The 72,089-nt window shown below is 37.6% G+C and overlaps 1 protein-coding gene and 1 long non-coding RNA gene across 3 annotated transcripts; both read left to right on the top strand.

Annotated features, from left to right (window-relative positions):
* Window positions 1–25,011: 25,011 nt before the first annotated feature.
* LOC139189661 (uncharacterized) lies at window positions 25,012–30,730 on the top strand. 2 transcript variants are annotated; one of them, XR_011573491.1, is made up of 5 exons: window positions 25,012–25,216; window positions 25,526–25,779; window positions 25,925–25,989; window positions 28,302–28,365; window positions 29,834–30,730. It is a non-coding gene; the product is annotated as an uncharacterized lncRNA (long non-coding RNA). The 2 variants fall into 2 exon arrangements; XR_011573490.1 differs by lacking the exons at window positions 25,012–25,216; window positions 25,526–25,779; window positions 25,925–25,989 and having other exon boundaries at window positions 25,996–28,365.
* A 9,312-nt stretch (window positions 30,731–40,042) lies between these two features.
* On the top strand, window positions 40,043–56,885 carry LOC114819752 (uncharacterized). Its single transcript, XM_070808459.1, has 3 exons — window positions 40,043–41,433; window positions 41,686–43,533; window positions 56,502–56,885. The coding sequence occupies exons 1-3, from the start codon at window positions 40,063–40,065 to the stop codon at window positions 56,883–56,885; spliced, it is 3,603 nt and encodes a 1,200-aa protein (XP_070664560.1). The 5' UTR covers window positions 40,043–40,062.
* The last annotated feature ends 15,204 nt before the right edge of the window (window positions 56,886–72,089 follow it).

Raw genomic sequence — 72,089 nt, 5'->3', positions numbered from 1 at the left:
TTACATAAATTTTACACGTAGCGTGTGTCTAAACAAAAAATCGAAATAAGTTGGAAAAGTCATCAAACAGGACACGTGTCAACACCTGGCAGAAACGACTTATTTCATCTGGAATATTATATTCAAAATTAAGCCTTGGAAATTTCTATAAATAGAAGGCTGATTCATTCATTTGAAGGAACCAATTCATATTACACCTTGAAGCTCTGAAGCTTTAAAACTCCGAAGCTCTCAAGCATCCAGGTTCCCGAAGAATCAAGAAAGTGTTCTTCGTTCTTCGTTCATCGTTCTTCCAAGATCAAGCCCCAACGGCCCTTTGGATCAACAATCATCCACCAATTCAAGATCAAGCCCCGACGGCCCTTGCAGAAAGTGTTCTTCGTTCTTCGTTCATCGTTCTTCCAAGATCAAGCCCCGACGGCCCTTGGATCAACCATCCACCAAATTCAAGATCAAGCCCCAAAGGCCCTTGAAGAACTTCCACCAATTCAAGATCAAGCCCCGACGGCCCTTGAAGAAAGCACCATCGTTCATCATCCGTTCATCCAAGATCAAGCCCCAACGGCCCTTTGGATCAACAACTTCGACAAATCCACACATCCAACCGTTCTTCAAGATTAAGCCCAAAAACCCTTGAAGATCCGTTCATCACTGTTCTTCAAGATCAAGTCCAAAAGCCCTTGAAGACCTGTTCATCACCGTTATTCAAGATCAACTCTTAACGGCCCTTGAAGAAACACTCATCCTTAACATCAAGCCCCAACGGCTCCTTGAAGATCCGCTCAAATCCACCTTCAAAGATCAAGCCCACGACCCCTTGAAGAAACTTCCAACAGTTCATCCAAGATCAAGCCTCGACGGCCCTTGGATCAACGAAACATCCACAAATCAATACCTTATGGAGATCGAATCAGAGGATCAAATTTAAGAGAGATTGTAACCCAAAATCATCAAACACAAATATTATTTTGTGCACGTTGTTCTTGTCTTATTCGTTTCAGGAAATTTTCATGTTCACAAATTGGCACGCCCAGTGGGACAATCTCTGCCTCTCATCTCTTTCTCCGTTCAAGAAATTGAAGCGCACTTCCAAAATTAATGGCATCAAGGAAGGCTCAAACTGTTCCCGCAACCGGCGCAAAGAACAAAGAGCGTCATCGTCGCAACTGGTGTCACTTTGGGCATCACGACTCGAAGCATGGCAAGAGCTACTTCTGCCGCCTCTTTCACCTCTGCATCAACTCTGCCAAGGGAACAAAAGCACCCAAGGCACGAGCCTTTGATCACCTTAGCCTCACTAAGGGCACCAAGGGGGGAAAGCCCAAGGAAATACTTTGAATCCATGCTCTCCGATGCTGATTCAAGCGACAGTTCAGCCATGCAAGTCATGACCATTGGAGCAACTTCAATCGATGAGCAGCTGGCTCAAATGAATGAAGCAATCGCAAGGCTAACCCGAACTGTGGAAGAAAAAGACTTGCAAATCGCTGCACTCGTCAGCCGACTGGAGCCATAGGACGGCGATAACCCTAACCCAGAAGAGGAGCCTCCAGTGGAGAATATCGATGTGAAGCCGGAGCCAGACCAAGCAGCGGCACTCATGAGATCTCTTTCTATCCAGCAACTGCAGGAGATGATCGCCAGCACCGTCAAGGCACAGTACGAAGGGAGCTCAAATACCTCCGGGTTGTACTCAAAGCCTTATTCAAAGAAGATTGATGCCCTAAAGATGCCGAGGGGATATCAACCACCAAAGTTCATGCAGTTTGATGGAAAAGGAAACCCAAAGCAGCACGTTGCACATTTCGTCGAAACTTGCAACAATGCGGGGACAGATGGAGACTACCTCGCCAAGCAGTTTGTGCGCTCGCTGAAAGGAAACGCCTTTGAGTGGTACACGGACCTAGAGCCTGAGTCTATCAATAACTGGGAGCAATTGGAACGGGAATTCCTCAACCGCTTCTACAGCACCCGCCGCACTGTGAGCATGCTAGAACTGACGAGCACAAAGCAGTGGAAGGACGAGCCAGTCATTGACTACATTAACAGATGGCGCACTCTAAGCCTCGACTGTAAAGACAGGCTCTCGGAAACCTCTTCAATCGAGATGTGCATCCAAGGCATGCAATGGGGTTTGCAATACATCCTTCAAGGCATTAAACCACGGACCTTCGAGGAATTGGCCACCCGCGCCCATGACATGGAGTTGAGCATCGCCCATCATGGGAAGAAGGAACCGATCGCCGACTACAAGAACGACAAAGTTCTTGAGACAAAGGTGGAGAAGGCTACGTGGAAATCCACCAAGGAAGCAATGACAGTCAACACATCTCCCGTCAAAATCCCTACACGAGGCAAGGCGATTCAAGCTGAAGCTTTTCGTGATCAAGAGATGCGTAGACGCACTTTGAAGGAGCTTGAGGAGAAAACTTATCCATTCCCCGACTCTGATGTGGTTGCCATGTTAGAAGATTTGCTGGAAAAGAAGGTGATCGGCTTGCCTGAGTGCAGACGGCCAGAAGAGATGAATCGCACCGACAGTCCAAGGTACTGTAAATTCCACCGCTTCATCAGTCATCCGACAGAAAAGTGCTTCGTGCTGAAAGATCTCATCATGAAGCTAGCTCAGAAAGGAATCATCGAGCTAGATCTTGACGATGTGTTGAAGTCAAACTATACCACCATCACTTCGGGCTCTTCCTACTCAAAGTTTTTACCTCAACCTCCGGGGGCATCCTCCAAGACAAACAAAGTTGAAAGTGTTGGAAGTATGCCCACAAAGCCACTCATTTGATGTAATAGCTTTTGGAATACTTAATGTATTAAACTTTTATATGTTTAATGAAGGGCAAAGCTTATTGTTAATCACTATTTATTGTATCATGTGTTTAAGCAATAAGGGAATCCAAGGGATGTATTTGATCTAAGAGACAAGTGATCTAAGTGAGTTAGATTATCGAGACCATTCTCTTATGTTCATTCCTAAAACGTTCCTAGATATAGGATTGCCAATTGGGCATTGACAATCCGCTAAGGTTAGTATGTGTTATGTTGACTCAAGCGTGAGTATGACTAGTCTCAAGTCATTTAGTGTTGTACACTAAGACAAACACATAGGTGCTCGAAAGAGTAATCGAGTACACTAAACAACGATCAAAAGAGAGTTCGAACATACATGTCATGTATGAACTCTAAAGTTGCAATATGCAAAGTAGTCCTTTGACCTGAGGCATCATAGATGTCTAATGGTTAGGTCCTTGATCTTTGATTATGTCAACGGCATTCCATCGGAGTGTCCACGGCATTGTTGGGGTCAAGCTATCTAGTCGTGTAGGCATATGAATGCACAACAAGGGATCTCTAACCTTCCATGGTGGAAGGAGAATACTCTAAGATATGATTCTAAAGTCTTTGGCCAAAGCATATGAATATGACTTAGGAAGTTTGTTCCAAATCATATTCAAGGGAATCATATAGATATGTATCACATTGGATAGTAGACATGAAACAAACTATCACTTAAACAATGTGATTAAGAGTATTGTATTAGAGAAGGACCGTATTGCATTGTAGTTGTAACTGGATAGGTTCTCCAACCAATTCTACTTAGCTTGGGTAACCATGACATACTGCTAGGTGTCACTCATGGTTTGTGGAAGCCCTAATGACTAGCAAACACTAATCATAAAGGGAGAATTGAAATGTGGTTTCAATTCACAATCGATCGTTAAGAGTAACAATCGCCCACTACCTCGCTAAATGGAACCTAATGGATCGTACACCGAGTAAGGGTGATAGTGAAGAAATTAAATGAAATGGATATGCAATTAAATGGTTTAATTGAAGAATGGTCAAGATTAATTAATTAGTTAATTAATTTTACGAAAGGTTCGTATTGGGCTTTTAAGTTGGTTTTGGGTTTCGGGGCCCAAAAGCGTTTTGGTCCACAAGGCCCATTATGTTTAAGTTGTATGACAACTAAAACAAAATGGGCAATAAGCCCAATCACTTACAAGGGGCCAGCCATAAGGGGTGAGTGTGAGACTTTGCTTAATTGCAAGTTTGCCACTCACCAAATGTAATGAAGTATAAAAGCAACTTTATAGCTTTATTTTCATTAGGGTTTTCTTTGAGGCAAAGAGGTGAAACATTTTCTCTCTTTCTCTCTACAAAGAGGCCGGCCACTTAGGGAAGATTTAGCTAGCAATCTTTTCTTCTCTAAGTCATCCATTTCATCTTCACACCTCACCCTTGGTGTGGAGACTTAGAGACACCAAACCTTTGGTGTTTTTGGAGATCCTTTCCTCACATCCTCAAGGAGCAAAGGAGCACTAAAAGGGGAAAATCACAAGCAAGATTCAAGGAGCTTGGAGGTGACTTGAAGGCCCACCACTTGGGTGAATCCCTTGTGTAAACAAGGATGAGCTTCAAGGGTAAAGAAACTCTAAATCTTTACTTCTCTTTAATGTTGTTAAAGAGTCTTTTGGTTCACCATATACTAGGCTTTGAAAGTCATGGGTTTTATGAATTGTTTTTTAATGCATGCCTACTTTAAAGTGTTAATAGTTTGCATATGTATTCAAATGTTCTTACTTGTTCTTAGCTAGGACAAAATTTTTCCTTCAGAAAGATGGACTCAAGTCACTCCTAAGAAATTGCACAAGAAGCATACGTCTCCTCCACAAGTCCACCAATCGGAAAGGGGGCAAAGCAGCTCTTGTCAACCCTCAAAGCAACGTGAAAGTGTTGAGGATGATGAAATTACGACACAAAGATCGTCTGTTGCCATCACAATGCGCGATTTCTTTCCCGAAGACTTCTTCAATCACTCGGTCAAGGCTCCTTGCTATGAAGATTGTGAGGAACGCCTCTCCAAAATTGCTTGACAAAATTCACAAATTCTCCTCGCCCGCACGAGTCTAAACTGCATGGCACAAAGCTCCTGGTCTGCATGAGCATAAAAGGCAACATCAACGCTCCTTGCCTGCACGAGCTGAAACTGCAACACGGCACCAAATGCTCCTTGTCTGCACGAGCCTAAACTGTAGGACACAAGACTCCTCGCCTGCACAAGCCTAAATTGCGTGGCACAACGCTCCTTGCCTGCACGAGTTAAAACTGCAAACGGCACCAAAAGAAAATACCAAAAAAAAAAAAAGTATTTGAACTACGTTATGACTTGATCTCTTCTTTGGAAGAGTACGTAGGCAGCTCGAACATTAAACTTTGAGTTCAGTCACATCAAAATAAAGAAGAAATATTTTATTAAAGGTTTGAAGATCAATATTATTACAATCTCTTTGTACAAAAAAAAAAAAAAAAAAAAAAAAAAAAAACAAAACAAAACAAAAACGAAAAATTTTATATTATATATGTTGAAGTGTCTACTTAAAAGCCACATGGATGGAGCAAAACAATCTCAGTCAAAATCCACAAACAAAACCCCGCTCTCGTCCCTAAATTCCCAATTTTTATTTTTATCACGGAGGACTGTGGTGGAAAGCGCATGTCTTTCATTTTCTTTACATTCCTCGGGAAGTCGTTCTTGGGGTTTAGCTTTTCCAGCTGAAAATCCTAAATCCTGTTTGGCTCCCGAGAAAAGTTAGGAATGAGAGAAAGAAGGGTGACGACTTCGAACCGTCGTTCTGGATTTTCTTCATACTTCAACTCCTGACAAGGGTAGGTTCTACTTCGCAGATATTTGACTCGGTTGACGTGAGTTGTACTTCACAGAAAATTTCTTATATTTTCCTTTTCGCTTTCTTTGATTTTCTTGGCAACCAAACCGAGTGGAAAACTGGGTTTTCTCGGTCGAGAAGTTTTGGGATTCGGCTGAAGAAAATGGCCTCTGCTCAGAGGATTGCTTCGCTGACCCAGTTGTGTTTTGCGGTTAAACGGCACCGTTTTATCGGTCGCCAGGGTTTTTCGGCTCAATCTTGCGCTAGGGGTTTTCCCATATTCTGCAAACAATAAAACCCCAACTTGGTCATTGTGAAATCGAGCCAAGGTCGAGACTTTAGGGTTTTCAATTCGGTTCAATTGGACCAGTTCGTGACCAGCGACGACGAGGGCGAAATGAGTGAAGGTTTCTTTGAGGCAATTGAGGAATTGGAGCGGATGGCAAGAGAGCCGTCCGATGTTCTTGAGGAAATGAACGACCGGTTGTCGGCTAGAGAGTTGCAGCTTGTGTTGGTGTACTTTTCTCATGAGGGTAGGGACTCATGGTGTGCCCTTGAGGTGTTTGAGTGGCTCCGTAAGGAGAATCGGGTCGATAAGGAGACGATGGAGCTCATGGTTTCGATAATGTGTAGTTGGGTCAAGAAGTTGATTAAGGAGGAGCATGACATTGGGGATGTGGTGGACCTTCTTGTGGAATCAGATTGTGTGGGTTTGAAGCCGAGTTTTAGCATGATGGAGAATGTGATATCTTTGTACTGGGAGATGGGTCAGAAGGAAAAGGCGGTTTTCTTTGTTAAAGCGCAGAAATTGTTTATTCGGAGGAAGACGATACATATGGGCATAAAGGAGGGCCGACTGGGTATCTTGCTTGGAAGATGATGGTTGAGGGTAACTATAGGGATTCAGTGAAGTTGGTAATTCATCTAAGAGAATCTGGGTCTGCCTAGCCATCAGCATCATCCACACGGGGCAACGCAATCTCGTCGTTGTCTCCACACCAACTCACTCATCTTCCTCTAGCACCAAGACTCCTCCCTTGCAGCATGCGAAGCTCTCCTTCCTCCACAACAGCGAGCAAAGGGGAGCTAGTCATGAGCAGGACTCTTCATCACCACCGGGAGCGCTCCCTAGGCTCCTCTCATACATCAGAGCCACTGGCAGCCCGACTAACTCCTCATTTTCCAAAGCCTCGGCAGCCCTAGGTTCGACAGCAGCGGCGGCGTTTCTGATGGTGAGGCACGCCAGCTTCGGTATTCTGGCCACCACGTCCCCTTCCTTGCGGTCGCCGACGGCTCTGACACTGATACGGCTGCTACGGCTGCTGCTGTTTAGGCTCTGTGCAGGATCCAGTGGTCACCCTCTACATGGCATATCACCATCTCGTCATCTTGTCCTCTACAGGGCACAACAACATCTTGGCTCGTCCTTAGGCAATGGTGTGTCATCCTTGCCTCTATCAACTCCTGCAAACTACAGCATCAGGACAAGCTCCCTGACCATCCCTGCAAATTCCTCAACTCACCATCCAAATTTATACAAAAAATAAAAAAATAAAAAAATAAAAAAAAAGAAAGATGGTGGAATGTTAGTACATCCGCACCATATAAAAATAAAATATGTATAATAATATATAATATATATGGTAGTGGATGCATGACAAAAGAGGAGAATGGTGCTACACCATTTGCACAATTGGTGGTGGTCAGCACCGAAAGCAAACGGAAAAGAAGAAACAAAAAAAAAAAAAAAAAAAAAATATATATATATATATAAAGAAGTAAATGGATTCTTGGTGGCTAGCACCATGCCAAAAAAAAAAAAAAAAAAAAAAAAAAAAAAAAAAAAAAAAGGGAAAGGTTTTTTTGGAATGGTGGATCAGTCCACGTGAAAATATATATATATATATATATACATAATATATGTATGTATACAAAAAAAGAAAAAAAAGAAAAAAATGCATTGAGAGAAATAAAGTCCATTTTATTTATTTTTCTGGAAATTTGCATTATACATACCTGAAAAAAAAAAAAAAAAGTCAAATCAAATTTACAGGAGGGGATTTTCAAGGACGATCAGGTGCCGCCACACCACTCGGCAGAACTCCAGGAAGAGGAGGCACCAAAGGTTGATCATTTGGAGCTTCATTACGTGGTACAGCCTTAGAAGACGAAGGCAAATCCTGTTGGAACAAACCCACAAACCTCTGATGATCAAGTAAAATCTGACCATCAGAGTCCTGCATCTGGTCAATCTTCCTCTTCATGTTTGTCGCATAGCTATGTGCGAGCTTATGCAACTGTTTATTCTCCTGCTTGAGCCCTTTAATCTCCTGTTTGAGACTCATCACTTCAGCCGCTAATGATTCAACTTGACGGGTTCGAGCAAATAGACGTTGGGCCATATTAGACACAGAACTTGCACACTGCACACTGAGAGCCAGAGAATCCTTAACAGCTAACTCATCAGACCGTTTGGAAAGTAGTCTGTTATCTCTGGGAGTGACAAGGTTTCGGGCCACCACCGCAGCGGTCATATCATTCTTCACCACCGAATCCCCAACGGTAAGAGGACCAGTAGGGGATATGAAGGATGGGCGCCATATGTTGTCTGGAGAAGAAGGGACCGCCTCTTCACCAAGATTCAAGTCAAAACGACGGTCGGAGGGTCCAGACATTTTTCAAAGTGTTGAAGAAAGAAGAGGACGGACGAACCAAGATCTTAGAAGTGCAAGAAGGGAGTTTCTACAAGCGAAAATTCAAGTGCGCTTTGAAACGAATTGCGTGCCTCTATAAAAATCAAACACTCGACGGGATTTCAGAGATTGAAGAGGCGAGCTCAAAATTCGAAGAAGCCAATTCAAAAATCGAAGAGGCAAGCTCAGAAATCGGAGAAGCATCTTGCTTTTCCAGACGCGTTAGCACCCGTCACGCGCAAACTTAGCTTTGCGGAAATCACGGGCAATTTGTTAAAACGCCAATCCCAGATATCGAAGAGGCGCCAGTCTTTTTCAGCCTCGTCAGCACCCGTCACGCGCAAACTCAGCTTTGCGGATATCACGGGCAATTTGTCGAAGCGCCGATCCCAGATATCGAAGAGGCGCCAGTCTTTTTCAGCCTCGTCAACACCTGTCACATGCATACTCAGCTTGACGAAAATTACGGACAATTTTTCAAAGAGTTCTGATAAAGAAGAAAGCACGTGAAGCCATACTGATCAATCACGCATTGGTTGCCGACACGAGTAAAAGAATAGTACCTCTACAGGTACTAAAGAATTTCCTATAACTGTCCACCTTCACCCTCCATAGCAAGGCAGACATACAGAGCCTTTCTTCATCTCCAAAAATGTTTTCCCAACGAAGCCTCTCGAGTCATTCAATGTTCCTTATTCCTTGGGGTACCTCTGCAAGCCAATGACTCCAAAGCAAAAGTATCTCATATCACCAGGATAGAAAGCAAGAGTATCTTATATCATGCGTTCTCCCTGTCATTTCCTTTGTCCTTGTTCTTGCTTACAAAGACAAGGATAAAGAAAACAATATGCCAGAACCTCCACTCAAACTCGGGTAAGGAACCGACTACTTGGAACCCTTCCCTGATTGCCTACCTAGCACTGCTCTCGAGTACTTATCTTCCACTGCTGCTGTACTTTCAAAGAAGCTGCCACATCTGCTTGGAGAACAGATAAGGCAAGCGAAAATGATACCTTGCAGCATGTGGAGACAAGGTGCAGAAGGAACAAGCAGAGAAAAATACGGTCTGCACAGTCAACTCAACAGAAGGAGTCCGAACTGAGGAACTCGAGAAGCTGCCACATCTGCCTGAAGAAACAAACAGAGAAGAATGCAGCATGCACAATCAACTCAGCAGAAAGAGTCTGAGATGAATAACTCGAGAAGATGCCACATCTGCCTGAGGAACAGATAAAGCAAGGGAAAATAATACATTGAAGCATGTGGAGACAAGCACAACAAAACACGTGCCGATTCATCCGCTACTTCTTCAAAATCAAAAGTATTTCATATCATCAAGGTTACAATCACTCTGGGTGGAGGACTCGTTTTGACCCTCAAATTCTTAGGTCGACTTGCTAGGCGTTGTGGGCTGCATGTGCCGTTTCACCACCCTTGGATCAAATCCTTAAAGATCAAGTCACCAACTGGAAAAAGAACCCATCAATCTTGAAGATCATACCGTTGACCAAACTGCTCAGGTGTGAATTAGAAAGATTGAACAAAGCAACAAGCCGTCACCTTCACCTTGTGCCTGCTTGCCATGTGTTCGAGTCAACCTTCAAGAATCAAGCTTCAACGGCCCTTGAAGAAGTTTCCGGCCAAATTCAAGATCAAGCCTCAACGGCCCTTGAGGAAATCACAAGTCCGATTCAAGATCAAGCGTCCACCATATTTGAATCAAATCCAGTTCAAGAATAAGCTGTGGAAAATCAACAATTGGAGGAATCCAGAAAATCCTCCAACCCTGTTCAAGATCAAAGCTGTGGAAAGTCAACAAGCGCAACAAAATACGTGCCGATTCATCCACTACCAAAGCCAAAGATCATCTACCACATAAAGCTCCTTGTGGTCCAATTTCAACCTTCAAGATCAAGCCTCGATGTCCCTTGAAGAAATCTCCAACCCAATTCAAGATCAAGCCTCAACGAACCTTGAAGAAATCTCCAGCCCAATTCAAGATCAAGCCTCGACGGCCTTTGGATCGACATCTACATTAAGGGACTTCAAAACGCATCTCCTACACGTGACAAGCACATGTATACGACGCGCCTTGAAGTGGGGGCATTTGTAGACATCGAAATTTCGGTAAATAAATGTTGACCGATAAATCAAAGTTTCAACGCTCATGTATTACATAAATTTTACACGTAGCGTGTGTCTAAACAAAAAATCGAAATAAGTTGGAAAAGTCATCAAACAGGACACGTGTCAACACCTGGCAGAAACGACTTATTTCATCTGGAATATTATATTCAAAATTAAGCCTTGGAAATTTCTATAAATAGAAGGCTAATTCATTCATTTGAAGGAACCAATTCATATTACACCTTGAAGCTCTGAAGCTCTGAAACTCCGAAGCTCTCAAGCATACAGGTTCCCGAAGAATCAAGAAAGTGTTCTTCTTTCTTCGTTCATCGTTCTTCCAAGATCAAGCCCCAACGGCCCTTTGGATCAACAATCATCCACCAATTCAAGATCAAGCCCCAACGGCCCTTGAAGAAAGTGTTCTTCGTTCTTCGTTCATCGTTCTTCCAAGATCAAGCCCCGACGGCCCTTGGATCAACCATCCACCAAATTCAAAATCAAGCCCCAAAGGCCCTTGAAGAACTTCCACCAATTCAAGATCAAGCCTCGACGGCCCTTGAAGAAAGCACCATCGTTCATCATCCGTTCATCCAAGATCAAGCCCCAACGGCCTTTTGGATCAACAACTTCGACAAATCCACACATCCAACCGATCTTCAAGATTAAGCCCAAAAACCCTTGAAGATCCGTTCATCACTGTTCTTCAAGATCAAGCCCAAAAGCCCTTGAAGACCCGTTCATCACCGTTATTCAAGATCAACCCTTAACGGCCCTTGAAGAAACACTCATCCTTAACATCAAGCCCCAACGGCTCCTTGAAGATTCGCTCAAATCCACCTTCAAAGATCAAGCCCACGACCCCTTGAAGAAACTTCCAACAGTTCATCCAAGATCAAGCCTCGACGGCCCTTGGATCAACGAAACATCCACAAATCAATACCTTACGGAGATCGAATCAGAGGATCAAATTTAAGAGAGATTGTAACCCAAAATCATCAAACACAAATATTATTTTGTGCACGTTGTTCTTGTCTCATTCGTTTCAGGAAATTTTCGTGTTCACAAGTGTAGTCAATGTCGTATCGTTAAGTTTCATAGATAGTGTAGTACCGTTAAGTTTCATAAACAATTTTGTGAGGACGCACGCTTTAGAATTTAAAATTTTTTTTTTAATATTAAAATTATGTCCTTTTTAAAATTTAAATTCTTTTGTCATTTTTATTAAAACTTAAGAGTTTTTCATTAAAATTTAAGTCTTTTTCATTAAACAAAGTTATGGCATAGTTTTTTATTAAAATATACTTAACCCAAGTCATTTTCATGAAAGTTCACTTAAATTTTAGTCTGAGATTATTAAATAATGATTTTAGCCTAATTTATTTTTTTCGGTAACCTTTTTAAAAAAAATTAACTTATATAAATTATACTAATTTATTTTTATGAACATTTTAACCTAAAAATATTTGAATTTTGATAAATAATTAAAAAATCATACAAATACATAGGTATTTATACAATTTTAAGTGAAACTTGATTTAGATAATTATTTAGATATTAGATTTAATTTTGGTCCATCAAATACCGTTAGATTTGATCTCATTTGATTACAACCGTTGGTTTATAAGTAAAAAACAAACAAATGTTTGAAATATGACAGATTATTGGGTCTAGAATAATTGTAAGGCCAACTTAATTTCTGGGGTGAATTTAGCCCAAAAATTTATTTTCTCCTAAGGCTTATTTTAGCCCAACGGTTGGTAGGGGTGGGTTAGATTCCAATCGGTTCAATTCAAAGTTTTTCGATGTTTGTTCGGTTTAGTTTTTTCCAGTTTGGTTTTGGATTTTTTATTTTATTTTAAACAATACAGTCTGGACACACGGATCCTTTAAATCATATGTCTATAAGTTCATGTCAAAAACTACATGTTTCATATATAAAACCACAATTAAGCATTATTACCTAACACCTACAAGACTGCAATAGTTGATGGAAGCAGAATACTCCGATTACAACAAATCTTCTGTTCATGGACGGTTTACATCCCTCGGTTCCAGAGAAATTCCTTCAATATTTATGACACAAAAGAAACTAAGAATACTATCTTGTTGCTTACCTGCTAAGTTACTGTACTGACTTTACCAGGAGATACCTGTAAAAGGGAATTGGATCCCCTCCTGGGCAAATGGTGGGGATCCTTATGACCACACAACACAGGCCGTTGGATTTTGATCTAACTGTTATAATTATTATAACTTTTAGAGGGACCACCTGTTTGTAGCCGTTAGATCAAAATCCAAAGGTCTGTGTTGTGTGGTCATAAGGATCCCCACCATTTGCTCAGGAGGGGATCCAATTCCTTGTAAAAGGACTCCATGTAGTAGTTAGTGACCAACTATGATTATTGTAATCATAATTGTGGACCTTGAGTTTTTGTAATTTTGTATATGATTTTCACAATTAATAATACACACACACACACACACACAACGGTTCAGTTTGGTTCGATTCGGTTTCCAGACCACCAAAATCCAAACCGAACCAACCAATTTCAGTTCAGATCGATTTGTTTTGGCTTCGATTTGGCATTCAGTTCAATTTTTTTCGATTTTCGATTTTTTTGAACCAATATTGGTTGGAGATGGTTAGGGGGAGGGGGAGGTTTAAAGCTTATATCTTAAGTTTTATTCTATGGTTTGGAGATGATCTAAGGTGCGATCTTCAGATCAAATTGAATGGTTGACATTAAAACTCCCCCAATTATTTTTTTTAAGAAAATGTTTTTTTAATTAATAGTTTTCTATTTATGCTAGAGAGACTATCTACTTGAATTATATTTTGTAAACCATGTGATGTGGCAGTTGATGGTTACGCTCTTTTTTAGATCTTTAAAAAAATGAATCCAACCATCAACTATCACATCACGTGGTTCAAAAAAATATGACTTTCCCAGAATTTTCCCTAATAAAATTGATAAATTGTGTCTAAACTTGGCCAAAAATCACCAATAAAAAAGTCATGCACCAAAAATATGTGTCACATAAATGGATCCCACAAGTTTTTTTTAATTTTTAATTTTTAATTTATTTTATCTTAAATGGTCCCTGAAATTGACCTACACCATCAAGATGATCCCTAAAATTGAAAATTGATCAATGTAGTCCTAAAACATATATCTCAAATGACACACCCCAACCCGGAATGTTCATTAGGACTCCAAATCGAGCTGTGTTGGCCGACACCTGGAAGGTGACGAAGCCATAAAATGTGATAATGTATAAAATGTGAATAAATTAAAACCTAAAAATCCCTAAGTACGCGAGTGTGCGGTGAGTGGATCTGGACCCATTTCACGCGTGATACAGAGTATAGGTATAGTGCAGTAAGGTGAGACAATGATCATACCATCACAAGAAAACATATGTACTGAAAAGTGCCACGAATCCTAGTCGATACGGAACTCTGCTGCTAGAACATGGAGGGGTACAAAAATAGAAAATGTGAGTGAGTGAAACAAAACTTTTCAAACCAATTCCAACTACCAAAGGCAGTAGCCCTTCACCGTAATACCTGTATAATTTCCCGGAAAGTAACAGGCGTGACTATAAATCAATACCATAACCAAAATAATTGTCTCACAGTAATATCGTGTCAAATATCTCAATAAAAATAAGTACTCAGGTGAAATAAATCAATATGAAATGGCATATTAGCCGGATCCACCTATAGTGGCCTGTACGGTTGAATTAATAGCTCATCAACATGCTAGTCAGAGTCACCTCACGTGACCTATACAACTTATCCATATCTCATCAATCAAGGCTAGCTCATAAGTCGGAGTCACCACTAGTGACCTGTACAACTTATCCATATCTCATCACATATGCTAGCTCATCACATATCTCATCATATATGCTAGCTCATCACATATCTCATCATATATGCTAGCTCATCACATATCTCATCATATATGCTAGCTCATCACATATGTCATCATATATGCTAGCTCATCACATATTTCATCATATATGCTAGCTCATAAGTTGGAGTCACCTCTAGTGATCTGTACGACTTATCCATAGCTCAATAATTATACCTGCACACGAGTCAAAACCACCTAAAGTGGTCTGTACAACAGGGCTGGGTGTAAATAAATACACTCAAATGCTACGATCATGTGAAGACTGTGCGAATAATCGCGGGTCACCTACGAGTAGGAACCACCTATAGTGGTCTGTACGACAGGATTGTGCACCTATCTTGGATCCAAGGTGAGTGTAAAGTGCAGGACATGAACATCACGTGAAGGATTATGCCCTGGCCACGGGCGGGAGCACTAACACCGGGGTGCAGGTTTATGAGCTCTCAATGCATATCAACATAACATGTACGATTCATGGGCAACCTGTACAATAGTGTCGGAGTTGCTTAAAACATTATATAGTCATGCCATTGTTGGAAATATGCCCTGAAAGTCAATCTTTGGAAGAAACCTTTCAGGACAAATAAATCGATGTATAGATGAATCTTATACATCAAATGGCAAAGATACTAATTAGGACTATCTCAATAAACGGTATATGTCCTAAATAGTGTATCCATGGACAATGGATCGATTGAAGAAGTAATCTAATGATGTTAGACTACAGAGACCTTCTTCACATAACCAAATGTCCAAAAAGGTTCCTGGTCATTGGATTGTCGGAGGGATACTGACAATGCTTAGACTGGTACATACTGTGTCTGCTTCAAATGGAAGGATGGAAAGTCTCATCCCATTCATGTTGTGACACTAAGACAAGTATGTAGGTGCTCATTAAGGGAATGAGTTCACTGAATGCAATCGAACGAGAGTACTTGCATGGAGGTCTACTCACATGTCAAGCAAGTAACTCTAATGGTTGGAATAATGTAAGTAGTCCTTTGACCTGAGGCATCGTCGTTGTCTTGTGGTTAAGTACTTAATCTTTGATTATGTCAAAGTCTCCCCATTCGCGGGTGTCCACGGCATAATTGGGGTTAAGCCATTTAGTCATGAAGGCAAGTGTATGCGCAACAAGGAATCTCTAATCCTCGATAAGAGAGGAAGAATACTCTAAGATATGATTCGGGAATCTTCGGCCGAAGTATCGAGCGTAATAAAGGAAAGCGTTCCTATACGACTCAAAAGAATCATATAAGAAGGAATAATCACATTAGGGGTTTGACATAATATTTCCATACCCTAGTAATGTGATTGAGAGTATTGTTTTAGAGAAGGATCGAATTACATTGTAATTCCAACTGAATAGGTTCTCCGAACAAACTTCTACATTAGCTTGGGTAGCCATGATATATGGTTAGATGTCACTCATGGCTTGTGAGTTCTTCTAAATGATTAAATGTAGTCGTCAAAGAAGAAGGTGAATTAAAAGTATGTTTTAATTCACTAAGTGATTGGATTAAATATAATCAATTGGATTGGTGCCAATCACCTCACTGCCTTGCTAATTAGAACCTAAAAGATTGTTCACCAATACACTATTGTAGTGAGTAACTAATGGATGATGGAAATAATTAATTGGATTAATTAAGTGTTGTGATTAATTTAGAAAGTCTAAAGAAATCATAAAAGCGATAAAGATCGTTTTGGGCTTAAAAAAACGTTCGGGTTTAATTGGGCCCATTGGGCCTAAACCCATTGGGCTTTTATTCAAGCATTGGATGACTTGAAATATATAAAAGCCCAAAGCCCAAATCCAACACAAGAGGCCGGCCACTTTAAGTGGAAAGGGAGAGATATTTAGTCAAGTGGTTGACTAGGTTTCTTTTTGTCTATATAAGGAACTTTATAGAGATATTGTTCATAAGGGTTTTTGAAGTGTTAAAACAACAAAGAGGCAAAAGAAAAATAGCTCTCTAACACTACAAAGGCCGGCCACCTTAGGGGTGTTTTTACTAACACATCTTTCACCCTTTTGGTTATTCCTTCATCCTTTTCACTACACTAGTGGGTGAGGATCTTTAGAGGTTTCCTACTTTGGAAACTTGAAGAGAACCTAGGAGCACTCATTCTAACAAAGTGGAGGAGGCAAGGAGGGAAGCTAGGCTCAAGGAGTTCAAGGAACAAAGGGCTTGGAGGTGGTCCATCCTTGGTCTCAAGTCTAGATCAAGAGGTATTAGACTAAACCTTCACTTTGTTCTTCTCTAAAATTGTTTTGATGCATTATATATAAACCTATGAACCTTGAAGGGGATTTGCATGACTATAGCTTTGATAATTTGTTATAAATGCTTCCGCTGCTTTCGTATATTAAATTTGATTTGTATATGCATGTTAGTCATTTTGAAATCCCTATATATATGAAAACTCATAATTTTCCCTTCAAGTGGTGAAGCGACGCGCAACCGTCGCTTTAGCACTGTTTGTGAACTTGTGAAGACCAAGATGGTCAAGGGGGCTCCAGTGCATCAACATGTACTGAAGATGATAGGATTCATTGAACAATTGGAGAACCTTGGTACTCCACTTGACGGGGAATTGGCCCAGGACTTCGTATTGGCTTCTCTTTCTGATTCATTCGCGCAGTTCGTAATGAACTACAATATGAATAAGATGGATAGTACTCTCTCTGAGTTACTAAATATGTTAGTAACTGCCGAGAAGACTATGAAGAAAGAGAACGTTGTAGGGACTTCTGCAGTAGTCTACAACAAGCCATCATCTTCCAAGGCCAAGCCGCAAGGCAAAGGCAAAGGGAAGGAGAAGAAGTCACCCACTCCTAAGCCGAAAGGAGGAGTGAAGAAAAAGAAGGCAATGGAGCCCAAAGGGACTTGCCACCACTGTGGAAATGAGGGGCATTGGAAGAGGAATTGCAGGTTATACCTTGCAACTCTTAAGGACAAGCCACAAGGTATGGTTTATGTTCTTATCTTCAATTCTAAATGTTAGATCTTCTAAATATTTATATTTGATATAAAGGGCTAATCACTTGTATAATTGTATATAGGTGGAGGAGCCAAGTAGAAGAGGAACAAGCAAGGAAAATGTGGAGAAGGGTTCGGCCACTATAATTTTTGCTTACTACTTAGGAAGTTTGTTAGGGATTAAAAGATAGTCTTTAAAACTTTCTTATTTTGTTAAGAACCTTTTATGTGGCTTCATATGATGGAAGATCACTATTAGTGCCTAAATGTATAAAGGTATTTGAATTAGTCTCTAAATGTATAGAGCTAATACTTTTTGTATTAAACATTATGAATGTTTGAAATATCATATTAATGTAATGTGAAGAATGCCTTTTTAAAATACTATTTCCTTAAAGTAGTGTTATGAATTGAAAATTGTCTTGTTGTATCCCAGATGAGATACAAGATTTATATCACTTATTGTAATGTGATAAACCAAAACTTTAGACTTATCAATTATGGATAGATCTCACATGTAGGACATAAAAGGATACAATGAATCTTTAGATTTGGTTCCATTTGTCTACCTATGAGTTCTATATGAATTGACAAAAGTCTAGAGAATCCTTTCTTGATGAAAAGGAAGATCACATTATAATGATATAAGTAATAAGAAAAACGTTTCTTATATGGTTATCACTTGAAACACAATGATCAAGATCACTCTTGATTCAATTAGTAGTTTTGAACAACTAATTGGGCATTCTTTAAAAGGTTTTAAAATGTCAATTGTGTTAGTGATTAAACCAAGAAAGAAGTGTCTAAATCTATAAAATGTTTAAAGACTTTAGTCACTTAATAACAAGACATTAACTTAGTGAAGATTGAAACAAATGAGCTTGAAAGTATTTTTTAAGCTACTACACAATGTCTTCTACCAATATAATCCACTTTTATACATTTTGAATGTATGAAATGATTTCTCATTAAAGTCATGAGAAATAGTGGGAGGTGTGAAAATGGATATAAACTTGAATATGATTGCTTTATAGTTGTCTAAAGGATAATAGTACTTGACTATTATTAAGAGTTTGTAATTTTAATTGTTAAAGGACTCAAGCTCTTCAAACGTTAAAATTCTATGTTGTGTGACATTCTAAAGAATAGTCTTTGAATGTTGGTTTCGTCAACCTAGCATAAAATGGTTATATGTTGGGAGTTGTCCATCATTCTCTTTTAAGAGAACAAGCTAAATAACTAAGCATATGGACAAGTTGATGAAACAAAAGGGAATAGTTTCAAAATGAGTCACAACATATGGTTTAACAACAAGACAATCCAAATTCAACATCTCATGTAACAATATTGCTCTATGTAGTTTTGATAAAGAATTATATCAACCACCTAGAAGGAATGGTTGAGTTGTTATCCTTAGTAGGAGCCATGCTTCCACTAAAGACTTGGATAATTCTTATATGACTACATTAAAGGTCTTAGTATGACTAAAACTTAAAGTATGATGTATGACACCATATAATTTAAATGAATAGACTTGATAAAGCAAGTCACACATTTCATGGAATTACTTGAGAAGGAATTCTTTTGTGTATGATTCGTTTAAGTTAAGTGGGAGCAATATGCATTCAAATCAAGAAAATATAATTGTTATTTTTGAATGAATGCTAAGTTACAACAAGGACAGTGGGAGTGATGTTATAATTTGAGCAACATGATGTGAATAAAGTCTATTTGATAGACTTGATAAAACATAAATGTTACTCGAAAAATGACAAAACATGACATGGTCAATTTTGAAGTATAGACTTGAAATTGGACTTATTGATATAGCAAGGCTATCTCAATGATGTTATATGGGAATTAAATCTCAAATGTTGTAGATTTAAGAAAGCTTTTTCCTATGTGATAGAAAATCACTTTCATAACCCTTATAATGAATATGTCACAAAATCACAAAAGGGACACATGTATAGACTTGTGAAGTAGATATCCAAAGGTGAAGAACCACATGGTTGTCACTTTAAGATATTACTATATCCTAGGATCAGAACCAAAGCAACTGATAGAGTATTATTGCCTTTAAGAAAGAAACATCAGAGTGGGACTCTGGAAGTGTGCATTCACTTAGGTTATTAACCAAAGTGAAAAATAAGCCATTTTAAAAAATGGAACTTCATAATGGATGAAGTACTAATCATATGAATGAATTGTTAGTATTGTACTACAATGGTCTCAAGGTTGGAGCAAAGTTTGTATAAAGTATACAACTGAAATATATGACGATATATTGTTTTAGAAACTGCTTCAAAAAGGTGTTTTGAATGAAGGGGTTCTTATAGAACCAATGATTGAATCCAAACCATAAGGTCGTTAGTAGGATACTACGACGTAATGGGGCAATAGCTCAAGCCATGGAATCAAGGTCTCATCAAAGTATTCGAACACAATAAAGAGACATCATCAAATGTTTTGGAAACATTTGATAAGAAAATCCCTTTTAAATAATAAAAGGGATTAATACATAACCAAGTTAACCTACGAGCATAAAGCTCTCTTAACAAGATGTATAAGATACACTAGTGATTGACTTTAGTGCAAGTGGGAGATTGTTGGAAATATGCCCTGAAAGTCAATCTTTGGAAGAAACCTTTCAGGACAAATAAATTGATGTATAGATGAATCTTATACATCAAATGGCAAAGATACTAATTAGGACTATCTCAATAAACGATATATGTCCTAAATAGTGTATCCATGGACAATGGATCGATTGAAGAAGTAATCTAATGATGTTAGACTACAGAGACCTTCTTCACATAACCAAATGTCCAAAAAGGTTCCTGGTCATTGGATTGTCGGAGGGATACTGACAATGCTTAGACCGGTACATACTGTGTCTGCTTCAAATGGAAGGATGGAAAGTCTCATCCCATTCGTGTTGTGACACTAAGACAAGTATGTAGGTGCTCATTAAGGGAATGAGTTCACTGAACACAATCGAACGAGAGTACTTGCATGGAGGTCTACTCACATGTCAAGCAAGTAACTCTAATGGTTGGAATAATGTAAGTAGTTCTTTGACCTGAGGCATCATCGTTGTCTTGTGGTTAAGTACTTAATCTTTGATTATGTCAAAGTCTCCCCAATCGCGGGTGTCCACGACATAATTGGGGTTAAGCCACTTAGTCATGAAGGCAAGTGTATGCGCAACAAGGAATCTCTAATCCTCGATAAGAGAGGAAGAATACTCTAAGATATGATTCGGGAATCTTCGGCCGAAGTATCGAGCGTAATAAAGGAAAGCGTTCCTATACGACTCAAAAGAATCATATAAGAAGGAATAATCACATTAGAGGTTTGACACAATATTTCCATACCCTAGTAATGTGATTGAGAGTATTGTTTTAGAGAAGGATCGAATTACATTGTAATTCCAACTGAATAGGTTCTCCGAACAAACTTCTACATTAGCTTGGGTAGCCATGATATATGGTTAGATGTCACTCATGGCTTGTGAGTTCTTCTAAATGATTAAATGTAGTCGTCAAAGAAGAAGGTGAATTAAAAGTATGTTTTAATTCACTAAGTGATTGGATTAAATATAATCAATTGGATTGTGCCAATCACCTCACTGCCTTGCTAATTAGAACCTAAAAGATTGTTCACCAATACACTATTGTAGTGAGTAACTAATGGATGATGGAAATAATTAATTGGATTAATTAAGTGTTGTGATTAATTTAGAAAGTCTAAAGAAATCATAAAAGCGATAAAGATCGTTTTGGGCTTAAAGAAACGTTCGGGTTTAATTGGGCCCATTGGGCCTAAACCCATTGGGCTTTTATTCAAGCATTGGATGACTTGAAATATATAAAAGCCCAAAGCCCAAATCCAACACAAGAGGCCGGCCACTTTAAGTGGAAAGGGAGAGATATTTAGTCAAGTGGTTGACTAGGTTTCTTTTTTTCTATATAAGGAACTTTATAGAGATATTGTTCATTAGGGTTTTTGAAGTGTTAAAACAACAAAGAGGCAAAAGAAAAATAGCTCTCTAACACTACAAAGGCCGGCCACCTTAGGGGTGTTTTAACTAACACATCTTTCACCCTTTTGGTTATTCCTTCATCCTTTTCACTACACTAGTGGGTGAGGATCTTTAGAGGTTTCCTACTTTGGAAACTTGAAGAGAACCTAGGAGCACTCATTCTAACAAAGTGGAGGAGGCAAGGAGGGAAGCTAGGCTCAAGGAGTTCAAGGAACAAAGGGCTTGGAGGTGGTCCATCCTTGGTCTCAAGTCTAGATCAAGAGGTATTAGACTAAACCTTCACTTTGTTCTTCTCTAAAATTGTTTTGATGCATTATATATAAACCCATGAACCTTGAAGGGGATTTGCATGACTATAGCTTTGATAATTTGTTATAAATGCTTCCGCTGCTTTCGTATATTAAATTTGATTTGTATATGCATGATAGTCATTTTGAAATCCCTATATGTGAAAACTCATAATTTTCCCTTCACTACGTACCCTAACATGGATCAAGTCATTCGTAGTTCACATTAGTTATATGCAATAGTCAATTTATAAACGTTTGTGGAATTGTCAATCATATATTTAATATATGATAGAAAGGAAAAGACCCACTCACCTGAGGTCTGCGTTACGACTTCCTAGAACGCATATCGAGACATCACAAACCATCGTCGCCTATGACCAATTATCAAATCACATCTCAAAATTCATATTGATAAAATACACAATTTACATAAAACGCATCTCTATGTAATTCAATTCGGAAGATCTGCATCACGGATTTCCAATCCGTTGCTTCCAAAGATCCACATTATACTTCTAGAGCAACATCCTAAAGTCCTATTATGATCCAATGGACGTATCTCCGCCAATTGCCAAAAACTAAGTGGCGGTTAACGTTTATTTTTCGAACTTACAATTCCATTTCGGGAAGATCTGTATATCGGATTCCTGATTCGTAAGTTCCTATGGTCCTCAAATATTATGTACTATAACATACTAAAGTTTGGTGACGATCCAACGGTCAGATCATCGATTCATATAATGACCTATTAACGTAACGTAGAGAATTTAGATTCTAACAATCAACCTATGTCATACAATTACCAAGACTAAACTCAAAGCATCTAATTAGCCTAAGAATAACATCGGCGGCCCCCTGGCCACGCACCGCCGTGAGTGGCGGTCGGCCGCCGCGACTCGCCGGAAAATCCAACTATTTCAAAAAATTATCCAAATTTACAAGAATGAAGATCTCAATGAGTAGAGTAAACTTTATACCTATGGCCAATTACAATTTGGCCTGGAAGAGCCCCAATTTTGCTAAAACCCGTCAAAAACCCTAGAAATGGGTATTCTTGATTCGTCCCCAATTCGACTCTGACTCTCCAACCAATGATTGGGCATTGTTCTAGGCCTCAAGGGAAGCCTAATGGTGGTGGAGGTCGACTGTAATTCATTAAAAAATAGCGGATTCCCACCATAGAAGCTTTTAGGTATCCTGCCGTAAAACGTTATAGTTTGGTCTAATTTTCATCCAATCTTGAATGAATGATGAAGGAGAAGGAGTATGAGGGTGATTACAGGTGGTATTTGGGTGAAATTTGCCTGAAAATTGGCTAGGAACCACCGAAATCCTGCCGGGTCGAATGGGTTGGGTGTGCGGGTTGACGGGATCCGTTGTGATCACACCTCTCTCCCTTCTCTCCCTTCTCTGGTTTCTGATTGGATCTCCTCCTTCCTCTCTCTTCCCCCCATTCGGCCACTTTCTCCTTTTCTCTCATGTTCCCTTTTCTTCTCCCCCCCCCCCCGTTTTCTTTCTTTTCTATTTTTCCTCATTTTCCCCACACACACACACCAATAGCCTATAATTCAATTAGTAATAATAAGAAAAAAATAGTGTAAAATAATTAAAATAGTATTTCATTCCAAATACTTTCGGATTCGTAACTCAATAAAACTTTAACAGTAACTCCAAAATCACTTCTACCTGTGCCTTCGCATCTGTAAGATCGAGCTCTATCCAAATATGTCAAGAAACATGACAAATATACGAGAATCACATACGTCCTTGAAAAATCACGCTTTGCCCGTAGGGCATTTCCGTAATTTCACACATTAAAATTTAAAAAACCATAATTTTTAGGGACGGGCTGTCACATCAAATGAATGTGGTCATTCTGTTATAATTCTGTCTAATATTTTATTACAAGTCTAACTAAATAAATTAGAAATAGGTCTAATAATTTATAAATTAATTAAAAAGTTGTCAACCAAGAAACTCGGCCCCGCAGTTACCTATGATCCTAACCCATACTCCTCTGCCTCCATCTATGTTAGCCTATGCATCTCTTCTTTGAAAAAAATTTCTCAAGACACCCATCTTTACATCTTTCGACAACCTTCATCAAATTGGACTAGGATTGAGACCACCTTTTATGGGGCACTCCCCGGATCTTGGTGACGTGAAGAACGATGAGCTCTACCTTAAGATAATCTCATTGTGCAAAAAGATGTTTTGACAACTTTTTTAATTAGTTATTAAGCCCACATCAACATATTTTCACATAATTGTGACATAATGACCACATTGATTTGTAATGCCTATTTTCATGGACTACGTTTATCGATTTTCAATTTCAAGGACCATATTGATGGTGTAGGTCTCAATTTTAAGGGATCATTTGTGATAAAATTCTAACATCATGTCGGCCCCATTTATGTGTCACATCAACATATAACAAAATTGTTGATAGAATTGAGATGGAAGGTCCACTTGATTTGCAACACTTATTTTCAAGGATTACATTGATTAATTTTCAATTTCAGAGACTATTAGTGATATACACCTGTTTTGCTGATATAATTTGCAAAAAAATTTCATCTGCAAGTGGACAAAAATGATTTTTGATACTTGCTTGATTCTAAGTATCTGAGGGTTCTGTTCTCTAAAAGGCTATAAATCCCCTTGCTTATAGAATTAAAGAAAGTTAAAAAGTTGAAATACTATTTTCCCACCAACTATTATTCCTAACCTCTAATTATCTATTCTAAAATTGAGGAAGGATTTGATTGTAGCTTAGCTACAGTCAAAATTTTCCCCCTTGATTTTGCTTTATTTACACACTGCTGCCACCAAATCTGTGTTGGGCTGGGGTAATTACTAAAAGTTAGGAGGGTAATATTGTCCGTAGGTCTGGGTGCCCTAGGCCTGATTTAGGTTTATTTTGGGTTGTTTGTTTTGGGCCAGGTGTGGGCTTCGGAAGTGGGTTGTCCAATGTGTTGGGCTACGTTGCACAGAAAGAGTCAAAATCACTCTTTTGCCCTCTTCAAACCAGATCCAACAGACAGGATCTGGAGGCACTTAGTCATTCTATGTTTAGGGGTGGTTGTTGTCGATGTCGTTAGAGGCATGGTTGTTAGAAGGGTTGATGGGTTGCAGGTAGAGAGAGAGTTGACGAAAGGGGTTCCGGGTGGACAGAGTGGGGTTTGGGTGCGGGATTACAGGGAGATAAGGTGAGAGGGTGGGTGTGGTAATGTTCAATTTGGGGGTAAGGTTCTGGGAAAGGGACATGTGTTTGCTGTAGAGAGAGGGGGAGGTATGGTTGCCCATGGGGGGTGGGGTTGTGGGGAAGGAGGTGTAGGTTGAGGTACGGGTGTAGGGTTGGTTATTTCCACACCAAAAATCATCATCCTTTTTTCAGTAAATAGAATTAGTACTAGATGAACAGAGTTCCTCTCTGCAACTCCTCCTCCATTACTGCATTCGAATTTTCTACAATGGTGAGTAATTCAAACGCTTCTTTTGTTCGATCGTGTTGTTTAATTTAATTTGAATTCTTTCCGATTTTTTTTTCGGTGTATGGGTTATGAATTTCCATGTTTTCGGTATTTATATGCAGCTGATTGCTTTCGTCGCTTTTTATCCATACCATTTGGTTCAAAGAATGAAAACACGCATTAACCTGAGAAATCTTAATAGTTGTTTACAAATTAGTAATTAACTTTGTAGTGTGGATGGCTGATGTTTTGTTATACTCTATACAAAGGCTCTTGATTGTTCCTAATGGTTTTCTCTTGCCTAATAATCAGGTGAACATAAAGGTTTATGTGGATTTACGTGTTGGTGATGTTATTCGTTTTGGACTGTGTGAGTATCTCCTTATCTTAACTCTCACTCTGCAACGCGATTAACCATTTCTTCGATCTCTGTATCGTTTTCTCTTCAATCCTGCTTTGCAATCTCCTTTGTTCACCCCACCTTCTCATCTCCGTTGGTACTTCCACCAACCAATGAAGTGCCTGGAGTTTGAACATGAAATGGCCAGGAGGCTGCCCAGTGCAAGGTAGCTTTTCTTTTTTTACTTTTCTGGTTAAAATGTCTATGTGGGTTTGACTTAATTACTGCAATTGATAAATTATTGGTTTTGGTTGATGGTTTACATTGCATGGGTTTTTCTTATGGGTTTTGCTTGCATTTGGTTTTGGCAGGTATATTTGATCTCCCTTGCACACCTCGCCTTCTCATCGTCGTCGCACACCTTAACGTATAAATTGTATGGATTGCACGCCTATTTTAATCTTCGTTAACGAAATTAGCGTTTAAGTTGAATAATTCATACTCTTTTGATATTGGAAATTAGGATCTTATTTCTCAGTCCTATGCTTCTTTGCTGTATAAGATGAATTTGGTTATATTACTCAGAAACGGGACGAGATATTTTTTTTTTCCAGTGAGAGAGTGAAAATCCCTAGCCTTTAGATTTTCAAGTATTTTGTCAGCAATAATAATTTGTTTTTTCAGCTTTATATGCGTGTTGTCTCCAAACATGAGGATCTCTTAATTTGCTTATGTAGCTTTTGTGATATGATGATCTCTTAATTTGCTTTTGCATATTTTCTTTGCTTCCTCTGCTAGCTCTATATGTGATTCTACTCCAAATAATTATTCCATATTTCCTATTTTTATAGGAACCAAATCATTGAATACACATGGAAAATTAAAAGGGTTTTAGTTTTTGGATTGGTTTATGTGACAGCCCGTCCCTAATTTTAAGAATTTTTAAAGTTTTAATAAAGGATTTTACAAAAATACCCTTCGAGGCACGCACATCATTCCGTCCCTAATTTTAAGAATTTTTAAAGTTAGGGACGGGCTGTCACAGTTTAAATTTTGTTGTTGTTATTGGTTGTATTGCTGTCAAATATTTGATGGGAAGTTTGAAATTGAGAACTTCATTGATTGGGACAGAGAGAATCCGACAGCTATAGACTCTGATTTACTGGCTTCGCAATAGAGAAGTTATTTCTCAGTTCACTTCTGCAGCGTAAACCAACTTCTCTGTTCAGTTCTAAGATATGAGGTTTCTGAGCTACCTCTTTTCTGGAATGAAACATTTGAATAGTACTCACGGGGATATCCCATTAATTAGGTCAGTTTTTGTTTAATTGGGATTCTTAAATTTGATATTAGATATTTTAATTTGATTGAATTTTGGATTGCATTGTACACTGTTTCGGGTATCTTTTACAAAATAGGATCTTTTTTTGGGGATTCTAGAAGTTTAGTTGAATGCTAATATTAAATTTCTAACCCCGGTGGTGCCTCTCTCTATTTGAGTTTGAGTTGGGGATGGTGAATAATGAGCAATTCAGAGATTTATCGTAGTGCAATTTGTCATTTCCACGGACCACCTATAATACTGGCTTACATTTTTCTTCTTTTTTCTTTGCCTATAGTAATATTATTGTTTATTTCCAAGATTTGAGTTTGTCATTCAGAAGAGATGCTTCATTCAGAAAATTGAAATTTCCCAAATATTTGTTAATAGTTGTATCCCTTGCAGAAGGATTTAAATTTCTTGGATGTCTACTTTTGAGCTTTAAGTTTTCATGTATCCAGCATTACTAGACCAAAAAAGCGCAATGTCGTGGAGTAATTAGGACTGTTTCTATTCCTTTTTATTTTATTTTTTATGTTGAATTGACAAGTGGTTTTAAATAATGGATAATTTTTTTTACTGGATTTAGTTTCTGTGTTTGGCTTGAGAGTAAATTCAGAGAGCTAAAATGCTGTAAAGTTTGAATATTTACGTTTAATGTTGTATTGGGTTTGGATTAATTTTGTTTGTTTGACATTAGAAATTGAGTGATAGGGAATTTGCGCTTTTCTCCCTTTTGAGTAGCATTGAACTCATTTCTCATTTTCTGTTTGGTTTCCGAGAAAATTGAGGGAAAAAAAGATAGAAGATTAATGAATTCACTTAATTGAGTGCTTTAAGTCCATTTATGATTGAAGTTATTCCGTTTGCTTTCATTTCTGTTTTTGTTCTTTTGGGTATCGAGCACATTAAGGATGGTAAAATCAATTATTTTGATTTTGGAAGTCTACTTTGTTTTTCAGCTTTAGTGCTTGGGAGAAGCGAAAATGTGATTTCATGTATGGTGGTTGTATTTGTCTGTTATTTGAAAGGAATTCAGACAGAGAGAGAAGGGAGAGGGTAGGTTTGTTGTCAGTGAAATTGAAGGATGGTTTGATGTATCTTTGCAGGTGAACTATATGCTCGCACATCCTCATCCAGTGGAACCTAAAACTGAAATTGAAGGCTGGTTAATTGTTCAAATTATTTTGAATTTTCTTTACCCTCTGGTTCATATCTTTATTGCTTATTTTCCTGGTGTTTATTGGTGATTCCATTTCTTTTGTGTATGGAGATTAACTGTGTTTTGTTTGTAGTCATTGTTGTTTTTAGCATGTGAATTAGAATGCTATTATTTTTTTTAGCTCTATCAGTTTGTGGATTCTGTTTATTATGTTTGGACTACAATTTTCGACTTGGTAATAGTGCTGGTTTTTTTTTTCTTCCAGGATTTGAAAGTGTTTTGCTCCTCCTCTTTGGTGCATTTCTCTTTCAAGATCTCCTGTGTAAAAGGTGAGTTGATTTAGAGTTTTTGGATAGTTAATTTTTCATTTTTTGGTTCCTTGTTTTGATCTAAGATTGGAATAAATTTCATCATTACCTTTCTCTATAGTTCTGTTCAAATTGAATTTCAATCGGTGAAAGTGATAGGAGTTTGTCACTGTGTGAATGATCCTAGTGGCGCTGGTTTTCAATTCTGGTGATTTCTTGGGTTTTATGGTGCGTAGTGTTTAGGGATGTGGTTTGGCTTTGTGGGTAGGCAATTTTTAACTTGAATTTATTTCCTTTTTTATTTTCTCAGATTTGTTTGACGGCATGGTTTTTCGGTCCTTTACTGAATAGTTGTTTAAAAAATGTTAGATTTTTTAATTGCTTTGATTTCTTTCGAATTTGTATTTTATTTTATTTTCGAGCCTTGAATTTTGTAAGGACTGTTTCATTTTTAAAGAGGTGGTTTGACCCCCATCGACGAATTTTTTAACAGCAGCTTCAAATTAATCTCTCTCCTCTCAGTCGGTCATCTGCTCTGTTTCTTCTACAGTTATATCTATGTATACAGTTATGTACATACATATAATCAATTTCTACTATAATTTACATCTATAGAATGAAAATTGATTTTTTTTTATTTGGGTTTCTAAAGTTCCGAGGACGAGTTCGTCACGGCCAAAGTTGATACTTTTGATTCCAAAGTTGTCTCCTTTATATCTCACAAGGTATCTTTAGAAAAAAAAATTATTGCTTTTTACCAGTAATTTTAATATTTTTTTTTTATTTTCTTATGAAATTTGGATTTTTGTGTTTTGGATTTGACAAAAATTCTTGAATTTTATCAGTAAATTTGTGTTTCTTTCTCGATTTTTTGAAATTTTGAATTTTAACTAATGGGGTTTTGTTAAAATTTTGTATCTCTCTATGAGTGATGCAAAGTGGTTGTGCTTCATGTTGTAGTAACCTCGGGTGTGTTATTGTTCGAAGATCTCTTGCCGTCTCTGTGATTCTGGTTTAACCCAGTGTTCTTGATTCTTTATCGTCTATTGTTAGGCATTTTATATGCTTTTTTGGTTGCTTCCTTTCTTTGTTGTGTTCTTAATTTTCCAAATCGTTGTTCAAATCATTTGATCCGTACTTAGTTAAGTTTAATACTAGCGGTTTGGCTGTGAATGAATTAATCTAGTCTCGAATAGTGTGGCATGTGAGATGATAATAGACTAGAGGAAAAGGAGTTGAAGCATCTGTGTTTGATTTACAAATTTTGGCAAATCCTTGCCCTTTTTTTGGTTTCCTGGTGATATATATCTATCTTCATAACCAAATAGCGATAACTTTGAGTTTCTAGAAGTTTAATGTGTTTCGCGTCCTGCATTTTTGTAACGTCCGTACAAGTTGTCACTAAGAGCTTTTGGTTTCTGGCTACTTTAGTTTTTCATCATTGAATTGTAGGATTAAAGTTTTTGATTGAGTTCTTATTTAATTTCAGATTAGAATGGGTACAATTTGAGCACTCCTAAAACTGAAAAGTTCTCCAAAGATTGTGAGAATGGATGTGTCAGATATGGTTTATCGTCCATGCAAGGATGGCGTACCACAATGGAGGATGCTGTGAGTGCATTAAACTTTTCTCTTCCTATTTGAAGTTGTTTTCAAAACATAAATTCTTTTATGTCCATTCTCAGAAGTTTCTACTTTGTATCCTTTTCCGTCTTTATTTAACATGCTATAGTTAGGATTCAACTGAATATGATTTTACTTGACATGTTCAAATCCTCTTAATCATGTTCTTGAATTTTACTGTATGTATCGTGTTCTTTGCATTTCATTATCTGAACTCTGTTGTTTAAATTTGGTTACCTGAATCGTGCCTAATATTTGATGTGGCTGGTGGCTTTGTATGGGTGGTTGGTGTGATTTGGGAGTGTTTTTAGTCAATGGGAGACAGGACAAAGGTGTGGGGCAGCGAAGTCAAGTGAGATTAGGAATTTAGGATAGTAGGGTTTTTGCTAATTTATGGGATTAGAAGTCTTTCTTTATTTTTGTCTTGGACCAAGCATGAAATCCCAAGCACTATATCACCACAAAGCAAGCAAGCTGAAAAGCAATCCGACAAACCCTTTTTCCAGAAGCACTTAACAAAACCTTTTTGTGGGTTAATTGTTGTTTCAATTATACCAGATTGAAAATGAGTATGGAACCATCGGTCAAGCATTCGGAGCTGTTGCTTCTTTTTCTCAGGAAACAGAGTATTTTTTGCAACCACATTTTTTGTAATCAGCTCGGTTGAATGTATATAAAAATTAAGTTGCTTATCTTACTGACACCGTTCACTTATCCATCACTTTTGTTCATTCATGATTATATTGAAATTTTTTCAGGTTAATTGTGTCTTATTCATGTAGTTAAGGCTGGTACATTTAAGTCTCACAGCAACGTGCAGGCATATTACTAGTATATATCTAAATTCTTTTTTAATTTTTCCAAAGAATAAATTTTAAAATGCTGATTAGCCCAGCCCAGCCTCCACTCACCGTCAAGGCCTCACTTCCTGATTTTTATTCCTCTTAGAATTTCAGAATCCTGCCACTTCCTAGATCTCTAGCTGATTGCAACTCTCCTTCCTTCCCTCTCTCAGTGCCCCAAGGTAACCCCTTTCAAGTGACGAAGCCATAGAGACACAAGGAGGTGCGGCCACACCTCCAAGTTATTAAGGAATGTACTACAGAATATGAATGACATTGTAACTTGCCTGTATTGATAAATTATGAACGACTTTAATATTGGTTAGTATCTAAAAAGATTTAGTTATCTACATTTTTCAAGGCTTTTTGCCTTTTCAATTTCGTCCATTCCCCGACAATTTGTGGCTTCACTGCCCTTCCCTCCCTTCTAAATCCCACGACTAAACCTCATGCCGTATTTCCAAAATTGTATCCTCATGCCCCATTCCCAAAATTTTGACAACCCAATCCCACCCGTCCATGCCCAATTCCTTCTTTTGGTCTCCGATTTCATTGTTCAAATTTTTAAATAATTATATTATTAGTAAAATGTTTTGAACAACTATTGACACACCCCGACCTAAATCGAGGCGTGCTGGCCGTTAAATATACCCGACTCTGTTAGTAATATTTTGTCAAAGTTGACGAAATATGCTCTGTCTTCTCTGGTGGTTCATCGGAATCCGTCACCGACCGCCACTGCACTAGTTGGTTTCTGGAAAATCTTTAAAACTTGATATCTTCTTCATTTTCAACCAAATTTTATGAAATTTATACCAAATTGAAGCTCTGAGCGAGTAGAACACGATCTTACCTTTCAAAGGTTCTAAAATGAACGGAATATGGTCGGAAAATCCTTTGACAGTTCAACTAGGCCTGTAACTCGATAAACCCGAGTGTCCCAACGTCATCGGAGAAATTCACACTCCTCGTCGGAGTTCGGGTATCTTGAGTTCTACAAGTCCTCTCCTCAAACCAAGGGTACGGCTCGACTCGTGAGGTCGAAGGAAGCACGATAATGCTAACCTTACACTCGATCTGTGAAGTTTTGGAAGGATTTGGGAGCTGTGAGCTCGGGTTATACGGAAAGAGAGAGTTCGAGAAAGAAGGAGAGAGTAGGGAAGATGGAGCATGTGTGTGTATGTGTGTGTGTCCTTGTCACGGATTGGGCAATTTTAAATTGCCATAATTTCTATTGGGTTGCAAGCTTAGGACCACCATTAGATCCAAAACAACCTTACCAAGTTTTTATTCGAACCCAAGAAAATAGGAGATGAAATAATTGGTCCGTTCCTTTAGCCCACTCATACGTTCACATCACATCATTTGAAGGGCAAAATTGTCATTTCCACGCTTTCGGAGATATAATATATTTTATTTCGGAACGGGTCGTCACAACTATTATCTATGACTACACTAAAGGAAAAAAAATGAATAATACATTTTTTTTGCCGAAGAATAAAATATTTATTTGAAGTAATTGAGATAGTTGCAATGTGATAATGGACATAGAAGATAATTTTTCCTCTTTTTTTTTTTGGCTTTGGTCCTTAATATCACTTTACAAGAGGATTAAATTAATAGAAATTTTTTATTAAAAAGTGGGAAGACAACGGAATGATTTATCAGCCCCTAAATATATTTAGTATTAGCCTTTATTTATTTATTTATTTATTTTTTGACAAAATTGGCCTTGAGATAAGTACCACAAATAGATGAAGCATTTTATAAAACGTTTCAGTAAGTAAAATGTTTGAGGTAAACTTTTGAAAACTTGTAGTTTGATGCAATATTTGAAAGACATTAAAATACACTGACAAGAGAAATGTTAAGGAGACTTTAAAGTGAGACTCTCTATAGACACTATATCACCTCACAGTTTAACGTCAATTCCTGTGCTAAATTATAAAACATTGTTCCAAAAACATGAGGTGATAGAGAATTTATGGAGAGTATCACTTTTGAGAGAGTTTTTTTTTATCATTTCTCATACTAACAATCCAACTAGGAATTAATTCAACTTCATTACTCCTTTGAGGTTCACTGTGTACGTGGACATGATAAATTCATTCATTGCTTTGGAATTCTTCATTTCTGCAATGTATTGTTCTTATCCTGTAGTCGACTATAAATCAATAACACATCAACGACCTATAAACTATGTATTGATACCAATGAAATATTAATTTACATTGACGAGTTGTAATTACTTGCGGTGCAAGCTAATTCTTAAATTGTAGGAACTCCAAGACTTATAGGATCTGATTGTGTCCATATTTCGATCAGATTGCGTGTCTTGCGAAACAAGTATGGTCATCCAGCGGAGTCGCTAGGACTTCGCCTAGTGCCCCAGAGTAGAGTGATGGTGGCATCGCTACTCCGTCTGATACCGCTCCGCTTAAACTGGTGAGTCCATGACATGACTTTTAAGGTAAATGTATTTAAATCAGTCTTACTTCTGCCTTAGAAAATCATGGTCCTACAATTGCCCCTAACTATCTATTTGAGAGGCAACCTATTCCCCTTAAGGATGGATTATTATCCAAAGACCATGCATTTTGGAGTAAGTAAGCTTGGATTTTCTCCGAAAGACTGAAGACTAAACGGTACTTATCCCAACTTACTCCCAGAGCCATGGTCTTAGGATAATAATCCATCCTCAAGGGGAACAAGTTGCCTCTCAAATGGATAATTAGGGGCAATTGTGGGACCATAATTTTTTAGGGTCAGAGTAAAGTTGATCCCAATACAATTACCTCAAAAGTTCGGTTATGCACTCACCAGCTCTGGGCAGAGCTAGATCAAATGGAGCAATGGTGACATCATCACCCTATTCGGGGTAATAGGCGAAGTCACGCTGGAAGACCATACTTGTTCTGCAAGACATGCGATTTGATTTGGATATAGACTCAATCAGATCCTATAAGTCTTAGAGTTCCTACAATCTAAAATTTGCATGCGCCGTAAGTAATCAACTCCTAAGAGAGTGCAATATCTACTTCTAGATATCCTCTAGGATTCTCCTGGCTTAGAACGAGGATTCTACCTTAAAAAGATCTTTTTTCCCACGATATAAATACACCCATCTACGGTTCATCTCTAGTAACACAATCTAAACACTTGAATTCTCTTACCTACTGTTTGAGTTTAAAATCATTCACTAACTTGACTGCCGAAAAGCCTTTGGCTGGCACCCCATCCCCCCGGTCTTAGGCTTGCTCACGATTGTTTATTGGCTTGCTCACGATTGTTTGTTGTTTCGTAGGTTGCTTAAGTTTATGCACAACTACCATTCACGACGGTGCGATAATTTGGTTCCAACATTAATATAGTTAAAGAATAAGGTTAAGAATTTAAATAGAATAATGAAAATCAACTGGTTGTAAATTAACTATCTGACAACTTTACACAACTATTCACAAGTCATCATATATCTACAACAAACCATCATGTATCCATCCATTCCATACATTTTTTTTGGTGTAGCATTTAATGACATCTAAATTGATCATCTATAAATGGAAGCCAAGGTCAATTCAGTAGCCAACACTTACTTTTTCCACAACCATGGCAACCATATATGTCATGGCTATGTCTCTGAGTGATGCTGAGTCCGATGATCCGACTGATTGTTGGAAATGTACCCTAAAGCCAATCATATGATGATGCTTTACAGACATTTCACATGTTAAACTAATCTAGTTTAATATAAAGGGCAAAGATTATTGTTTAAAGCCGTCTCATATAAATGTTATATGCCTAAACGATAAGTCCAAGGAATATGTAATTGAGAGAATGTGATCTAAAGAAGTTAGATTCATGAGACCATTCTCTTTTGTATACATACACTAAACATTCCTGATCATAGGATTGCCAATTGGGTATTGACAGTCCGTTAAGATTAGTATGTGTTATGTCTTCTCTTAGAGAGAGTGATTGGTCTCGAGTCATTGATGTGGATAGTGACCGGTCTCGAGTCATTGGTGTGACTGACACCAAGACAAGCATGTAGGTGCTCAATAGAGAATGAGTCTATTGAGCGCGATAAACGAGGAGTTCTTATACTCATGTCACATGAGAACTTATGGTTGGGATATTGCAAAGTAGTCTTTTGACCTGAGGCATTATAGTTCTCTTGTGGTTAGGTCCTTGATCTTTGACTATATCAAAGTCACTCCGTCAAAGGGTGTCCACGACATAGTTGGGGTTAAGCCACTTAGCCATGGAGGTAAGTGAATGCACAACAAGGGATCTCTAACCTTCAAACCGTTTGAGGGAGAATACTCAATGATATGATTAAGAATCTCTGGGCAGAGTATGAATGAGATTTAGGAAGTTGTTCAAAATCACATTCAAGGTAATCATATAAGTAAGAGAATTACATTGGATAGTAGACATGAACAAACTATCAAACCAAACAATGTGGTCAAGAGTTTTGTATTAGAGAAAGACCATATTGCATTGTAATCCTAAACTGAATAGGTTCTCCACCTCTTCTGATTAGCTTGGGTAGCCATGACATACTATTAGGTGCCACTTATGGTTTGTGGAAGCCCTAAAGGAGTATCATCACTAAAGGGAGAATTGAAAGTATGTTTCAATTCACAATCGATTTGAAGAGTTCTAATCGCCCACTGCCTCGCTAAAAGGAATCTAGTGGATCGTACACTGTGTAAGGCAGAGATTGAAGAAACAACGGAGATGAGTAAAGATAATTAAATGGTTTAATTATTTTTGACTAGGATTAATTAATATGTTAATTAATCAAATGAATAAGTTCGTTTTTGCTTTTGAGTGATTATTGGACCTCAAGGGCCATTGGGCTTAGAACCGTCAAGCCCATTAACTTAAGTTGTATGACAACTTAAAGACTAAAGACTCAAAAGGGCCCAAACAACCCAAAGCCTTTAGAAGGCCGGCCATATTATGAATGAAAGGGTTTTGGTTCTTTTTGTCACTTAAGTGAAGTGACTATATAAAGGACTTTATAGCCAAAATTCATTAAGGTTCTCTCTTGAGGATATTGGAGAGAACAAAAGCTCTTCTTTTTCTCTAGGAGGCCGGCCCCTTGGAGGGGATTTACTAGTATGAATCATCCTCCAAGGTCACTCATCTCTTCTTCAAGTCCCTCCTTGGTGTGGAAACTTAGAGGTTCCCTTTCTTGGGAACTTGGAAAATCCATTCAACCATCCTCCACCAAGAAATCCACGGAGCTAAGAAGTCTGGAATGAAGGCCATCTCTCTTGGGTGATTAGCCTTTGCTTATGCAAAGAGGATTCAATAAAGGTATAATATTTCTCAACTCACTTTGTTCTTGAGTTGAGTCTTGGTTCACCACAATTACTAGGCCTTGAATTTCATGGGTAAAGTTTTGTTTTTGAGTACATATAAGCATGATTTAATTGTTAATTGCATGCATAGATGTTGCTTAAATGAACTAGTTTCACAAATAATTTCCTTCACTAATTAGATCAAATTTTGTGCCAACTTAAGCTTCGTCATTGAATGTCATTAAAAGTGCATTGAACAAGAGTCCACCTTGGTTGCGTTACAACAACAAATGAATGAGGCGTTGTACAAATCGGCCGAGTACAAACGCCAAATACATAGTTGAAAGTGGGAGTATGATAAATTGGCTCTAAAAGAGGAGGAAGATGTACATCGTAGATCAATCATTTAATCGGCGTTGAAGCAGCTCCAACAAGAGTGTGACTCTACTTTCAATGACCAGTTTGAGAAATTTCGTTTGTACTCCATCTTAACCCTAAGGGATATGATTGGGATGACATCGTCAGAGATGGTGGTGAGTACGAGGAGCACGAGTACTTAAAGGCGGCTCACAAGGCACCTAAAGATCCTTAGGCTGAAATTTGCCTTCTTATATATTTACAACTTGTTATTTTATACATATTGCGCATTTTTTTAACTATATCGTAATTTCAAGCTTCAGTCAGTTATTCAAGTGTTATTTACATAAATGTTCATATGGTGTCACAAATATTCCTATACATTCATCACGAGTCATAGTTAGTGTATTACATTTTCCATCACTGTTGTGACACATATAAACATTCTAAAACAACCAACTATGGCCACAAGGAAATAATAATTCATTCCCTTACAAACTTAACACATCTTTGATAGGAGCATATTTATGCGACTTAGTTGGCTTGTTCTTGTGCATTTATGTCGTGTTTCCTTAGTTATTTTAATGTTTAAAGTCATTTTTGTGTGTTTTCAGACTCTAAGTACAAAGTATGCAAGAAGATGCATTTTGGAGGCCTTTGGAGCATGTTTCGGGCTTGGAATGGATAGCAAATGCATGGGCCAAGTGGATGGACGAATTTGAGAACTAAAGAGGCCAAGAATATGAAGAATTATGGTCCAAAAGATGAAGAAAATAGCCCAAAAATCTATCACCCCAACTTGCATTCCTTGCCATGCAAACCACATAGAATTCCCTTTGGATTCCATGCCATGCTTGATCACTCTTGTCCCCTACATAATTTCTAATTTCATGCTTCAATTCATTTAATTATTACACTCAATTGCTTGATACCTCTTGTTCCCTTCACTCATTAGATTTTAGACAACATTTACATCCATTAAATGCACCAATTGATGCTCCATCATTCACATTTGGAATCCCATGCCTTGTGTACCACATGTTGCTGCACCTTTGACCCATTTATTGACACATTTTCACCTCCCTTTCCATCTCTATGCAATGTACACAATCATTCATGCTCCCTAGCTTCAAGACCACTCCATTTTACCCTTCACACTTTGCATCATCACTTCATTTTCACCCTTGGACCATTGCACACCACACACACAAATTACCATGCATTTCATCCTTAACCTAACTTGATTTTCTAAGGTTTTTGGGGCCTATAAATACATGTTTACACCCCTTGGCAAAAGGATAATCCCCCATATTCATCATTTTATCACAGAAATTCGTCCATACACACCCTAGGAAGCAAAACACCCCAAAAACACCATTCTAGTGCCTAGAAAACATAACAGCCACTCCACCTTCTTCCACCCTCTTTGCCTAGTTCTCCACCACCTTCCAACCATCAAACACTCTTCCACACTCACCCTAAACCCCTCCATATCATTCCCCATCCATTCTACACCATAAATCCACAAAAAAATCTGTCCACAAGCTTCATGCCGCAACAAGGAGGAAGGGAGATCCATTGATGCACTTGCTTTCCAAGTTGGAGCATTTTAGGTGTTTTCTTACCTTTGATTTTAATGTCTAATTTTATGTATCTTTGTATTGCAAGAATGAGGAACTAAACCCCCTTAGTTGGGGGGTGATTCGAAACCATGTACATGCTTGCAATATGATTTGATTACATTCAGTTGTTATTTCATAAGTTGCGGATTCAATTCGTTCATCTACTTGATTGATAACTTATTTGTGTATGTTGATTGAGAGTGCACGCTTAGTTTTCATGCATGAATATGATGCTAGATTATGAGGGAGTTTCACCTAATAGTTACAATCTTATAATTACAAGTAGTGAAGGTCGCTTGAAAACGATCGCGTTGAATGAATTCTTGGCACTAGTTTCATGCTCATCATAGTAACGAATGCCTCGTCAACACTTATAGTTCTCATTGTGCTTCATGATTCTTGATTGTATCTTTATTGTGCTCATCACGTAAGGAACCTTTGAGGAATGCTTTGAATTGTTGTATGCGCTTTTCCATCCAATTCATTAACTTAAGGAGAACTTGAAGGTTAATTTAAGCGTATCTAATTAACTTGGGGTGTTGAGTTTCATAATTTATTGAAAGAACAACTGAAAATCATTTTGTTTGCAAGTGTGTCATGTGTGGAGAAGAACCTCCTAACTAGCCTTTTATCCATCCTTTTCATCCAAAAACGTTTTACAACCTGTTTTGTTTTAAAGTTTCTGTTTTGTTTTCAATTTTCGTCCAAAACAAATCCCCCTTTATTTTGAAGTCTTAGATTAGTTAGAAAGTGTTTTGATTTGTGTTTCTAAGTGTTTTGATTCAAGTTTTCATCCAACTTCGTCCAAGTTCTTGTTAGGTTCTCAAAACTGCCCAGAAAGTGGTTTTTAGGCAGTTTTGAGTCATTAGGTTGCTGTTTTGAGTTTTATGTTTGTTTAAGTATTTTAAAGTATAGTTTTGCATTCTTTGAGTCTAGTTTAGTGTTTTAAATTTTGTTTTTATGTTTTTAAGTCAGTTTTCAAGTGTTTAGCAATCCCTCCTAATCCCCGGCCTAGAACGATCCCTACTTACATACTTTACTACATTTGATAAAAAGAGGGTTTAATTTTGTGTGTTAACTTATTTTACGCATCAAATTTTGGCGCCGTTGCCGGGGATTAGCAACTTTGCTAATCTCTTGGATTGTTTTCTTTCGAATTATTGTATTTTGTTTAAGTTTCTGTTTAAGTTGCTGATTTGTTTTGTTTTCTTTGTTTTTAGGTACTAGTTTATGACCCGTAGCTCACAACCTGTTCGTGAGCATATCTCCGACTTTGACGGTGATTTTGAGAGGACTTTGAGAAGGAAAAAGAAATTACAAGAGTCTAATCCTCCTAGTCCCGAGCCTGAATTAGAAGAGCAAGAAGTTGAGGTTGAAGAGAAGGCCACGGCACAAGTGGGTGGAGAAGAGCAAGGTATAGCCATGGACAACCGTACGCTCAAGGAGCTTGCCGCCTCAGGTTTGGATAATGCCGCACCATTGTGTATCCAATATCCCATGGCTGCTCAAGGTAAAACCGAAGAGTTCGAGTTAAAGTCAAGTTTGCTCCACCACATTCCAAAGTTCCATGGGCTTTCCATGGAGGATCCGAACAAACATTTGAAGGAATTTGAAGTGGTGTGCTCAAGTATGACTCCGGTTACCGTTGACGGAAGTATTTTAAAGATGAAGGCTTTTCCATTCTCTTTAATGGACAAAGCCAAGGATTGGTTATACGAGTTGGCTCCCGGTACAGTTACATCTTGGGAGAGTATGAAGAGGGCGTTTCTGGAGAAGTTTTTCCCAACTTCTCGCATCATTCTTCTTCGTAAAAAAATAAGTGGAATTCAGCAAAGCCAAGGTGAATCTTTCCCATCTTATTATGAACGATTTAAATCACTTGTTGCTTCTTGTCCACAACATCAGATGAAGGAGGAGCTACTTCTTCAATACTTTTACGAAGGTCTTTTACCACTTGAACGGCAAATGTTGGATGCTTCCGCGGGAGGAGCTCTAGTGGATAAGACACCTAGGGATGCCAAAACCCTCATTGCGAATCGAGCACTCAATGCACAACAATATGAAGGTGTTGGGCAAAGAGACACCCCACGGCCACATCATGTCAATGAGGTAAGTTCTATTTCTGAGTTACAGTCCCAAATGGCTAACCTTACGTCTATGTTATCGCAGTTGGTTGAAGGCCCCAAAACGCAAGGAACTACAATCTGTGGTGTATGCTCCATTCAAGGACACCAATCTGATCAATGCCCTCAATTAATTGAGAATGGAGGATGGGAATCGGCCAATGCTGTAGGTTATGGGAATCAAAACCAACCAAGGAATGATCCTTTCTCCAATACATACAACCCGGGATGGCGTGACCACCCCAATTTCAGATGGAGAGATGCACCACAATATGGCCAACAAAGTGGATTCCGACAACCCCCGGGTTTCTTTCCAAGGCCAATGGAACCACAACCACCTCCTCAGGCACAATCTTCCCAAACTAACCCAGGTACGTCTATGAATGATGATAAAACATATCAGTTACTAACCACCATGGCGCAGGGAATGCAGAACCAAGCAAAGGAGGTTAATGAGCTGAAGAAGCAAATGGGCCAAATGGCCGAATTTTTGGGGCAATTCCGTGAAAATGGTAAGTTACCAAGCACTACAGTGGTCAATCCAAAGGGTGGCTTCGAATCTGCAAAGGCTATCACATTACGAAGTGGAAAAGAGGTGAGAAACAAGGAAGATGAGAAGATACAACTCAAGGAAGATGAGAACACCTACCCCACGGCAAGGGTACCATCACCCATGCCGCAGCCATCTAAGACATCCCATCCGTCCACCTCAGGTAAGAATGTTCCAAATGTTGTGATTTCGAACACTAATCTGCCCAATGTTCCTTTCCCTCGCAGATTTGCACAATCGAAGAAAGAAGAAAGCGAAAAGGACATTTTGGATACCTTTCGAAAAGTCCAAGTGAACATTCCTTTACTTGATGCTATTAAGCAAGTGCCCAGGTACGCAAAGTTTTTAAAAGAATTATGCACAACTAGGAAAAGAATTTCAAACAAAGAAGTTGTGAAGGTAAGTGAAAATGTATCCGCGGTTTTGCAACGGAAGTTACCTCCAAAGTGTAAGGATCCAGGGAGCTTTACTATCCCATGTGTAATTGGAAACACTAGATTTGAAAAATGCATGTTAGATTTAGGTGCTTCTATTAATGTTATGCCATATTCCATTTATGCATCAATGAACCTTGGTGAGTTAAAACAGGATGGCGTGATAATTCAATTGGCCGATCGTTCTAACGCTTATCCCAAGGGAGTCCTTGAGGATGTTTTAGTGCAGGTCAATCATCTTATCTTTCCTGCAGATTTTTATGTCTTAGAAATGGAGGATTCAAGCCATGCTCCATCATTGCCAATCTTGCTAGGCCGACCATTCATGAAAACAGCGAGAACAAAAATAGATGTGTTTATGGGAACATTAACCATGGAGTTTGATGGAGACATTATTCGTTTTAATCTTTCTGAAACCATTAAATATCCAATGGAGGACCATTCTTGTTTCGCTATTGACATTGTTGATTCTTTGGCACAGGTACATTTGGATCGAATGAACGACGATGCACTTGAAATAGCCTTAGTGCACGGCATAGGAGCAAGAAACAAGTGTGGGGGAATCCAAGCAACCCACAGCATGGAATCTGACCATATTGCCGTGCCTCCTTGTGGTGAAGTGTTTGAAATGGTCGCGGCCCTCGAGTCATTGCCATCACATTCTGGTAAGTCTTCACTCTCAATTTTAGATTCGGTTTTGGCTAACAAGTTACTTCCATCCATTGTGCAGCCACCTACACTTGAGTTGAAGCCATTACCTAGTCACTTGAAGTATGTTTTCTTGGGAGAAGATCAAACACTACCCGTCATCATATCTAGCTCACTCACGGCCCAAGAAGAAGACAAGTTGATAAGGGTGTTAAAGGAGCACAAATCTGCCATTGGATGGACCTTGGCGGATATCAAAGGCATTAGTCCCACCACGTGCATGCATCGCATCCTTTTGGAGGAGGGAGCTAAGCCATCTCGGGAGGCTCAACGTCGCCTTAATCCACCCATGTTGGAAGTAGTAAAGAAGGAGGTTATAAAATTGCTTGACTGTGGTGTTATATACCCTATTTCTGATAGTCGTTGGGTGTCTCCCGTGCAGGTTGTTCCAAAGAAGTCCGGGATCACGGTGGTGAAGAATGAAGAACAAGAGCTTGTACCCACTCGTGTGGTGACTGGTTGGCGTGTTTGTATTGATTACAGGAAGTTAAATGCCATGACAAGGAAGGATCACTTTCCGTTGCCATTCCTGGACCAAATGTTAGAAAGGTTAGCCGGTTATAAATTTTATTGCTTTCTTGATGGATATTCCGGATATAACCAAATTGTGATAGCTCCGGAGGACCAAGAAAAGACAACGTTCACGTGCCCCTTTGGCACCTTTGCATACAGGCGCATGCCATTTGGTTTGTGCAATGCCCCTGCGACATTTCAACGATGCATGGTGAGTATCTTTTCTGATTATGTGGAGAAAATTATTGAGATATTCATGGATGATTTCAGCGTGTTTGGTAATTCATTCGATCATTGCTTGAGTAATCTGACCTTAATTTTGAAACGTTGTGTTGAAACGAATCTTGTGCTTAATTGGGAAAAATGTCACTTCATGGTTAAGCAAGGTATTGTTCTAGGACATATTATTTCTGAAGAAGGCATTGAAGTGGATAAATCTAAGGTAGACCTTGTTCGTCACTTACCCTCTCCAACTTCGGTTAGAGAGGTTCGTTCGTTTCTTGGTCACGCAGGTTTTTATAGGCGTTTCATAAAGGATTTCTCCAAGATTTCACAACCACTATGCCGATTGCTTCAAAAAGAGGTGGCTTTCGAGTTTGATGATGCATGCTCCACGGCATTCAAGCAATTAAAAGAAGCTCTTACTTCGGCTCCCATTATCACACCTCCAGATTGGAGCCTTCCATTCGAGTTGATGTGCGATGCTTCGGATTATGCGATTGGTGCTGTTTTGGGGCAACGAAAGAACAAACAACCTCATGTTATTTATTATGCCTCTAGGACATTAAATGATGCTCAATTAAATTACTCCACCACTGAAAAAGAATTACTTGCTGTGGTATTTGCATTAGATAAGTTCCGATCATACTTACTTGGTACTAAAGTTATTATTTTTACTGATCATGCAGCTCTCAAGTATTTACTCACAAAAAAAGAGGCCAAGCCTAGACTAATTCGATGGATGTTGCTTCTACAAGAGTTTGACATTGAGATTCGGGATAAGAAGGGCGTGGAGAATGTGGTGGCTGACCACCTAAGTCGAATGGTGCATAAGGAAGCATCGCCAATTTCTGAAACCTTCCCCGATGAGCAACTAATGTCTATCCAGGTAAGTGAGCCTTGGTACGCGGATTTGGTGAATTATTTGGTGACTAAACAAGTTCCTAGCACCCTAAACAAATTCCAACGTGATAAACTTAAAAAGGATGCTAGATTTTATGTTTGGGATGACCCATACTTGTGGAAATATTGTTCAGATCAGGTTATAAGAAGATGTGTGCATGAATCAGATTTTCACTCAATTTTAAGTTTTTGTCACACATATGCATGTGGGGGTCACTTTGGCACCCAAAGGACAGCTTTTAAGGTTCTTGAATGTGGTTTTTATTGGCCTACTTTGTTTAAAGATGCTAGAACCTTCTGTTTAACATGTGATCGCTGCCAAAGGACAGGTAATATTAGCCAAAAAGATCAAATGCCGCAGGTACCCATCTTTGTTGTTGAAATCTTTGATGTTTGGGGTATCGATTTTATGGGTCCTTTTCCTTCATCTTTTGGTTTCACCTACATATTACTTGCCGTTGATTATGTTTCAAAGTGGGTGGAAGCGAAAGCCACTCGAACTAACGATTCTAAAGTTGTGGCAGATTTTGTGAAAACTAATATCTTTTCTAGATTTGGGATGCCTAGGGTGCTAATCAGTGATGGAGGGTCTCATTTTTGCAACCGTACCATTGGGGCATTACTCAAGAAGTATCATGTGACGCATAAGGTTTCCACACCTTACCACCCCCAAACCAATGGCCAAGCCGAGGTATCTAATCGTGAGATCAAACAGATTTTGGAGAAGACCGTTGGGCCAAATAGAAAAGATTGGAGCTTACGGCTGGATGATGCACTATGGGCGTATCGAACGGCTTACAAGACCCCCATTGGTATGTCTCCTTTTCGACTTGTGTATGGCAAGCCTTGCCATCTTCCCGTGGAATTAGAACATAGAGCTCATTGGGCCATCAAGACCTTCAATTTGAATGTGGACCAAGCTGGAATTCATCGAAAGCTTCAATTGAGTGAACTTGATGAGATAAGGCATGAAGCTTATGAGAATGCTAGAATTTACAAAGAGAAGACCACGGCATTCCATGATAAGATGCTTCGAGGCAAGACTTTCGAAATTGGGCAGAAAGTGTTGTTGTTCAACTCCCGCCTTCGTCTATTCCCTGGTAAGTTACGTTCCAAATGGGTTGGCCCGTTTGTTGTTACTAATCTTTTTGTGCATGGTGCAGTCCAAATTAAGAGCTTGAGAACCGGGCAAGAATTCAAAGTGAATGGACATCGCTTGAAGCCATACTACGAGAACTTTGTGGAGCATGTTGTGGAGGAGATCCCACTGCATGCCGTGGGTTCCAAGGAGAAGTGAAGGTGTTCATCGTCCGGCTGGAAGACGTTAAAGCAAGCGCTTTAAGGGAGGCAACCCATTTATTCTGCTTGATTGTCAATTTTCTTACTTGTTTAATTATTTTTGGTTGTGACTTTCTATTTTGAAACATTAACAAATATGCAAAGGATTTTAACATTAAACTTCGTGGAAATGAACAGCAAACTGGGAAATAAAGAAACAAGCAGAGAAGAATGCAGACTGCACTCTGATATTCCCCGCTCAGAATTCCAAACCAGTTCAAGATCAAAGCTGTGGAAAGTCAACAAGATCAACTATCTCCAAAACCAGATTTGCGTTCTTAAACTCTACTCTGTCTGGTTTTTACTTTGCCATATTTGTCATGTTTATTTGTCGTTTGTTATTTGCTTGTTTTTGGTGTGAGTATATGCTTGAAACATTGAGGACAATGTTTGATTTAAGTGTGGGGGGGTAACTAGTGTTTTGCATAAAATTCGTAGAAAATTATCACCCATTACTTCTAGTGTTGTTCCTTATTGTTTTAAGTATTTTTTTTAAGCTGTTTTGGAGTATTTCAGTGTGTTTTGACATAAAAATCCGAAAATTCATAAAAATTTGAAAAATTGTTTTTGAAAATCCCAAAAAGAGTTGTTTTTGTGTGCTTATTTGTGTCTTAGGGTACCTTCCAACACAATGATGAGGATTCAGTTTGTAATTGCATGACTGTTAAAGAGAGTTATAAACATGGATGAAAGTTTGATTTACTCTTTATTTATGCGTGATTGTGGTTATAACTTATGAAATCACATGTAATCATAAAAGAAAAAATTAGTTTTTTTTGTAACATGCTTGAAGGAAAGAACTCAAACTAACGCTACAACCTTGTGAGACTTGAGCCTAAATGTTTATTTGGAGAGTTAAAATCTGTGCATTATTGTTTTCTAAAGTCGTTGCATGATCTCATTATTCTTTGCTTGGTTATTACTTAGAAGGCGTTTCATCATTTAGTTCCAAATGCTAGAACTCATGCCTATTTCATTCAAAGCATGCTATTGATTTGCATAACACATATTCAAGATGAAGTTGTGTAGTTACCACCACCAAAGCCAAACTGCCATGTATCCCATATCGTTATATGTTTAAGTTAACCCCATTGAGCCTTGATAGCCTACATTCTTTGTTAAACCACATTATCCTTACCTAGCCTAGTTTAGGACCATCCATACCCTTGTTCTTGAAGCATAGTAAAACATGATTCAAATTGAATTTCTTTTGATTAATGTATGGCAGAAAACAAGTGTGGGGGAAGTGTGAGTTATTATGCTTGTTGAAAAGAAAAGAAGAGTTGAGAAAAAAAAAAAAAAAAAAAAAAAAAAAGTTTTAAAGTGCTGCTTGTTGAAGAAAGAGTCCAAAACATAGAATTCGGCCCTAATTATTGCCTGAATTTTCCCTTCGTGTCTAAAAGCTGATTTCTGCAATCTAAGTGAATTCTAAGTTTCAATTTCATTACTTTACTTGCTATTGCTTTAAGAACGATTGTTATCCTTATCCTTCATTTGTTAGCCATCACCCTAAGCCCCGTTACAACCCTTAACTTCATCTTGAGTGTCATGCGTTTCAATATGTGAAGTTTGAAATTGATATGAGCATATGGTGTCACTGGTTCTCGCATCTAAGTAGTAGCATTCCATTCATGAGATCATATCTAAACATGCTTATTAACTCCAGAATTTGCTTTCTTTGTGATACATATATGTGAGCGTTCGTTTTCATATCTACATCAATCTTCTCACATATAACTAGTATAGGGTGTGTAGTTAGAAAATCTGAGTGAAAATTGAGTGCATATCTTGTAAGGAATTGAGTGATTTCTCTAAGGCATGTTACTACATCAAAAACATTGTTTTAATTGATTAATTGTGAACTAGTAAGTGGTGACTATGATTAAGTATGTGCTTAAGTGTAAAGATGACTCAAATCTGTGGGGATAATGATTTTTAACATGTCATGTGCATTGGAAATCCCTGAGGCAAATGTTGGAAGGTTTAGGTTGTGTTTTATTTGTTTTGTTTCATTTTATCTCTTTGTTTTGCTCGAGGACTAGCAAAAGCTAAGTGTGGGGGAATTTGATAGGAGCATATTTATGCGACTTAGTTGGCTTGTTCTTGTGCATTTATGTCGTGTTTCCTTAGTTATTTTAATGTTTAAAGTCATTTTTGTGTGTTTTCAGACTCTAAGTACAAAGTATGCAAGAAGATGCATTTTGGAGGCCTTTGGAGCATGTTTCGGGCTTGGAATGGATAGCAAATGCATGGGCCAAGTGAATGGACGAATTTGAGAACTAAAGAGGCCAAGAATATGAAGAATTATGGTCCAAAAGATGAAGAAAATAGCCCAAAAATCTATCACCCCAACTTGCATTCCTTGCCATGCAAACCACATAGAATTCCCTTTGGATTCCATGCCATGCTTGATCACTCTTGTCCCCTACATAATTTCTAATTTCATGCTTCAATTCATTTAATTATTACACTCAATTGCTTGATACCTCTTGTTCCCTTCACTCATTAGATTTTAGACAACATTTACATCCATTACATGCACCAATTGATGCTCCATCATTCACATTTGGAATCCCATGCCTTGTGTACCACATGTTGCTGCACCTTTGACCCATTTATTGACACATTTTCACCTCCCTTTCCATCTCTATGCAATGTACACAATCATTCATGCTCCCTAGCTTCAAGACCACTCCATTTTACCCTTCACACTTTGCATCATCACTTCATTTTCACCCTTGGACCATTGCACACCACACACACAAATTACCATGCATTTCATCCTTAACCTAACTTGATTTTCTAAGGTTTTTGGGGCCTATAAATACATGTTTACACCCCTTGGCAAAAGGATAATCCCCCATATTCATCATTTTATCACAGAAATTCGTCCATACACACCCTAGGAAGCAAAACACCCCAAAAACACCATTCTAGTGCCTAGAAAACATAACAGCCACTCCACCTTCTTCCACCCTCTTTGCCTAGTTCTCCACCACCTTCCAACCATCAAACACTCTTCCACACTCACCCTAAACCCCTCCATATCATTCCCCATCCATTCTACACCATAAATCCACAAAAAAATCTGTCCACAAGCTTCATGCCGCAACAAGGAGGAAGGGAGATCCATTGATGCACTTGCTTTCCAAGTTGGAGCATTTTAGGTGTTTTCTTACCTTTGATTTTAATGTCTAATTTTATGTATCTTTGTATTGCAAGAATGAGGAACTAAACCCCCTTAGTTGGGGGGTGATTCGAAACCATGTACATGCTTGCAATATGATTTGATTACATTCAGTTGTTATTTCATAAGTTGCGGATTCAATTCGTTCATCTACTTGATTGATAACTTATTTGTGTATGTTGATTGAGAGTGCACGCTTAGTTTTCATGCATGAATATGATGCTAGATTATGAGGGAGTTTCACCTAATAGTTACAATCTTATAATTACAAGTAGTGAAGGTCGCTTGAAAACGATCGCGTTGAATGAATTCTTGGCACTAGTTTCATGCTCATCATAGTAACGAATGCCTCGTCAACACTTATAGTTCTCATTGTGCTTCATGATTCTTGATTGTATCTTTATTGTGCTCATCACGTAAGGAACCTTTGAGGAATGCTTTGAATTGTTGTATGCGCTTTTCCATCCAATTCATTAACTTAAGGAGAACTTGAAGGTTAATTTAAGCGTATCTAATTAACTTGGGGTGTTGAGTTTCATAATTTATTGAAAGAACAACTGAAAATCATTTTGTTTGCAAGTGTGTCATGTGTGGAGAAGAACCTCCTAACTAGCCTTTTATCCATCCTTTTCATCCAAAAACGTTTTACAACCTGTTTTGTTTTAAAGTTTCTGTTTTGTTTTCAATTTTCGTCCAAAACAAATCCCCCTTTATTTTGAAGTCTTAGATTAGTTAGAAAGTGTTTTGATTTGTGTTTCTAAGTGTTTTGATTCAAGTTTTCATCCAACTTCGTCCAAGTTCTTGTTAGGTTCTCAAAACTGCCCAGAAAGTGGTTTTTAGGCAGTTTTGAGTCATTAGGTTGCTGTTTTGAGTTTTATGTTTGTTTAAGTATTTTAAAGTATAGTTTTGCATTCTTTGAGTCTAGTTTAGTGTTTTAAATTTTGTTTTTATGTTTTTAAGTCAGTTTTCAAGTGTTTAGCAATCCCTCCTAATCCCCGGCCTAGAACGATCCCTACTTACATACTTTACTACATTTGATAAAAAGAGGGTTTAATTTTGTGTGTTAACTTATTTTACGCATCAATCTTGTATAAAAAATGACTCGCCATAAATTACTTTTCAGACCCTGTTTAATTGGTCATTCAACATATATTCATAAAACTTTATAAAAAAATGATGGTTACTGTGTTTGGTTGGGATTAAATTACACACAAGGACACCATCTTCATTTGACTCGGTAACATTACTGGTAACAGCGCTCGATGTGGCCAGTGTGTGTTCTTCGTGTTCGGTCGGGCAAGACCTTGACAACAAGAAACCAATCCAAAGTTGTTTTAAATATTACTACTACTAATATATTGTGAGGTAAAGCGTAAAGCAATAATTAATTTTGTTACATAGATCTAGACGTGGACAATTCTTTTAGCCTTTGGTGCGATTCCGATATTGACTTCGCTTCCCTTTTGTACTTGTTTTTTATGCCACTTTTCTTTCCACTTGAATTGGATTGAGAACTCATAGCTCCCTCTTCACTCTCTTTTCATTCTCAAATAGGCCAATATGTGCCGAACAAGGAACTCTCCAAAACTTAATCTCTTTGCAGTTGCAATTAGCATAACCCATGATTGTATCAACCACCAAACTTTTTCATATTTGCCACCCTCGCAGTCTTCTTTAGTACTTTATACACTGCCACATTATCATCTCCTGACTTCTTCCTTAAGAAACAAATCACACTATTCAAGGACTCGATTAAACCGAATCAAGAATTCAATCAAAGAGTGCTTCTTATGCACATATTGCTTGAAAAATGAATGAGAATTCTTTGCACGTTGATTGCTCAACATTCTGACTTAACAAAGATGCTTACAAAATGATGGAACCCAATTTACATGCAAGCCATATTTTGGAATCAAATTCACTCGCCTCCATGTGCGGGAGTTGATCACAAATCCGAGTAGACCTGAGCAACCTGTAAAACCATAAAAATGAGAAATCTCATTCGATAACAGTGAAGTCTGTTGATTTAGAGACAAACTGGTTCGTATTCAACAGTAGGATTTGACTTAAATATTGATCGTACCACAACCTTCACTCTCTTCCCAAATTCCCAAATCTCATTCAAAGAGCACTTTAATTTTACATTCGGCATTGTTAGCTTTCTTGTATTCAAGTAATCATGGTAGCCAGTTTTTTTGCTCACACTGTTGTTCACACTAGTCTTAACACTTCTCTTGAGCCTTCTATGGCTATATTTCATAGTATAATGGAAGAAGAAGCCTTCCCTGCAAGTCGTAGACATCTTCATAACAACTGTTGAGTCTGGTGGGAAGATTATAACAATGTAGCGAGCGACCTTCCTAATTCCAAGTATACCAACCATTCTTATACTAGAATCCACCCCTACTATCTCGATTTGGGGCTAAAGTTTCTGTAAAGTCTAGTTTTAAGTATTTGGTTTTCCTTGTCAAATATTGTATTTGTGTACCACATGCTCAATTTAGGTTTAGATTACATTTTCTAATTATGGGACGCTGCTGCTGGGATTAAACGTTCAAGGACGTGGTTTACCTCACTTCAAAGGTTTGTTTATGCATGTGCATCTTATATCTCTATCTGTGTTGCATTTTGTCTAGTTTAATTATTTAGTCAGTTTTGCGCGCAGACTTCCAGCTGTCTTGGAACACAAATTAAGACAACCCACATGGGCTGATTGACACCTTTCTACTGGTAGTTAGTTTCTGGCCATTGCTCTACTTATATCTATTTTGCAACCGACAAATGTCTTTAGGATAAAATGGCTGATGGAAAATCTAATTTTCTTGGGTATATTTGTTCTATAGGGTTTTACTTTTGAACTTGGGGGGGGGGGGGAGGTTTATAATTTATTTTGAGAGAGAGAGAGAGAGTTGCCTTAAAGGTTTTGAGCTTGCATCTTCTCCATTTATGAAGCCCTAATTGCCAAACCTTCTTCATGCATTAAACACCCAATCATTGTATATTAGGGTTGCATTATTTTAGGTTTTGCATTAATGTTTTTGTATGGTTTTTAAGCCTTGAATCTGATTTTAGACCAAGCTTTCAGATTTAAGTTAGATTCTTCCTTCAACTGTTTGAATGGAGAATCTGACTGGTCATTTGAATCTAGATTTTATATGTAAATCATAAAATAATATCATATCATTGATCGGGTTGATCTCAGTGCCACAAGGTGATGAGCTCATAAGGAGCTGCCACTTCGTGAAGACAGAAAGAGTCCATCTCGTGTAAGGCAAAGTTGTACAAAGGTAAAGTTGCTTCGTAGATAGGGATCTAGGAATTGAGGTTGTGTGATCTTTGTATGAACCTTTGTTTACACTAATGGATTGGACTTAGTGGAGAGTGCTCGATTTTTTAACGCATAGGTGGGTTTTTCTAGCCAAAAATATCTTGTGTTCAAGTTATTTTTATGGTGTCTCACATCCCACATATGCATACCTGATACATATATCCTTTGAACATTTAAATGGTGTGTGCTCACTATCATGCTCACTTGACACACAAATAACTTGCAATGAACTACAGCCTTGTTGATTAGGATAGTTTTTGGGAATCGAAATTGGTATTTGAGTCTTCGATTTATTGACTAACAAATCTATCTTAGTTGATTAACGAGCTTGACTAGTCAGTCCATCGGATTATAATTTTTATATAGAAAATATTTCACTTGGTACCAATTCAATTGGTATCAGAGCCTTGCTTTAGATATACATAGAGTGATCTCTAGGATTTGCTGGCATTCGGTGGAATCTCACCATGGACCGTGATCTTGTCAGTGGTTTGTGTAATACACCTCCATTCTTTGATGGTAGAAATTATGCTGCTTGGAAAGAGAAGTTTCGAATATTCTTGTGGTTTAAGATCTTATAGTTGTTAATTATTTCACTCTTGAGTGGAAGGCTCCATCAAGTGAGTAAAGGGAGAGTATGTGATTAAGCCAAAAGGTGAATGGACTCAAGGAGAAATTGCTCCGACTGCTAATAGGAAAGCAAAAAATGCTATTGTTTCTGCCAATTCACCTAATCAGTTTGCTTATATTCACTATTGCATAATTGCCAAGCAAGCTTGGGACAAACTTCGAATTCTTCATGAGGGTGATAAACAAGTGAGAGATTTAAAGCTCCAAATGACCCTTTCAAAATTTGAGCATTTGGGAATGCTCGAGTCTGAGGCTTTCTCTGTCTTCTTTGAGAAAGTTGAAATGTTAACAAATGAAGCTTTTTAGGGTTAGAGAAGCCTATTGATGAAATAATAGTTGTTCAAAAGATTTTGAGATGCTTGCCCAAGAGATTTCAAGCAAAGAAGGCTGCCATTCAAAAGTTTCTGGACCTAAATGAGACCATGCTTGGAAAATTGGTTAGGAAACTCATTACCTATGAGATGGAGCTTGACATGGATGAAAGTGACTCTAAAAAGAGAAAAGAAGTAGCCTTTAAAAGTGTTGAGAACTGTGAGGGTGTTAGTGATGTGTGTAGACATGCCTCATAAGATGATGTAGACATGCCTCATAAGATGATCTTGCCCTATTCGTCAAACAATTCAGAAGAATTCTAAAAAACAAAGGACCTGATTCTAAATGGTTTAGTGAGTCATCAAACAGTCGGGAAAAGCAATCTATTAGAGTTAAGCATAAGGTGGAGAAGATGACTTATGATGGATTGTGCATTAAGTATGATAGACTCTTTGATGAGACAAGCTATTCAAAAGTAAAGAAGATTGAACTAACTAAGAACGCTGTTAAGTTATAGAAGGAAAACAAGTCTCTTCGCCTAGTAAGAATTGAACTGGATGAAAATATTGGTTATCTTGAGGCCCATGTTGAAGAGCTGAATGAGAAGGCTCCTAATTGGAATAACAAAGTTGAAGATAATGATGTCTTCACTACTCTTGAAGCTCATGTTAAAAACTTGCTAGAATCTCAAGAAAACTTAACGAATTAAATTCATGTGTTGAATGCAAATACCGTGATGTATCATGAGGCTAACAGAAAATAGCTACTTGAGCTGAATGAGGCAAATGATAAAGTTATTCGCCTTGTTAGAGATATGCCCTGAAAGTCAATCTTTGGAAGAAACCATTCAGGACAATGTCTGTATGTATAGATAACTCTAATACAGCAAAAGGAAAAGTCACTCATTAGGACTATCTCAATAAACGATATACATCCAAAATAGTGAATCAATGGACAATAGATCGATGGAAGAAGTAATCTAATAATGTTAGACTGCAGAGACCTTCTTCACATAACCACAATGTCCAAAAGGTTCCTGGTCATAGGATTGTTAGGGGGACACTGACAATACATAGATCAGTACATACTATGTCCCCTTCAAATGAAAGGATGGAAAGTCTCATGCCATTCGTGTAGTGACACTAAGACAAATATGTAGGTGCTCATTAAGGGAATGAGTTCACTAAACACAATCGAACGAGAGTACTTGCATGGAGGTCTACTCACATGTCAAGCAAGTAACTCGACTGGTTGGAATAATGTAAGTAATCCTTTGACCTGAGACATCATAGTTGTCTTGGGGATACGTTGTTGATCATTTGATAATGAGATGTGACCACATCTCATCTTGGATGTGTTCTATGCATTGTTGGGGTCAGTGATTTATTCTCAAAGGCATGTGAATGATCAACAAGGGATCTCTAATCCTCGTTAAGAGAGGAAGAATACTCTAAGATATGATTTGGGAATCTTCAGCCGAAGTATCGAGCGTAATGATGGAAGACATTCCTATACGACTCAATTGAATCTTATAACTTGGAATAATCACATTAGGGGGTTGACATTAAGTATCCATACCTTAGTAATGTGATTGTGTGTATTGTATTAGAGAATGATTGAATTACATTGTAATTCCAACTGAATAGGTTCTCCAACCAAATTCTACATTAGCTTGGGTAGCCATGATATATGGTTAGATGTCACTCATGGCTTGTGGGTTCTTCTAGATGATTAAATAAGTAGTCACCAAAGAAGAAGGAGAATTAAAAGTAAGTTTTAATTCACTAAGCGATTGGATAAATACTAATCAATTGGATTGATACCAATCACTTCACTGCCTCGCTAATTAGAACCTAAAATAATTGTACACCGATACACTCTTGTGGTGAGACAACTAAAGGATGATGGAATTAATTAATTGGATTAATTAAGTGTTATGATTAATTAGAAAGTCTAAAGAAATCATAGAAGCAATAAAAGATCGTTTCGGGCTTAAAGAAAAGTTCGGGTTCATTCGGGCCTATTGGGCCCAAACCCATTAGGTCTTTTTATTCAAGCATAGAATGACTTGAGATGATAAAAGGCCAAAGTCCAAACCCACAATAAGGGGCCGGCCATTGCTAAAGAAAGAAGAGAGAGAAGGAGTCAATTGGTTGACTCACTTCTTTGACATTTATAAAGGGAGTTTAATGAAAAGGTTTCATTAGGGCTTTTTGTGTGAACTTTTCAACAAGAGAAAAGCAAGTCTCTCTCTCTCTGCATACATACATAGCCGGCCACCAAAGGGAGATATAGCTAATCATCTCTTCTCCTTTTGGTTATTCCAACGTCCATCTCACTACACTAGTGGGTGTGGATCTTTAGAGGTCTTCTACTTTGGAGACTCGAGGAGAATCAAAGGAGTTCCAAATCTATCAAGGTGGAGGAGTCAAGGAGGGAGGCTAAACTCAAGGAGTTCCAAGAACAAAGAGCTTGGAGTTGGTCCATCCTTGGTCCAAAGTCTAGATCAAGATGTATAAAACTCAACCTTCACTTTGTTCTTCAATAATTTGTTAGATGCATCATACATGAACCTATGCTTCTTGAAAGGGATTTGCATTACTATAGCTTTGATAATTTGTGATAATATGCTTCCGTTGCTTATGTATATAAATTTGGAATTGTATATGCATGCTAGTCACTAGAAATCCCACTATAAATCTCATTATTTCCCCTCACCCCTTACTATTGGGGCTGAAAAAATTGACAAGATGCTGAGTATTTGAAAACTACACGGTGACAAAAGTGGTCTTGGTTTTGTAGAAAGTGGCTTAAGTTCTATCCCTACCAAAACAAAATTTGTGAGAGAATCTAGGCCTGTATCTCAAAATGTCAAACCATTCCAAAGACAAAATCTATTCATACGTGTCGTCACTATGGTGAAGTTGGGCACATTCGTCCAAAATGTAGAAAATTGTACTCTAGAAAGACCAATTTGATGAAGAATTAGGTGCATCGTCTAGTCATTGAAGTCAACAAAATTGCTCAGCTTCTTCTTTATCAGGAAATATTAACCAAAGTTCGAAGTGGGTTTATAAGGACTCAAACATGTGCCTTGCTGTTCTAAATACTCTATCTGCTACCAAACCAAATGTGTGATATTTTGATAGTGGGTGATCTCATCACATAACTGGAGACAAGAAGGGTTTCTTATCTCTTGCTTATTTTATTGGCGGTGGTGTTGTGTTTGTGGTGGAGACAAGTCTCAGATCATAGGAAAATGTGATGTCAAGATCCCTGGATTACCTAAGCTTGAAAATGTTAGCTATGTTGATAGGTTGAAGTCAAATGTCATTAGCATTAGCCAGTTGTGTGATGATGTGGCTGATAAAGTGTGTTTCTCAAAAAGAGGGTGTCAGATTGTGGATGAACATGGAAACAACTTGCTTGTACTTCCGAGATCTGAAGACAATTGCTACATTCTTGATGTCTCTAAGGTTGCTGAATACTCCATGTGCCACGAAGCTATTGATGAACTAGTGCATTGTCGCATAAGAGACTTGGGCATATAAACTTCAAGGTCCTCAAGAAGTTGTCCAAATGAGGCTGTGAGAGGGCTGCTACCTCCTTCTGTTTCTGGCTTCTATGTTTGCAGATCATGTCAATTGGGAAAGCAATCTATGGTGGTACATAAGAAAGTGATTGACGTTGGAACAACTAAGCCTCTTCAATTGATTTATATAAATCTTGTTGGACCAAGTACATCTTGGTGATTGTGGATGACTACTCTAGATTCACTTGGGAATGCTTTTTAAGGGAGAAATCTGATACCTTTTAATAATTCCTCATTGTGTACAAAGTAATGTTGAATGAATCTCTATCTAGCCGTCCTACTCTAGTTAGAATTAGAACTAATCATGGAACTAAATTTGAGAATGCTCACTTTGATGATTTTTGTTCAACCAATGACATTAAGCATGAGTTTTATGCTCCAATCACCCCTCAACAAAATGGTGTAGTGGAAAGGAAAATTTGTGTTTTTATAGAGATGACTAGGGTTCTACTTAATAGCAAAAACTTGGCAAAACACTTTACGGTCGAAGTTATGAACACTACTTGCTACATCTCAAATATAGTATTTATCAGACTTGGCACTAATGTGACACGTTATGAACTCTAGAGGGAGAAGCCAATGGTGAAGTATTTCAAAGTCTTTGGGAATGTGTGCTACATTCTACGTGATTGGGAGCATCTTGCAAAGTTTGATACTAAGAGTGATGAAGAAATCTTCTTGGGGTACTCCAACATAAGTCGGGCTTATAAGGTTTACAATCTGAGAACAAAAACCATCATGGAGTTCATAAATGTCAAGATTGATGACACTTATGTCCCTCCCTCCTTGGCAAATGAAAATGATGATGTGTTATTTCCCTCTTTTAAGGATAATAGTGATGCTGAATATGTTGCTGTTGGAAGCTGTTGCACACAATTAATGTGGATGAAGCAAATGCCACTGATTATGGTATCTCTCAATCCGCCTTTCTTGTTTATTGTGACAATATGAGTGCTTTTGATATTTCCAAGAACCCTATCCAACATTCAAGAACCAAAAGTATTGATATAAGGCATCATTTCATTAGAAATCTTTTGGAAGGTAAAATTCTTACCTTAACCTTTTGTGCCAACTGGAAAACAACTAATTGACATATTCACTAAAGCCCTAGATAATTGAAGGTATGAAGATCTTGTACGGTCTATTGGTCTTTGTGATATCATTTGAATAGGTTGTATAGCCTTGCTTCCAAAAGTTGAATATTTTGTCTAGTCACTATGCATGTTTTTGTATAGTTAGGTATCTCATCATATAACCTCATTTTGCTCTTCGTATGCATCTCTTATCTATCATACATTGTTAGCAATATATGGATTAGCCTTGGATACTCCTTCATTTTGATGTCAAAGGTTCTCCCAATTCTCTCAGATTGGGCTTTGAAAAATCATTTTTTTCCAATCATCCAAATCTAATGGTATTTTTGAATTTAATGTTGCTTTGGTCATAAATGAGTGGTACTAACTTTACTTACTCTATAATCTAGACCATGTGCCAATTCTCTTCTTTTTGTCCTCTCCCCGAATCAAAACAAAAATTCAAATAGGAGAGTCTCTTGTGAAACGGGTGCTTTCAAAAGAAAGTATATATTATCAAATGGGAAAATCCCTTCATTTTGGCCTTCCATGCAATGTCATGTGTAGTGCTTCAAGTTCCCCTTCTATAGGTCATGTATCAAATTCTCTTAAAATATTAATGGTGATCCATCAAAATTTCACCTTCATTTAAATGACGTTGGCATTTCTCAAATTGGTGCCTCACTCAAAGTTCCACACCAAAGTTGGCTTTTGCCTTCAAGGCTTATGTCTTGCTTTTTGCGAGTCTTGTCCATTGTCCATATGATGTAGGAAGTGTTGTCTCTTAAGATCAACGAATTATTAAAAGCTTGGTTAACTTTGAAAATGCTTTTGAGATTAAATTCTTTGTTCTATGATTTCAAGATGGCTGTCACCAATCTTATCCCCTTACCTTGACACACCACAGTTGCATCACGAGCAAGAGTTCATCTCTATATTATTGTCTTTGTATGTCCTTGAAGAATTGTCTTTTGAGAATTGCATTGCATATTGTTTTGTCAAACACTTGTCATATCAATATCTCTTGGAAGCATTGATATTCAAACTACTTTCTATTATCCCTTTCGTGGCTTGTATTTTAGCTATAGTTTATTGGTGCAAAGATTTAACTGTTATTTTGATCTCTATCATCTTAATGAGTTGCCTTCAGTTGTTTAGGTACATTTGCCTATGTCTTTGCTCAAATTTATGTTTCAATGGTCATCTGTTCTTTCTATTGAGTCACTGTCCGTAATCAGATAAATGAAGTTATAAGTTAGAATTATGGGGGAGTGTGTTTTCATGAATCACATCAATTTTGGGAAAGTTACCATTATGGGGGAGTTAATTCACAACACATGCATCTTTTTGTGCTTACTTGTTGCTACACATTGTTTGGGCTTATCCGTATGATCTATTGCAAATTCTTTATCTGCTGTGCTCTTATTGTTCTTGTCTTGTGTATTTGCAACAAATTTGACTATTTTGTGTGTTTTTCCACCTTGTCTTTGTCTTGCCATGACAAAATGGGGGAGAAAAATTTCATTGTGTTTCATACCTTGCAAGCCTTTTGTTACCCATGATAAATTTCACTTGTTCTTGTCAAGAGTTGTTCATGTGCAGGGTCATATACAGGATTCATTCCTTGGCTCTTCTCTTAAGTGTGTGTGAGTGAAATTAGTTCTAGGCTTAGAGTATTTTGTCAAGGAAAGCCAAATGGGGGAGATTGTAAAGTCTAGTTTTAAGTGGTTAGCTTTCCTTGTCAAATATTGTATTTATGTACCACATGCTCAATTTAGTTTTAGATTACATTCTCTGATTATGAGATGCTGCTACTGGGATTAAAAGTTCAAGGATGTAGCTCACCTCACTTTAAAGGTTTGATTATGCATGTGCATCTCATATCTCCATTTGTGTTGCATTCTGTCTAGTTTAATTGTCTAGTCAGTTTTGCGAATTGACTTCCAGCCGTCTAGGCATACAAATTAAGACAGCTTACATAGGTTGACTGACACCTTTTTGCTGGTAGTCAGTTTCTGGCCATTGATCTGCCTAGATTTCTTTTGCAATAGACAAGTGTCTTTGGGACAAGTTAACTGATGGAAAATTTGATTTCCTTAGGTATATTTGTTTTCTAGGGTTTTTTAGTTTTGAACTTGGGGGTTTATAATTGATTTTGAGAGAGAGAGAAAGAGAGAGAGAGAGAGAGTGAGAGAGTTCCTTATATGCTTTGAGCTTGCAACTTCTCCATTTATGTAACCTTAACTTCCAAACCTTCTTCATGCATTAAACAACCAATCATTGTATATTAAGGTTGCATTGTTTTAAGGTTTTGCATTAAAGTCTTGGAATGCATAATGAGTCATTAACATAAATTATTAATGACAATTTTTTAAATAAAAAAATTCTCGGTAGAGGCATTCGCCCCTAGTCCTACTGTAGCTCCATTCCTACCCATTGCCCGCCTATCATTGGTGCGCTTATTATGGTTCGACTCTCCTAAGTTGTTAACCGTTCCAGACGGATAGGGCTAAAAGAGGCTCCTTTAACAATGTAAGTTTGAACTCTTTTAGATTTACATTCTTGCAAAGTTTTCAAGTTTGGGCCTTGTTTTCAAGGTTTTCAAAGTTTGGGCCCTATTCCAAAGTTGGGGCATTAGGAGATGAGTTCTTCATGGGCTTGTATTCACGCAAAAGGTGGCATTGCGATTGGGTCCGAAAAGGACTGTCTACATATTCTCGGAAGGGAATCAAACTGTGTGTAGTTTATGTGGTGCTTTGCTTTATTTTAAGTGACTTGGAGAGGCTTGCAAGGGGTCTAATTTTCTCTGGCAGGGGTTCTACTTCTCAGCATAGGTTCTTTAGTTTCTAAGTTGTTAGACCTTTCGCTGCTCGGTGCTACTCTCAAGTAGCGAGGCAAGATCCTATCCTCAAAGGGAACCTTTCCCATGGCATGTAGTCATTCTCGACCAAGGATAACTTTGTAAGGGGATGGGTTGTCCATCACATCGAAAGTCATCAAATGTTTAGATGGTTTCGTTTGAACCATGAGACATACGATTCCCAAGGTGCTGAGCGGGGTTCTATTAAGAGTTTGAATAGTAGACCTTCTTGAGTTAATTCTCTCTAGGATATCTATCCTTGTAGTTGCTCCCTTAAAGAGGATATTGATTTTCAACCCGCTATCAATAAGGATTCTACCGACCCTGGCGTATGAGATATGTAGCCAGATGACGAGAGTGACATTAGAGGGTGGATAAACAATATTTGGCCTAATGAAAGGATTCTTTATCCGAGGTTTTCCCGGGATCATCTTTCTCCATTTTTGCACTCGTTTGAAGTACTCATGTCTTCCTTTTATGCGATTGATGCTTGGAAGAAACTTCTTGTCCATGTGTCGGGGAGATAATGGTCTCAAAATCTTCTGTAGTTTTGTTGAATATGTTGTTAAAACGATTTTTTGGGTCAATTGTTCAAGGTGTGGATCAATCGTTCTTGGGGAAGCACGAACAACGAAACTTGCAAATTGGGCGAGGATGTCTTCTATAGTTTTCATTCTTTCATTCAACCTGGCAAGCCTCAGCCTTTGTTTAATTTTTAAGTTCCTTTTAAGGTCTTTTACTGACTTGTGTATCTATAGTACCTCATCCGAAACTTGATCAATGATGGAGACTTCTTTTGCATTCCGGTCTTTGGCTTTACCACGAGCGATTTTCTAGGCATTGCTTACATGGGGTAGAGTGATCTGGTCGAAAGGAATATGAGTTCTCTCTCAATGAAAGCCCCAATTGTTTGAACTAAATTTGCGTACCTCCGTGTGAAGGGATTGGGCACAACTCCGAATAATCTTGAGTAACTTGGAAAATAGTAAAAAAACCATAAGCAATTTTGATGCGATGAAAGTTAAGCACTCAAATTAAACCCTCTTGTAACAATTGTAGTATATGTATAAGTAGGGATCGTTCTGGATCAGGGATTAGGAGGGATTGCTAATTTAAACTAAACTGACTTACAAAAAGAAACTTAAAAACACTTAACTAGACTCTATAGACTCAAAACACTTAAAAACACAAACTAAAACAGATTTTAACTAATTAGACACACTAAAGTAAAGGGCGATTGGGTTTTGGACGAAAATAAAGTAAAACAAAACAGAAACTAGAACTAAACAGATTTGCACGAAATTGGTTGTTTTGGATGGATGATGGGCTAGCTAGAAGGTCTTTCTCCACACATGACACACTTGCATACAAATCAATCTCCAATAGCTTTTCAATAAACTAAGATGCTTAACACCCCAGATTAACCGTGATGCACAAATTAACCCTCATATTTTCCTTTACTCATTGAATTGGATGAATGCATGCGACAACCCAAATCATTCTCTAAAAGTCCCCTATATGAATGCATAATAGAGATACAATTAAGGATCATTACGTTCCATGAAAATCATAAGCGTTGACGAGGCAATTGTAACTATGAATGCATGATACGTTTGCCAAGAATTCAATTAACGCGATTGTGACAAGCAACCTTCACTACTCATGAATATAAACTTGTAACGATTAGGTGAAACTTATTTATATCCTAGCATCAAATTCATGCATGAAAACTAAGTATGCATCCCTAATAAACATACACAAATCCGTTATGAATAAAATAGATAATTGAATTGCAATCACAACTTATCAAATCACAATTGGAAGAAATCAATTCATATTGCAAATATATTCATGGTTTCGAATTCTCCTCTAGCCAAAAGAGGTTTAGTTCCTCATACTTGCAATTAAACAGAAACAATTGAAATTAAACATTGAAAACCAAACTAGAATACACCTAGAATGCTCCAACAATCCAAATTGAATGACTAGCACAACTCCAAGCAATCCTCCTTCCTTGCAAATATGCGGCACCAAGGTGTGAGTGGTGAATGGATGGTCTCTTGTGGTGGTGGATGGATATAGGTGAGTTATGGTGAAGGGTGGAAAGTTGTGTAGATGATGTGGTGTCTTTGGATGATGGCCCCCCAAATTATGGTGAAGGGTGGATGTATTTATAGGTTAGGGAGAGGAGTGTATGGAGTTGTAATGAGTGGATGTAATGGGTGTAGTGGGTGAGTGTTGTGGTAATGAGTGGATGTAATGGGTGTAGTGGATGAATGTTTGGTAATGAATGGATGTAATGGGTGTAGTGGATGAGTGTTTGGTAATGAGTGGATGTAATGGGTGTAGTGGGTGGATGTTTGGTAATGAGTGGATGTAATGGGTGTAGTGGGTTATGGTATTGAGTGGATGTAATGGGTGTAGTGGATGAGTGTTTGGTAATGAGTGGATGTAATGGGTGTAGTTAATGGATGTTTGGTAATGAGTGGATGTAATGGGTGTAGTGGATGGATGTTTGGAGTTGTAGGTCAACACACTTGCACACACACATGTTGATTTCTAGCCTTCAAATCTTCAAAAACATCCATCTTCATGTCTCCATGCTTGCACTATCCAATCTTGGCTCAAAAATGCTATAAAATGCTCCAAAATGCACTTTCTTGCCAACTTTGTTATTATGACCTACAAACACACGAAAATAGCTTAAAATACATAATTAACTAAGAAATAACAACACAAATGCACAAGAACAAGCTAACTAAGTCGCATAAATATGTTCCTATCAAATTTTTAGACCGGTGGATTGGGTGTGCCAGCTAAAAGCTCTCTGAAGGTCAAGTTAGTGAATGATTTTTAAACTTAAGCAGTAGGCAAGAGAATTGAAATGTATAGATTACGTTACTGTAGATGAACCTTAGGTGGGTGTATTTATACTGTGGGAGAGAAACTTTTTTAGGATAGAATCCTCGTTCTAAGATGAGAGAATCCAAGAGGATATTTATTATCTAGTCAGTAGATATTGCATCCTCTTAAAAATTGTGATTACTTGTGGTGTACAGCTATCCCTAGATTGTAAGGACTCCAAGACTTGCAGGACCTGAATGTGTCCATATCCAGATCTAATCACGTGTCTTGCGGAAGAAACATAGTCATTTAGCGGAGTTGCTATGACTCCACCTAATGCCTCGGAGTAGAGTAATGGTGGCACCCTACTCTGTCTGATGCAGCTCCACTCGGTGCTGGTGAGTCCATGAAACATCATTTGGATTAGACTTACTCTGGCCCTCAAAAATCATAGTCTCACATCATAAATGTCCTCAAGCCACTCTTTATCAACCAATTCATGTTGTTCTACCAATGTCTTCCACCTTGCCTTAAATACTTTTTTGGTTTCGAGATCCTATATGCACTCATGCAAACCCTCGAAAACACTTTCAACCAAACCATTGTCATTGAATTTGTTAATAATAAGCTATATGTGAAGGAAGATTTTATGAAAACATGTTCATTTGAGCAACATCATATAGCATGCAATTAACAATTAAAGGCGGAATCATGCTTGCATGCACTCAAAAACAGAACATTACCCATGAAATTCAAAGCCTAGTAGATTGGTGAACCAAAACTCAACTCAAAACAAAGTGAGTTGAAATCATACCTTTGTAGATTCCTCTTTGCATAAGCAAAGGCTAATCACCCAAAGAGAGGGCCTTCATTCCTTACATCTAAAATCTATGGATTTGGATGGATGAAAGGGTTTCTCCAAGTTCCCAAAATTGAGAACCTCTAAGTATCTTCACCAAGGTTAGATTGGAGAAGAAATGAGTGACCTTGGAGTAGTTAGTATGGCTAGATACACCCTCCAAGGGGCCGACCTCTTTAGAGAGAAAAGGAGAGACAAGTTCTCACCAATTTTCTCCAAAAGAAAACCCTTAATGAATTTTGGCTATAAAGTCATATTTATACCTTAATTCATTGGAGTGGCAAACTTGTAAATAAGTCCAAAACCCACTCCATCTCTAATATGGCCGGCCATTGGGATATTTTTGGACTAATTGGGCCTTTGTGAATCATTATTCATTAAGTTGTCATACAACTTAAGTTAATGGACTTGACGTTCAAAGCCCATTGGGCCTTAAGGTCCAAAACTATCCCGAGGTCTTTAACGAACTTATTTGTTTGATTAATTAACATATTAATTAATCCTTGCCATATATAATTAAACCATTTAATTATTCTTACTCATTTCCATTGTTTCTTCAATCTCCACCTTACACGGTGTACGATCCATTAGGTTCCTTTTAGCGAGGCAGTGGGCGATTAAAACCATTTCAAATCGATTGTGAATTTGAAACTTACTTTCAATTCTCCCTTTAGTGATTATACACGTTTAGGGCTTCCACAAACCATGAGTGACACCTAGCAGCATATCATGGTTACCCAAGCTAATCAGAAGAAGTGGAGAACCTATTCAGTTTAGGACTACAAATGCAATACGGTCTTTCTCTAATACAATACTCTTGACCACATTGTTTGGTTTGATAGTTTATTTATTCATGTCTACTATCCAATGTGATTCGTGTGCTTATATGATTACCTTGAATGTGATTCGGAACGACTTCCTAAATCTCATTCATACTCTGGTGCCAGAGATTCTAAATCATATCATAGAGTATTCTCCCTCAAACGGTTTGAAGGTTAGAGATCCCTTGTTGCGCATTCACTTGTCTCCATGGCTAAGTGGCTTAACCCCAACGATGTCGTGGACACCCCGATGGGGTGACTTTGATATAATCAAAGATCAAGGACTTAACCACAAGACAACTGTGATGCCTCAGGTCAAAGGACTACTTTGCATTATCCCAACCATGAGTTCTCATGTGACATGAATATGAGAACTCTTCGTTGATCGTGTTCAATGAACTCATTCTCTATTGAGCACCTACGTACTTGTCTTGATGTCACACACACCAATGACTCGAGACTAGTCACTCTCCCTGAGAGAAGACACAGGACGTACTGATCTTAACGGACTGTCAATGCCCAATTGGCAATCCTATGATCAGGAACGTTTAGGATGTGTCTACGAAAGAATGGTCTCATGAATCTAACTTCTTTAGATCGTATTCTTCCAATCGCATATTCCTTGGACTTATCGTTTAAGCATATAACATTTATATGAGACGGCTCAAACAATAATCTTTGCCCTTTATATTTAAACTAGATTAGTTTAACATGTGAAATGTCCGTAAAGTATCATCACATGATTGGTTTTAGGGCACATTTCCAACAATCTCCCACTTGCACTAAAGCCAATCAGCTTGATCATCAGTGATGATACCTCTTCTGTAGTCATTTCATAAATGGCTGAGTAGTAGGCCTAGACAATGGATATCTATATGTTATCCATAGAAGCAACCTTGAGAATAACGACGTCACCATTATACATGATTCTCAATCATGTGGTTCAGTCTCTCATTTGAGTTTGGACCTTGATGAGACCTTGATTCCCTGGCTTGAGCTATCGCCCCATTAGTGTCATACACTTTCTGGTTGGAACCGAATAGAGAGTTCATAAATGAACTTTCCCATCCAAACAACATTGTTGTAAACTTCTATATGGCAATATATTTTGCATTCATAATGGAACACACTAAAGTCATTACTTTAATGTTTCCATCCAAATATCTCTTTAGTCATAATAAAGAGATATCTGTTTATCTCTTCATTCATAATGAAGAAACATCCAATGATGGATTAGATTCACAATCTAATACATTTACGCTTCCATTACGTTACTCTAATTCTTCCTCGATCTTTGAGGAATTTATCCTTTAGTATTTCTTAAATACTTAAGGATTCACTTGACAGTTGCCATGGTTCTGATCCTGGGCTTGCACTGACATCGTCTTGTACCTGTTCTAGGTACAACTTATATCAATGTTTTTCACACAATATGAAATACATAAATCACCTTTCTGCGTATGCATAAAGGATTCTATTTACGCATTATTTCTTTGGGAGTCAAAGAGTACGTTCTCTTTGAGAAGAGCAACTTCTTAGTCTTACTAGAGTTGTCCATTTGATTGAAGTTTATCATCATATGAGAAACTTCCTAGCATCTCTTGTCTATTATTTAGGGCTTGATATAATCCAATTATATCCTAAAATCTATCATTATAGATTTCCATCCCATGTTTATAGACTATGTCTCCCATATACATTCTATCTTCATATAATGTTTTAAAGTCATAACTTTAACCAAGAAGTTTTCATTTCATTTCCAAAATTAATATATCATATATGTATACTTAAATTTTAGGAACATGTTTAACTCCCACTAATCTTTTGTAAACCTAGTAAACAAAACATTCATTTACATCTTTATGAGAAATCAAACGATTTGATCCTTTTTCTCATAAGATGCTTATAGCTCCCACTAGCTTGCTAAGATTCATGATGGATGGATCTCTACAACTTATATGTCTTGTGATTCATAGTTTTAGACATATATATTATCAAGACTATCTTAATAATGGTTTTGGAAACCCATATAATGTCCAAACATTGAATCACCATTTAGTTGTAGCTAGCTATCTTCGAATTAATTGAAACCAAGACTACGTCAAAAATGGTTTCTTCAAAGTCAACCATCCTTTTGATTGTAGTTACCTTAAGCTACCAGTTAGCTTATGAAGGTTTCATTATTTCGGGTCAAATGGTACTTTACCATTTCCTTGAGTATATATCATATATATACACTCAATGTAGTCATAAGGATTTTCATTCTTATTTCTTTCGAATTAAGAGGTGCAACTCTATGATATAGTCATAAAGTTCAAACCATTCAACTGAGACGGTTTATAAATCCTTCTCGACTACCTTGGAGCTTTTGGTATAGGAACTAGGTTGTTATATTTGTTGATTACTTTCTTGTCTCACAAAGAACCTATTCTTTTGAGTTCTATCTCTCGTTCATTTGCTCTTTAGGCAAATCACATTGTAGGATTACAATGAACTACCCAACAAAACAACATTTGTTAGTTGGTTTATAGAAGTGATATCCAAAAGTTAATTTAAGGATATCCCACAAGATTGTTATCAAACAAATATTGCTTTTAGCACACAACCCCAAATCTTAACATGCTTAAGATTTGTCTTTCTTTCCAACTACATCTTATGGAGTTATGAAAATTTTGGAAGATCTTCTAATTGACAATCATATTGTTTTAGAAGTATATATATCCTATATATGGGTAATAGATAACATCTAACGAACCAAATCTTATTCGAGTTCGTTCTTCTCCTAATGGAGAAATTCATTATCTTATGATGCTATTTTCCTTGATATCTATCAAGGAAACTCGTCTAAAGTGTTACTTTTCCTTGGATCAAATCTAAGGAGGTAATTACTTTAGATGTCTTACTCATCAACTTACATTTCTTGAATTCTTTGAAACATTTTACAAAGTATTCGGACTTGTGTTTATTCAAAACAAACTATAGTCCAACCGAGAGTGATCTTCGGTGAATGTCATATAACATGAGTATGATTATGTTGTGGACAAGTGCCACTAACATCTAAGTGAATTAACCTCAACAACTTTGTGATTCTTTCTTCTTTCCAAAAGAATAAAGATTCAAACATTTCGCCTCTATACAATTTTAACAAGAAGATATTGGATCCGGATCTAACGATCCAAAGCATCCATCTTTCACCAACTCGTAACTTATGTTTTTAGAGGTATCACAACTTAGTTGGGACTAGTCACTACCTTGCAACCTTTTGGGTTTTAAGCATCGTAATATTCTAAACAGTTAACACTACCATATCATCTCTACTATAGAGACAATCAATTAGATTACCATAATCCAATCATTGATTAATAAAGAACAATGTTTTGTCAAACAAAACATTCATCCATCTCTACTATAGTGACGGAATTAAATTCCTTAAAATTGGAATGTAAAGACAATCTTTGGTTTTTCCAATTTCTTTGGTAGTTCATATGAGGAAGTAAGTACTATCTGCTTTCGCAAAGATCTATATTTTATTCACGTTCCGAATGTGAAGCACCTTTTCTTCTCTCATATTTCTTCTACTTCTTATTAGTCACACTTTTACAACAATTGTAAAACATAGTTACTAATACGGAATCAAGCATTCAAGTAGAAGAACCAACTGTTTTGAACTATTCAAGAACAATTTACAACACCTTCGAAAGGTTTGTTCTTGACACTTGCAAGACATTTCTTGCAAATACCCCTTCCAATGTCCATCCTTTCATAAAGAAAGTTTGTTCTCTTGGAGTTATTTTATCTTCTTCATTTGACTTTCACATTTGACTACAATAGTCATGGTCCCTAAACTCCCACTATCTCTCTTGAAACTTATTTCAATTGTGTTATACACATCAAACATTTTGGAGAGCATGTGGTTTATTGTTCACTACATAGTTTACAATAAACTTAGTGAACTATAAGGATAGGGAAACAAAGGTGAAGTCCTTGCCTAATTTCCGTCTCGTTAAGTGGTTTATCACTTCAACACTCAATAATTCAAAATCATCATAAGTCCATGTTGATGGACTATTTTTGTCAACCAACCATTATGTTCTAAACATAATTACAAACTTTCAAGAGTTGTTCAAGGCAACTCTCATTTCTTCATACAACAATTTGTAAGTGAAGAATCATGGCACATAAAGTGTCCATGCCTTTGTGCTTTCTTCTAAAGTTCCTTGTTCATGTAACAAAGAAACAAGCACTAATGTTTGCATTGATTAAGGGTTGTTCAAAACAACTCTTATTTCTTTATACAACATTTTGTAATTGAAGAATTATGACATTAAAAGTGTTGTCCTCTTTATGATAGACTTTATCTAACATATTCTTCTAATGATACTTTATCAATAGGAAGATTGTGAGGATGAGACTACTTAGGTACATTTACAAGCCATTAAAGACAATCTATGGTTTTATAGTACCAAGTCCAGAAACTAAAGCTTTCGGCTTTTATTTGTCAAGTGTTGGATAGCGTTTGCAAATATATTGGTAAACAAATACATAAAGAATATAAATTGATTGATTTTAAGCCATTTGATTCGGGTCTTTAAATCAAATAGCACCACCCACTATTTTTGGCAAATTCCATATCCCTCATTGGAATCCGAGAGTTTTGGAGGAAACTCTTAGTAGGGTATGGGAGACTCACTACTACCAAGCCCACCTCACAATGATATGATGTTGGCTAGCATTAATAATAATGAGAGAGTACGCTTACTCATTTGCATCTAATGCAAGTACCCATCTTATTTGGCCTCTAGAGAATGTCACCTCACAATGATATGATGTTGGCTCCATTGCACTTAGTTAAGTCATTCCCACCATGCTTAGTTCATGAAGGGGTTCAAGAATAGCCTCATAATGATATGATGTTGGCCATCCTCGTTGCCTACACTCACCTCATCAAGTATGTGTATAGACTCCTCCTGAGTATAAGCATGCACTTTGTACTTCCCCATGATAGGGTGAAGGCGGTGTACAAGTCATAAATGATTGGAGCTACCACGGTGGAAGGCCACGAAGAGATATTCCAAACATCTCTCGCTTATCAACTTAATAATGGTTTGGTTGAGGGTTTTTAGGTCTCATCACATATCAACATTCATTTTAATCTATATTAAAACAATTTTGGTCCTATTACAACTATTGGTCCATTTGATTGTTTTAGTTGTATATAATACTCCCACTATGCTTATAAAACGGTTTTTAAAGCAAGAGTATATGATACTACTAACATAAGGTTTGCATTCATTGATGGACTATATAGTTGCTTTAGGGCCTTAGGATGATTATGAACCTTTGTTTAGATTCAACACGAGCCTTGTGTTGAATCTCGGTCTAGGGATGGTGATTGATTTTAGTTACGCGTTTAATCACATTAAGGCGTGTTGTCTTAGGGGCGTTGGACCCAACTACTTCATTTTCATGCATATCAAATAAAGCAAGAAAGAAGTACTTCAAAGTAAAGGTGAGCTTATGCTCATTACAACATTTGCATAAAACAAATTACCTTAAAGTAAAGAAGGGCTTATGCCCTTTTACAACATTTGATCAAATCAAATTACAACCAAAATCTAATCTACACATTCCCATGGTTCAAACAAATTTGAAACGGCCTATCACATAGCTCAATTATATTAGGCTTAGGTTCATAATCACCCTTTAATTAATTAACGCTTTAACTAATTAAATTGAATGCAACATTTTCATTTGGTTTTTGTATCCATAAAATTGATTTAAATGGAGCTAAATGAAATGAAAATCCAATTCTCATTTAAAGAGACAAAACAATTTTGTTCTCTACCTAATTTGGGCCAAAAATGCAATTACCACAACCTTTGGGCAATATTGCAAAAACATAAACTTTTGGGGTCACTTTGTAAGAACACAAAAGTCCACTACTTCATGTAATTACACTAGAACCCAAAATTTAAACAATGCAAAAACTTCATTAAAGGAGCAAAACAATTTGTCCTTTAGCGTTTTTGGACCTAAACGTAAAAATGTAAACTTTTGGGCCAAAGTGCAAATACACAAAAGTATCAAAACTTTATGTAATTGCATAAAAGCCCCAAAAGTACCCTATAATGTAGGGTGGCCGGTTTTGGGAGAGGAAAGGAGTGATGTGTGTGTTGATTTGTGAGTTTTGACATAAAGCATGCAAGTGGTGCAAGTGGTGTGTGTGAAAGGAAATTAATCTTTACACACCCACCAATATTTCTTACACCATTTAAACAAATATCTAAAACATTTAAACATTTGAAAATACATAAAACATAAACTTTATGAAATAAATCAAAACTTTGAATCAAAACACAAAACTTTTTGTTCTTGGCTAAAATGTCAAGAACAATGAAGAACATTCATGAAAAACTCAAAAAATTTCCATGAACATTTTTCACCCAAAAACATCCCAAAACCATTCAAACTTTAGGGAAATAACATATAACCAAACTAGGGTACATAGGAGTTCCAAAAGTCACTTGAAAACACTTTTAACAAGTCAAACAAGAACCCAAAATTTCACCCTATGTATTTGGCCGAAAATCCCCAAAATCATGGCACCAAATTTTAGCTCTAATATTCATGCTCATAAGAACTACATCTACAACATTTGAGATGGCAAATTTTCTAACAAAATTTACATTCAAAGAAACAAGAATATAGCTTGTAACATATTACAACTTTTAAATCACAAACTATGAACTACAAAACCCAAAAGGATTCACCAACTACTAGACCTAGGCTCTGATACCACTTGAAGGAAGATTTTGTGAAAACATGTTCATTTGAGCAACATCATATAGCATGCAATTAACAATTAAAGGCGGAATCATGCTTGCATGCACTCAAAAACAAAACATTACCCATGAAATTCAAAGCCTAGTAGATTGGTGAACCAAAACTCAACTCAAAACAAAGTGAGTTGAAATCATACCTTTGTAGATTCCTCTTTGCATAAGCAAAGGCTAATCACCCAAAGAGAGGGCCTTCATTCCTTGCATCTAAAATCTATGGATTTGGATGGATGAAAAGGTTTCTCCAAGTTCCCAAAATTGAGAACCTCTAAGTATCTTCACCAATGTTAGATTGGAGAAGAAATGAGTGACCTTGGAGTAGTTAGTATGGCTAGATACACCCTCCAAGGGGCCGGCCTCTTTAGAGAGAAAAGGAGAGACAAGTTCTCACCAATTTTCTCCAAAAGAAAACCCTTAATGAATTTTGGCTATAAAGTTATATTTATACCTTAATTCATTGGAGTGGCAAACTTGTAAATAAGTCCAAAACCCACTCCATCTCTAATATGGCCGGCCATTGGGATATTTTTGGACTAATTGGGCCTTTGTGAATCATTATTCATTAAGTTGTCATACAACTTAAGTTAATGGACTTGACGTTCAAAGCCCATTGGGCCTTAAGGTCCAAAACTAACCCGAGGTCTTTAACGAACTTATTTGTTTGATTAATTAACATATTAATTAATCCTTGTGATATATAATTATACCATTTAATTATTCTTACTCATTTCCATTGTTTCTTCAATCTCCACCTTACACGGTGTACAATCCATTAGGTTCCTTTTAGCGAGGCAGTGGGCGATTAAAACCATTTCAAATCGATTGTGAATTCGAAACTTACTTTCAATTCTCCCTTCAG

Source organism: Malus domestica, chromosome 11 (assembly GCF_042453785.1).
Source record: "Malus domestica chromosome 11, GDT2T_hap1".
Classification (NCBI taxonomy): domain Eukaryota; kingdom Viridiplantae; phylum Streptophyta; class Magnoliopsida; order Rosales; family Rosaceae; genus Malus; species Malus domestica.
This window is presented reverse-complemented; position numbering and strand designations above follow the sequence as displayed.

Coding starts and splice junctions, on each gene's coding strand:
- LOC114819752 (XM_070808459.1), top strand. CDS start 40,063: ATGTTGGATGCTTCCGCGGGAGGAGCTCTAGTGGATAAGACACCTAGG. Junction 41,434..41,685: donor TTGAGGATGTTTTAGTGCAG/GTCAATCATCTT, acceptor TCTTTGGCACAG/GTACATTTGGATCGAATGAA. Junction 43,534..56,501: donor AGCAACTAATGTCTATCCAG/GTAAGTGAGCCT, acceptor TATGAACTCTAG/AGGGAGAAGCCAATGGTGAA.